The sequence below is a fragment of the Panthera uncia genome, chromosome F1, assembly GCF_023721935.1.
Source record: "Panthera uncia isolate 11264 chromosome F1, Puncia_PCG_1.0, whole genome shotgun sequence".
Classification (NCBI taxonomy): domain Eukaryota; kingdom Metazoa; phylum Chordata; class Mammalia; order Carnivora; family Felidae; genus Panthera; species Panthera uncia.
The window spans coordinates 19,163,943-19,235,461 of record NC_064813.1 but is presented as its reverse complement, the minus strand read 5'-3'; the positions used below and the strand labels follow the sequence as shown (position 1 = coordinate 19,235,461).

Here is a 71,519-nt window from a genome sequence, read left to right as displayed (position 1 = left end):
ATTCCACTATTGATGGTTGTTTCCAATATTTTACGATTGCAAACAATAAAGCAGTGACCGTCCTTAAAGCAACTTTGCTGTGTGTATGTATAAGTGTTTCTCTAGATATATGTCCAGAAATTGAATTACTATATTGTAGGGCACACACTTATTCCATGCTGCAAAATATTGGCAAATTGCTTTCCATGATTATTGTGTCAACTTATTTTTCCATCAGCGGAGTATGAGAGTGTCTTTTCTTCACATCCTTGGCAATATTTGTTTAGCATTATCAGATTTTTAAATTTTGCCATTCTTGTATGTATGAAAAGCAATCCAATTTTACATTTTGCATTTTCCTCTAGAGAGGTTAAGCATCTTTTCATATGCTATTGGCGATTTGGGTTTCACGTCTATGAATTGCCTGTTCACATTCCTTGATGATTTTTTTTTCCTATTGCATTTGGTCTTTTCTTATTGATTTTTTAAAGTTCTTTCTCTATATTTGCTGTGCCCTAATCTTCTGTCAGTTATTTGAATTGCAAAGATTTTCTTCTAGTCTTATCTTTTAACATTGTTTATGGTATTTTTTACTGAAATAGAAATTTTAATTTTGATTTATCATCATTTTTTGTTTATGGTATAAGTTTTTCGTGTCTTAAGAAAGACTTCCCTGCTTGGAAATAATGAATATATTTTCCTCTATTATCTTCTGAAAGCTTTATTTTTCTGCCTATCATATTGAAGTCTTTACTCCACTTGGTATTTATGTGCACAGTGAGAAGGATCTAATTTTTCCTTTTGTGGATCATCGATTGACCCAGCACCAGTTATTGAATGGTCCAGCTTTTGCACTTTGCTTTGTACTTTCACTTCTCGTATGTGTTATTCGCAAGCCTGCATTTATCTGTTTATCATCTAGTACCACACCGTTAATTTCTACTCCTTCTTTTTTTCTTATTCAAAAGTGCCTTGCTTATTCTTTAAAAAAAAAAAAAGTTCAGTTATTTATTTTCAGAGAGAGAGTATGTGTGTGTGTGTGTGAGTGGAGAGAAGGAGAGGGAAAAGGAGAGAGGGAGAGGGAGACAAAGAATCCCAAGCAGGCTCCACACTGTCAGCACAGAGACTGACGTGGGGCTCAATCTCATGAGATCATGACCTAGCTGAAATCAAGAGTTGGACATTTAACCGACTCAGCCACCCAGGTGCTCCAGCCTTGCCACTTCTTGGCATGAAGTCTTCCATGTGCATTTTGGAATTGACTGGCTAGATTCCACAAAGAACCCTGTTGGTATTCTGACTGTAAATTTAACAAAATTCTTTTACATTAAGGAGAATTGCCTCTGTATAATATTGAGTTTTCTCTTCAAGAACATGGTCTATCTCTTCTATTTTATATCCAACAAAAGTTTATGATTTCTGACCTATAGGTATTAGACATTTTTGTTAGATTTATTTCTGAGTATATTATGGCTTTTCTTGCAACTATAATTTAGGGATTACTATTATTACGTTTTCTAGTCGGCTATTGCTGATGTATAAAAACACTATTGGTGGGGCGCCTGGGTGGCTCAGTCGGTTAAGTGGCCGACTTTGGCTCAGGTCACGATCTTGCCGTCCGTGAGTTCGAGCCCCGCGTCGGGCTCTGAGCTGATGGCTCAGAGCCTGGAGCCTGCTTCCAATTCTGTGTCTCCCTCTCTCTCTGCCCCTCCCCTGTTCATGCTCTGTCTCTCTCTGTCTCAAAAATAAATAAACGTTAAAAACACTATTGGTTTTTGAACGTGGATTTTATGTGCCCATTTACCTTGAAGCACTTAAAAGTATTGATTACACGTCAAAAGATCGTCTGGAATGCTCTGTGTAGATAATCATATTAGTTTCATGTAATGATTATTTTGTTTCTCCCTCTCCAACCCCTGTTTTGTTTTTTGGTTTTTGTTTTCTTGTTTAACTACATTGGTTTGGACTTCCAGGACAATGTGGAACGGAAGCAATAGCCATGCCTCGTTCCTGACTTTAAAGGCAACATTTTCAGGGTGTCCGGGTGGTTCAGTCAGTTGAGTGATTCTTGGTTTTGGCTCAGGTCATGATCCAGGGTTGTGGGACCAAGCCCCGCATGGGGCTCTGCACTGAGCATGGAGCCTGTTTAAGATTCTCTGTCTCTCCCTCTGCCCCTCTCCCCTGCTAGTGCTCACTCATGCGCTCCCTCTCTCTCTTAAAAAAAAAAAAAAAGGCAACATTTTCATTATTTCACCATTAAGTATGATGTTCACTAGAGGTTTTTGATATTAAAGATTTTCTCATCTATTTCTAATTTTCTAAAAAGGATATTAAAAATCATGAAGTGAGGGGCACCTGCCTGGCTCAGTTGGAAGAGCATGGGACTCTTGATCTCAGGGTTATAAGTTCAATCCCCACAATGGGGTGTAGAGATTACTTTTTAAATATTTAAATACTTAAATATTTATTTATTTATTTATTTATGAGAACAAACAAGACTGGCAGCATGGAGCCTGCTTGGGATTCTTTGTCTTTCTCCTTCTCTCTCTTTCTGCCCTTCCCCTGCTCATGCTTTCTCTCTCTCTCTCTCTCTCTGTCTCAAAATAAATAAATAAGCATTTAAAAATTAAAAAAAAAAAAAAGACTTGGACACCCAATTAACAAGCCACCCAGACACCCCTAAATAAATACAATTAAAAAAAAGATGAAGGGGCACCTGGGTGGCTCAGTCAGTTGAGCATCCGACTTCGGCTCAGGTCATGATCTCGCTGTCTGTGAGTTCAAGCCCCGCGTCGGGCTCTGTGCTGACAGCTCAGAGCCTGGAGCCTGCTTCAGATGCTGTGTCTCCCTCTCTTTCTGCCCACTCCCCCCCACCCCCACTCATGCTCTGTCTCTCTCTCTGTCAAAAATAAATAAACATTAAAAAATGAAAAAAAAATGAAATGATGGGGCTCCTGGGTGGCTCAGTTGGTTAAATGTCTGACTTTGGCTCAGGTCATGATCTCACGGTTTGTGAGTTCGAGCCCAGCATGGGGCTCTGTGCTGATACACAGGCTTTGTCTCTCTCTCTTTCTCAAGAATAACTAAACATTAAAAAAATTTTTTTGAAGATAAAAATTTAAAGTGAGTGTTAAATTTTATTAAATATTTCTTTTTGTATTTATTAAAATGATCATTTAGCTTTCTCCCCTAATTGGATAACATAGTGAATTACATTAATAGATTTCAAAAAATAAAGTATAGTTTGATTTCTGAGATTAAACCCTGCTTGAGTATACTGTATTTTCAATGAGTTGTAAATACTTTATTTAGTTTTTGTGCATCTATATTCATACATGGAACTAGCCAATAATTTGTCCTCATCTGCTGTCCTCATCTGCTTTGAGTATTCTTCCTGGATATTTAACGGGGTTGCCTCTCTACTCACTCTTTAACCCATTACCATTTTATGACAACAGCTCTCGAAATGATACCTAAGTGGATACATTCAAAGTATTTTCCTCTAGCCTATGTTGCAATGCCTCTGTTACATGTAACACAATTTATCTCTTCCTTATTAAAATTTGCTGTTTATTTTAATGACATCACACTCTCCTTGTTGTCTCACACATCTCTGAACACTTCTTCTGTCCTTTCTCTGTGGATCTGTTTTCTTCCTGGAACCATCCTTGGCCAGCACGCCTCTCAGTGCACAGGTGTTCCCTAACTGACCTGAGGTATCCTCAGTGTTTCAACCCCCACCTGGACAGAGACGAGTTCCAATGTTGTTGTGCCTCCATCTCGGCTCTCCCTCCCCTCAGTTCTAGTTTGTGCTGGCTCATTCTGGCTTGTCCCAAGGACAGCCGGGACTTGGCATGTTTACAGTAGAACTCTTCATCTTCTCCATTAAACTACTTTCTTCTCTTGTAGATACCATCTTAGCTCATGACCTTGTGATCCGTATTTGTCATCCGAGAGAGAATTTTCTCTGCTTCATTTCTCAAATATAATCAATTACCATGCCTTTACAATTTAACTTCCTAAACATTCTCTTCTTTGTTCCCTTCCCTGTTCCCTTCTCTCCATCTTCACTTTCCATGCCTCAGATAGGGCTCTTTTCATCTTTTACCTAGACTAGAACAGCAGTTCGCTAACAAATCTCCTTTGTTTTGTCTGCTTCAAACGTAGGTACAACCAAAGATGCTACGATAACCCCTTTCTACAGTCACTGAAGTAACTTACTTGAAACTCTAATCTTGTCATGTCATTCTTTGGCCTTAAAACCCTGTAGTATTTCTCCACTGCAGACAGGATGATCTACACTTATTTTTTGTTTAATTTTTTTTTCAACGTTTTTTATTTATTTTTGGGACAGAGAGAGACAGAGCATGAACGGGGGAGGGGCAGAGAGAGAGGGAGACACAGAATCGGAAACAGGCTCCAGGCTCCGAGCCATCATCAGCCCAGAGCCTGACGCGGGGCTCGAACTCACGGACCGCGAGATCGTGACCTGGCTGAAGTCGGACGCTTAACCGACTGCGCCACCCAGGCGCCCCTACACTTTTTAACATAGCATTCAGAGCCCATCATTGTCTAGCCCTTACCTTTTTCTCTAGCTTCACTTACATCTTAATCTTGTCTCCAGCAATTGAAAACTTCTTGGAGTTCCCTATGTAGCCTATGCATTTTTTTTCCTTCCATGCCTTTGCCAATGGTGTCTCTTCTAGAAGGCACATCTCCACTTTCACTCACCTCTCCTACTCCAACCCTAAAACTAATTTCCCTCCCCATCTCTACCTGACTAACTTCGCGTCCTTTGAGATCCAATTTGGCTGCCAGCTCATGCAAAATGCCATCCCTGAGACACCTAGGTGGCTCGGTTGAGAGTCTGACTTCGGCTCAGGTCATGATCTCGCAGTTCATGAGTTCGAGCCCCGCGTCAGGCTCTGTGCTGACAGCTCAGAGACTGGAGCCTGCTTTGAGGTCTATGGCTCCCTTTCTCTCTGCCCCTCCCCTGCTCATACTCTGTCTCTCTCAAAAATAAATAAACATCAGGGGCGCCTGGGAGGCTCAGTCGGTCCGACTTCAGCTCAGGTCACGATCTCACGGACCGTGAGTTCGAGCCCCGCGTCGGGCTCTGGGCTGATGGCTCAGAGCCTGGAGCCTGCTTCCAGTTCTGTGTCTCCCTCTCTCTCTGCCCCTCCCCCGTTCATGCTCTGTCTCTTTCTGTCTCAAAAATAAATAAACGTTTAAAAAAAAATTAAAAATAAATAAATAAATAAATAAACATTAAAAGTAATGTGTAAAAAATGGAATCCCTAACCCTGACCCCTCTGGCAGGCTTCACTGGGTCCCTTTCTTCAATGATCTCATAAATGCCGTGATTATTACTGTGTCTTGCACTTACCATATTGCATTATAAATATTTGTTTGTATATCCCCACTGGATTATGAATTCATCAACAAAAGTACTTGGGTTTTATTCATATTTAAAGTTCAAGAACCTAGTAGAGTATCTGGCACATAAATATTTGTTGAGTTCAATGAATAAACGATTTCGTTGAGTTGAATACACTCTTTACAGAAACATTTTGGTTTTCTACCTATTATTGCTAAAATTTAGTTTTCATTAGACTTCTCCCACCACATAGACTCCATAAACTTATTTTCTTTTTGCTCTAGGAATAATAAAAAAAAAAAAAAAAAAAAAAAAAAAAACCAGTGACCTATCAGTGTGGTTAACATGATCCAGATTGGCGAATGGAACCATAGGGGAAAATAGAAACAAATAAAGCAAGATAGGATGATGAAAGGGGAGGATCCAAATTGGAACACACAATACCTATCATTCCTAATGAGGATTTTCCCTAATACTAGGGTAAGGAGTGACTAATATTTATTAGCTGAATCACAAGAGTCAGGAGTTCTTGGATTATTTGTGAAGTGATATCACCTTGAGATTTACATAAAGCTATCCGGAAACCCTGTCCCATGTTTTATGGGAAAGCCAGTGCTCGCCCCAAAACTCTCTGCAGTTTTTTTCTGAGCTTTCCGTTCTCTTGGTAACCTCGGGGTTTGGTTCCTGGCTTCTGCAGAATTCCCCTTCTTCACTCTGCATCTTGCAGCTGTTCTTTTATTTTCATTTGGCACCGGCCCAAGGGTAGGTTACATTCTCTCCTCCTAAATTTCCCACCTTCCATTCATGAAAGGCAGCTGTGTGTAGTAGACTCTTCCGAGAGATGCGAAGATCGTGTGTGCCGTAGACAGGAGGCACTTGGCAAATATGCATCGCTCTTCAGTAGCCAATTTAAAACTGAAAACTTGATTCCCTTGCTCTATTTCCACCAACCCAAAGTTGAGCTTCCTGACACTTTGCTCAGTCTTACTTCCCACTCTTCCTCATATACTCTTTCTCTTCCCTTATTTCCCAATTTCTTACGTGGAACAGTTTTGTGATCTTTTTGTTGATCTTTTCCAACCAACACAGACCCTCTACTTTCGCTCATTAGACATCTCCCACGATACTATGCTAAACAAAGACAATTCCTTCCTCTCAAAGAACCTAGGGGCGCCTGGGTGGCTCAGTCAGTTAAGTGTCCTACTTCGACTCAGGTCATGACCTCATGGTCAGTGAGTTCGAGTCCCGCGTTGGGCTCTGTGCTGACAGCTCAGAGCCTGGAACCTGTTATGGATTCTGTGTCTCCCTCTCTCTCTCTGCCCCTCCCCCACTCATACTCTGTCTCTCAAAAATGAATAAACATTAAAAGAAATTTTTAAAAAGATTCTTATGCCAGTTTGCAAAATAATATTTTCTCATTCCTCAACTATATTTCCACTTATGGCATATGCATGTTTATGTGTCAGGTAACTAAAAATTCTATGTTGTTCATTCTAATCCATGTAATTATTCTTCCCAACTAAATCTTTGATAAAACCTTGCGTAAAAGAATACTTTTAGTTCTTGCTAATTATTGGTGACTGAAACAGGTGGTCCCAACAAACACATATAGTCATCATCCTGGTATTCAGGTTGGGACAAACCAAACAGTAGTCTTTGCAGAATTGTTTTGTAACTGGACCTCAAAATAGTCTTAACTTAATGCCTTTAAATAAACATTCCTCATATTTGATACATGTTTATGCAGCCAAGCTGAATGGGTGTTTCTGAACAACAGTAAATATTGATGGTTCCTAAATTTCTGGAATCCCAATGACTTGAATTCATTCTCTCCCGCAAATATTTGTCAAGAGCCTACTATAGGTCGGGTACTGTGATAAACCCTGGAAACTGAGTGGAGAAGAAAAGGGTCTAACTCCCTGCTCCCATGGGGCTTGTATTCTAGCAGGAAACACAGTCAATAGGAAATAAGTAGATATTTATGCATTGTTGTAAGTTCTATGAAGAAAGTCATCATGGTGAGTGGATGGAGAACAGGGGAAAGAAAGTACTCCCAGTCGGGTTGTTCGAGAAGTCCTCTCTGAGCTTTGCCCTGTTATCTGAGACCTAAATGGTGAGAGGGAGCCAGTCATGAAAAGAAAGGGGGAGAACAGCTAAGAGGCCATGATAATAGTCCATGGAGGCTTAGACTAGGGTTGTAGGGCAGTAGAGAGCAAAGGAAGGTGGTACAGTTCAGATATGTTTTGGAGGTAGAGCTATAGATCTTCCTCGACTCACCATGGGGTTACATCTCACTGAATCTATTGTAAGTTGAAAATATCATATGTAGAAAGTGCATTTAATACCCTAATCTACCAAACATCACAGCTTAGCCCAGCCTACTGTAAATGTGCTCAGAACACTTACATTAACCTACAGTTGGACAAATCGTTTAACACAAAGTCTATCTCCTAATAAAATGTTGACTGAGAACTCACGGTCTGTGAGTTCAAGCCCGGCATCAGGCTCTGCACCGACAGTGTGGAACATGCCTGGGATTCTCTCTCTGCCCCTCCCCTGTGCTCGCTCATGCTGTCTCTCTCTCTCTCTTAAAATAAGTTAATAAAACTTTGAAAAAAAACAAACTACAGTTTCTATTGAAAGCATTCCACTTTTGTATCATTGTAGAGTTGAAGAATCATAGGCCGAAACATCAAAAGTTGGGGATTGCCTGGATAGTAGTGTTTGATGATAAGTTTTATAGATAGATAGATAGATAGATAGATATAGATACAGATATAAAGATATAGATATGGCTAGGAAAAGAATCAGGGATAACTTCTGTGTTTGTGGCTTGGGCAGCTATGTAGTTCATTCGACACCAAGATAGAAAAGACTAGAAGAACAGACTTGGGTAGGGAACACTAGTTCTATTTTGGACCTATAAATTTGAGATGCTTCTTAGACACTCAAATAAGGATATTGGATATGTGAATCTGGAGTCCTGGGAAAGGTTCGGGCTGGAAATATATATTCAGAGCAATCAGCACACAGAGGCTATTTAAAGTCACAGAACTGAATGAGCTCTCCTAGGGAAAGAGTTATTCTTAGAGAAGAGGGCCCAGGACTGAGTACCGAGGCACGCCAACATTTAGAGGTCAGCTAGAGCAACGGTAGACAGAAAAGGATTGAGAAGGAGCAGCCAGTGAGGCAGGATAAAGCCAAGAGAGTGTGATACCTTGAAAGTCAAGGAAGGGGTGGACAGTTACGTTAGGGACAGAGCCAGGTCCGCTCTATACGGCACACCCAGTGCAAGGCTCTGCCCAATCTGAAAGCTTTCTGAGCCTGAAGATACAGGTGAAGAAAGCTTTCTAATATCAAACCTTCCAGGAAGGGTTTTGTAACCTAATTGGGGGTCTACAGGGGCAGCAGCTCAGGGCATTTGCATGTGGTCTGGGTCTTACGGGCTCATGACTGAACATGGCAGAGGTAGGCAGTGAGCAAGTGACTCCAGTCTGCCTTCATGTTGACATAAATTTTTTGGCTGATTCTTAGTAGATAATTCCAAAAGGTTTTTGTGATGAGAACAGAGTGTGAAGGCATGATTATAAAATTAGGATGGGAGTTTCACAATTTCCATGGTAAAAGCAGGATCATCTTTGTTAATTTGGGCCCAATTCTTTTTCACAGAAGGCATTGATCACTAGGAATGAAGAGGGGTGCCTCATCGTCTTCCAGTTCCTTGTGGCGAAGTCCGGCTCCTGACGGTGGAAGCATCAATGGAAAGAAATAACTTTTCGTCTTATCTTACTATAAGCAGCACTGACATTCTAGAAAGCATTCCTCTGATGGCAAGTCCTGTGCCAATGTAGATACAGCCATTTTGATACAGGCTGTTTTGTTATAGTCAATTTGCTGACACACAGCTTTGACACAGTCATTTTGATGCCAGGAACATCTTGATGTGGCTGCCTTGAAGTGGCTGTTTTGATATGGGAACATTTTGACTCTGCCTAAAAACAAACCAATAAACTTTTCACTTAGAAAATGTTATTACCAAGTAATGTACATTGACTGATCTCACCCACTCCCTGAAGTAGCAGCCAGACTGCAGAGGTGGATAGTGGAAACCTTGATGGGGAAAAAAATCACCATAAGCGGGGGAGAAGGCTGGAACAGTGGACCAAATCAATAACACAAACTGAAGAAAGAGAAAGGTAATTAATTCTGGTTTTGAACCCATCCTAACCCAGCCCCTAAAAAAGTCAGTGTGGGGGCGCCTGGGTGGCTCAGTCGGTTAAGCAGCTGACTTCGGCTCAGGTCATGATCTCGTGGTCAGTGAGTTCGAGCCCCGCGTCGGGCTCTGTGCTGAGAGCTCAGAGCCTGGAGCCTGTTTCAGATTCTGTGTCTCCCTCTCTCTGACCCTCCCCCGTTCATGCTCTGTCTCTCTCTGTCTCAAAAATAAATAAATGTTAAAAAAAAAATTTTTTTTTAATAAAAAAAAAAAAAAGTCAGTGTGTCTCAGGGCACCTGGGTGGCTCAGCTGGTTAACGTCTGACTCTTGATATCAGCTCAGGTCATGATCTTGTGGTTCGTGGGTCTAAGCTCCAAGCCTGCTTGGGATTCTCTTCCTCCCTCTTTCTCTGCCCCTCTCGTGTGCTCTCTCTAAAAAGAAATAAACTTAAAAGAAAAGAAAAATTAAAAAGTCAGGTCATCTCTATAGCACTGAAAGGGGTTTATTCAGCTCCCCTCTAAGAGAACACCCTGCCCCTCCCGAGAGCTTGCAAGAGCTCTGCCACGACCAGGCATTTCTTTCTCTCTTTCTTTTCTTTGAACAGGAGAAAATCAAACAATTTTAATAACATGTATATGTCCTGTAAACAGGGGAGATAGCTAGGAAAACTAAAAAATTTTAACCAGGCATTTCTCGGACAGGACACATATCATTGAATGAAGGATAAATGGTACCCTTGAGCAGGGAGGTTGAAAAGAACTGTGACCCTACACACTCAAACAGGAGACAGCAGCTCCTGGCTGTCAAGTGACAGGTGTGGGCATGGGCAACTCAGATAGTTGGGTTGATCCAGGGTTGATATTTTGTTATTCAGATGTGACTAGACAATAGAGAAAAGGAAGTAAAATGCCTTGGGCTCCTTGTCCCGCTCATGTTACCAGGGATCTATCATCAAATGTCCTATTAGTTGAGTGGAGAATATAAATTGACTTTCTCTAAAGCAATTTTTTTTTTTCTCTCTAAGAATTCTTCTTTAAGCAATAACAGAACTGAAATACTCACTCTGGGAAACCAGTTAAATCATTAATATGATTAATGGTGTCATTTCTCTAGTACTAGGTGTTCATATCATTTCAGCTTGTTAAATAAAATATTAAATATTTTCAAAAGATGAATCTCTGTCTATTTCTGCCACCATTATCCCTTTAAAGACTTAAAATGTTAAGGGGCGCCTGGGTGGCGCAGTCGGTTAAGCGTCTGACTTCAGCCAGGTCACGATCTCGCGCGGTCCGTGAGTTCGAGCCCCGCATCAGGCTCTGGGCTGTTGGCTCGGAGCCTGGAGCCTGTTTCCGATTCTGTGTCTCCCTCTCTCTCTGCCCCTCCCCCATTCATGCTCTGTCTCTCTCTGTCCCAAAATTAATAATAAACGTTGAAAAAAAAATTAAAAAAAAAATAAAATAAAGACTTAAAATGTTATTTAATTGATTTGAAGATGTACATGGAAGATACTGAATGATGTATAATATGAAACTCTATACAGGGCACATGAAATGTTTCCTGGAAATATACATCCCCCCACCCCCGCCCCCAAACCCACCTTATATTGCAAGTATTTCCTATTTTGTTTTAGCTTCCAAACTCTGATTTCAATTTAGGTCAGCAGATATGTATTAAATACAATGATGTGCCAGTCATTTTGCAAGGTCCTACAGGGAACAAAAATATAAATATGAATAAGAAATAGCCTCTGCTCTCCGGGAATATATTGGGGGAGATTAGGCTTGACTCTAAACAAAACACAAAACAAATAGAGATATCAGTAGGCCCTCTTATGCATTTAAATACCATCTGATAAATTTTAGATGCCATAAGCTGGCATAATCAAAATGATTTGGGACCACAATGAATGGAGCAATTAAACCCTACTGGGAGAAAGAAAGAGAAAACGGCATTTTCACTGAGATAGTCCCCCCCGTGATAAGCACTGTGCTAAGTGTTTTACATATCTCATCTCAGTAAATTCTCCCAACAGCCCCATTTTCCAAAGGAGGAAACAGCGGCTCAGCAACACGAGGTACCTTGCCCAAGGTCACACAGCTCAGATTTGGCTTGGAGGCCAACATCAAACCGGGCAGACACCATACTCATTCCAGACCCCGTGAGGAAGAAAGCGGCAGTATGGGTTACAGTTGAGGCGAGAGAATTGGCCGCTCCTAACACTAAAGCTTGAAAGAATGACTTGGGATTATTAAAACCGTATAAATAGAGGGGGAAACGAATGGTAATCATAGCCAATTTAGATCCACCACTGAGCAATTCAGTGGGCACATTGATCAAAATGGCTATTTGGCAAATACAACTTTTCATAAGCTTTGTTGGGTTGTCAATGAGAGCGACAAAAAAAAAATGATAAAAACATGATCTTTACGTTTTAAACTGACTGCACCAATTCTTCAGCTTCTTGAATCTAGAAGGTACCTTTTCTTCCACTGAGAAACATTAATAATAATAGCTAACATTTATTGAACACTTACTAATGTTGGGCTCTGTGCTGAATATATAGAATAGAAGCTGAGATCATGAATGTAGAACCAGGTTGATAGGGTTCAACTCTTGGTTTCACCATCTATTAGTTATAGGTGTTACTTTACTGAGTTACTTAACTGCTCTGGGTCTTAATCTCCTCATCGGAAAGGTGAGTCTACTTCACAGGGTCTGATAAATAAACACCCAGTAAAATGAGCTATTATTATGAAGTTGGAGTATGTTTAACTACAATCCCAGAGAGGAAGGGAGTTTCCTGAGTACACCTGCCATGGATAAACCCTAGCTTCCTTCGTGGGGCTCATTCATTGCAAGGTGGGGGTCATGCACACAGGGTAAGCAGAAACGGGTGAAGTCACAGAGCATGTGGCCATCACTTCTGGAAGGCTCTGTGTGATGGGGGGAAGTCTGTTATTAAAGAGAAGTCCTCAAATGATGCCAAGGGGAAGTTGAGCTGGCGGAAACACAGATGGTGAACAAGATTCCAGAGAAGTCGGGTGGTCTGCTCCCACTCGTGCCTGGCTGCTCCAGCAAACCCCTCCCTGTGTCTCTGATAGCCAGTCTTGGAAATAACCCCCAATGTTCCTCGTCTCTTGTAGTGCCGTTTTCCTATAACCCCCTCCCACGTTGTACCAGGGACATAATATGGCAAAAGAATAGGGCAGAAGTGATGATATGACACATCCAAGATTAAGTAATAAAAGATATAGTGGCTTCTGTCTTGGTTTCTCTCCTCTTCTCTCTTTCAGATTACTCTGGGGGAAGCCAGCTGCCATGTCTTGAGTACCCACATGCTGAGAAACAGACTTCCTGCTAGAGGCCATGTAAGTGAGCTTGGGAACAGCCTCTCCAGCTCCATTCAAGTCTTCAGATGATGCCATCCAGCAATGGTTTCCCTGCAGTCTCCTGAGAGACCCTGAGCCAAAATCACTCCACTAAGCCAATCTAGATTCCTGGCACTCAGAAACTATGAAGTAATAAGTGTTTGTTTCTCTTGACTGTAAATTTTTGGGGCAAATTGTTACGGAGCATAGACAACCAGTCAAGTGTCCTCTCTGCTGAGTTATCCCTCATTCCTACAGACTTGGTTCTGGTAAGTCTGGAGTTCTCTTCAGTGACAACCTTCTCCTACACGCCTTTCTCCCTCAGCTCCTTTCCCTTTTGTCCAGGGAAGAGGGAATCTTTTCTACTCCTCAGGGACGATCACTTGCCCCAGAGACAATCTTTCTCCTGCTATTGGCTTCAGAGGTATTGCCTGGAATTATCTTATGAATGGGTTTTGGGTTCCCAAAATAGGAAAACACACCCTTTTCTGCATTTTTTTTTCTCTCTTGTCCTCATCCTCCTGCCCCAGCTCTGCTTCAAGGAATACATCACAAGGAAACACCTTGTGTTCCTTGTTCACAAGGAACCCCTCCAGGAAGGAAATTGGTTAGTAACTTAAAATTTAATATTTCAAAATATTATTCCACCAAATACATTATCTCCTTCAATAACCCTAGGAGGTAAGTGTTCCTATCGTCCTCATACTACAGACCAGAGGCTGTCTTGCTTTTGGGCACATGGCTGGTAGGTAGCCCAATCAGGATTGAACTCCAAATTTGACTTGGAGCCTGTGCTCTTAACTTTCAGGCATCATCACCTCTTTATATCTGTTATTCCAATGTTATGATATTAGAATCTAATGAAAAGATGTGATCTGTGGAATCAGCGTATCCGCGGTAAACATAGCACTTAAAAAGAATCATTAATAAATATGAGTTCTAAGAAATATTTATTTATTCCAAGACAAGTCAAGTCAATGTCTACCCGTGTTTCCAACTTTTTTGTGGAGTAGGATAAAGTTCTTTCCCAGGCAAGCTCCTGGGTCTCATACAAAGCAGGGAATTTGGCTAAAAGTGTTCGTCACAGTTGGGGAGGCTCTCCGACGTTACCCCAGACCCAGCTGGGACCCTTGTAACACGTTCTCCTCCATTCCCCAAAGCAGCTCTCTCACATGCCCTCTGCTCTCCCTGCCACCATGCCGGCCACCCACACATGTCACTTCCCCCTCCTGTCCTAACAAATGACTCAAAACCTGCTGATAGGGAAAGTACAAGCCACCCAACGACAACCAACTCAACTTCCCACCACCATTTCTAAACCCTGACCCCCCCACCACGCCTATCCCATCCTCCTGGGTAGAACCCAGGGTTTGGATTCCAAACCTGCTCACTTTCTCAGGAATCTTGAGCTATTGATATTTCCCCCTCTCTTCTGTGAACACCTTTCCCTCACTCACTAAATCCATTCATCGATATTAAAATGCTTAAATCTCTGGTTAATGGATACAAACAAACAAACAAAAAACCCAAACACCATCCCATGACCCCTGCTTTTTTTTTTCTTTTCCCCTTCTCTGCCACAAGTCTTAAGGAATTGTCTACACTCGGGGTCAATCCTTTTTACCTCCCACTCCGCACCCCACCACATCTAAGTTTACGCTACCAACACTTCTCTCAGTGTGGACATTAAGGACACCAATGACCTCCTAACTGCAAAATCCTGGGGACACTGCTCACTCCATTTATTTCTTCACCTCTCAGTATTTGACACTATTGTTAACTATTTCTTGAACTATTCTCTTTACTCAGCTGAATTTTCTTTTTACCTCTTTGGCTGTACTTTCTTCTCCTTTTTTAAAGTTTATTTATTCATTTATTTTGAGAGAGAGAGAGAGAGAGAGAACACAAGGAGGGGAGGGGCAGAGAGAGAGAGGATTCCAGACTGGGTCCACGCTACCAGTGCAGAACCTGACATGGGGCTTGAACCCATGAACCATGAGATCATGACCTGAGCCGAAATCAAGAGTCAGACGCTTAACCGACTGAGCCACCCAGGTGCCCCGGTACTTTCTTCTTTTTAAGCTCCTCTTCTACTGGCTATCCCTTTTCTTTGGGTTCTATCCTGAGGTCTCTGTATTTCTCAATTTAGACCCTTCCCCGGGGTGGCCCCATCTTCTCCCTTGTCCTCAGTTACCGTTTATTTGCGTGGGACTTCCAAATCTCTAATTCTGGCCTGGATCTCCCTTCTGAGCCTTATACTGAAATACATATCAGTCTGTCTCCCCAACATTTCCACTTAGATATCCTACAGACACTTTACTTCATGCTCAAACTCAGCTGTTCCAAACTCACCTGCTTTTCCCTCCCAACCTGTTCTTCCTGCTGGTTTTCCCCGTGCCAGCAAGGAATGGTCCTACCATTCAACCAGTTGCCTAAGGCAGAAATGTGGGTGTCATTCTCAGCTACTTCTCCCTTATTTGTACCCCATTTCCAATCAAGTCAGATAATTACACCTTTATTTTTTTTATTTAAAAAAATTTTTTTAACGTTTATTTATTTTTGAGACAGAGACAGACAGAGCATGAATGGGGGAGGGTCAGAGAGAGGGAGACACAGAATCTGAAACTGGCTCCAGGCTCTGAGCTGTCAGCACAGAGCCCGACGCGGGGCTCGACCTCACGGCCCCGCGAGATCGTGACCTGAGCCGAAGTCGGCCGCTTAACCAACTGAGCCACCCAGGCGCCCCGATAATTACACCTTTAAAAGAAGATCTGCAAAAAACAATTCCTTTTTAAAAAAAGTTTATTTATTTTGAGAGAGAGAGAGAGAGAGAGAGCAAGTGGGGAAGGAGCAGAGAGAAAGGGAGAGAGAGAAAGAATTCCATTCAGGCTCCACACTGTCAGCATGGAGCCAGATGCAGGGTTCAAACCCACAAACCACGAGATCATGACCTGAGCCAAGATCAAGAGTGGGACACTTGACTGACTGAGCCACCCAGGCACTCCAAGTCTGAAAATTGTACCTTTAAATATCTCTGAGGGCACCTGGGTGGCTCAGTAGGTTAAGTGTCAGACTTTGGCTCAGGTCATGATCTGAATCCAACCCCACATCAGGCTTTCTACTGTCAGCACGAAGTCCACTTCAGATCCTTTGTCTCCCTTTCTCTCTGCCCCTCCCCTGTGCTCTCTCCCTCTCTCTCTCTCTGAAAAATAAACATATATATGTGGAATCCACTCTCTTATCTCCATTTCCACTATTGCTGCCTAGGCAAGCCCCAGCCTCCTCTGACCAGGATGACTGCAATCATCCCCTGATTGGTCTGTCTGCCTCCAGTCTTGTCCTTCTCTAATCCATTCTCTCTCCTGCAGCCAGAATAAGAGAAGACCCAAACTTCTTGGCATGGCATTCATGGCCTTTTGTGACCTGGCCATCTGTCACCAAGCACTCCTCGCTCCCACATCCCCCACACAGTCTTCTATCTGGCCTTGATGCACTGATAACTGGATTCCCTGCTAGAACACTGTCCTTAGTCTCAATCTGACTAACTCCTCCTCTGGGACATCTCTCCTTCAATAACCTGTATGTCTGCATATGTTTCTACCAGCGTGGACTGGGCTGAAGTACTTTCTAGGCATGGTTTTCAGTCCCACACAAAGCTGGGAATTTGGTTAAAAATGTATGTCATGGTCATGTGTAGTGTGGATCAATATATCAAATACTGCCTGCTTTCCTACACTTCCTTTGATCATAGTACATTCGTCTGTTTTCTCTCTTTAGACCTAAGGCACTTGAGACCATGGCAATCAAGTACAAGGGTTAAGAACTCAGGCTCTGGAGCAAGATGGCCTGGATTCAAATTCAGACTCTGCAACATCCTGGGTCTGTGATGTTATACAGCTTGCTAACTTGTGCCTCAGTTTGGCCATCTGCAAAATGGAGATCCTAACAGTATCTATCTTCTGGAGCTGTTGTAAAGACTGAATGAGAAAAGCTACTAAAATATTCCAAGTAGTGTCTGGCATACAGCAAGCGTCAAAAAGAAGGCTGTTGGGGCGCCTGGGTGGCTCAGTCGGTTGAGCGTCCGACTTCAGCTCAGGTCACGATCTCCCAGTCCGTGAGTTCGAGCCCCGTGTCGGGCTCTGGGCTGACGGCTCAGAGCCTGGAGCCTGCTTCCGATTCTGTGTCTCCCTCTCTCTCTGCCCCTTCCCCGTTCATGCTCTGTCTCTCTCTGTCTCAAAAATAAATAAAATGTTAAAAAAAACTAAAAAAAAAGAAAAGAAGGCTGTTATTATTTTGAAGGCAAGTACTGTATCATTTATCTCTATAGAGATATTCACTAAACATGTATGAAATGAATACATGAAGATGTTTGTATCTAAACTTGTCACCCAAGTTCTTAAGGTTAACCCAAAAGTGAATAGTAAATACATTACTCAGAGCACTCTGCATAAAAATTACACCAATATGGTCGCTGGTCTCTTGGAGCTTTTTGGAAATGAGGTCATTCTATTTCTACCCAAGCACTCAGGGAATTATACTCTCTTGAGAAGGGAGGGATGTAAGAATCAAACAGGACACCTCAAGGTTCCTGAAGGTGGCGTGACTGACTCTGAGGTAATGTCTTCTTTACATAAATGTGAGGCTTAAAAGCAAGGAAACATGAAGGAAACTGTTTTAACTTGTTTTCCAGTAATTTAAGATGCCTGGGCCCTCCGTTTTCCCAGTGTAACAGACACCTGTAATCTCCCTCATCCTGTTCAAGGAGAGGGCTGTGTTCTGCGGGTGCCTTTCCTTTTAGAGTCATACGAGTAGGCTTCCTTCGGGGCAAGCTTGCGTGACTTAAAAGTCGATTGTTTAGAGGCATTCGGGTGGCTCAGTCGGTTAAGCATCCGTCTCTTGATTTCGGCTCAGGTCATGATCTCATGGTCGTGAGACGGAACCCCGCGTCAGGCCCTGCGCTGACAGTGCAGAGCCTGCTTGGGATCCTCTCTCTCTCTCTCTCTCTCTCTCTCTCTCTCTCCCTCCCTGGCTTGCACGCATGCTTGTGCTCCCCCCACCCCCCACCGAAAATAAATACATAAACATTTTAAAATTAATTTTTAAAAAGTCAATTTTTTAGAAGTAGTGCCACCAGATGCTTAGTTCAGTCAGGCGTGAGACAGAAATAAAATTGTTTCACAGGATAGGTTTGTTTCCCCAAAAAATAGTCCCAGGGGGAATGGAGGTGACCGAAGAGAAGTTTTCAGAGTATGAGAAAACGCTGGACCAGATATATGTGTGGCTCCACGCTCCATATATATACATGTACATGTATATATATGTGTGTATATATATTTATGTATATATTTATACATTTATATATGTAAATAAATGAATACGCATCCCGCTCATCACTGCTTACCTTCCTCATTGGCTTGCCGCCTCTTCTAGGGATAGACAGACACTGACACAGTATTTCTGTCTTCATAAAGAAAGGCTAGCATCTAGGGAAATAACCTTGATAGACTGAGCTATAAATATACTATTAATCAGAGCAATTTGCTCTTGAAGTGTGCCCCCTTTCTCAATATCCCAAAGCAACTCTAGGAGAGAGGTAAAAAAGCACAATCACTAGCCATTTAATGAGTGTGCAAGTAAAGGTCAAAAACCCCAACAGGGGGGAAATTATCAGAGTCCTGTCTCCGGAGAAAGTGATTTCTCAAGATCCGCTAAATCCAAAGAGATCCGGCAGGCAGTGCCCCTTTGCCGAACAGTCCTAGTCTCCTAGAGCAAGGTACTAATGAAACAAGGTTAGCAGTTTAATCCACACATAACGAATCACCTCTGCTCTCTGCCAGAGTGATGGGCACCACCCTGACTCCTGGGCCAGCCGTCTTGCAAATGGCTGTCCTCCAGAATGTCTGGGGCAGGAGACTGGCTAAGGATAAGTACCAGCCTGTTGTCATTAACGGGAAAACAAAGTAGCAATTCACTGTGACGGGCCCGTTGACACGAAGAATGGCGTGTTGCATTGATTTGTTGTGTACTCTCATTGGACCTGAGCATTGTTTTTCAGGTCAAATGAATGCTCTGTCTCCTCCAACACGACCAGTCCTCTAAATGTCCCCACAATAAATGTCATCAAGTGGACATTCTACCCGGTGAAAAGACTATGTTGGGTGTGAAGGTTGAGCACAGAAAGGGGAGCCCCTTATTCCTCCTTGCAGAAGAAAGCGGCTCTACGGCCGGCCGGCCGATTTAGCTGCTATTTTACAAGTCAAAAGGTGGCCTTTCAACCGCCAGCACTGGTCCCTCCACGTGAGACTAAGAATTGAGCTGCTCTCTCTCCGCCTCTAGTGACCTGCTGAGTAATAAAGGTTTGTGGAGTTGCTTTGTTTCTTTCTCTTTTTTTTGTTTTTAAATGAGAACTAAGCTGACAGTCTTCCTGACGGTGGGGAGGGCGAGGGCAAGTTAAAATCCTCCTCCAGCTCTGCGGGGAAGGAAGACGATGAGGCTCATTCCTGTCAGCAGGTGTGAGTCAGACACACAGGGAGCAGCAAAACTGAGTAAGTAGGTGCCATTTTGTCGCCAATGTTCCCACCCCCACCACACAGAAATAAATAGTTTGAGAAAATGATCCAGGATGGCTGGGAGTCAGACTGAATAGAAGGTTCCCGTTGAATGCGGCTTCATTATGCAACTTTCCCTTTCATTGAGGGATTCCAACTCTTGGTGGAACCGATTATGATGAGGAAGGGCTGACAGCCCTGGGAACCAGCAAAGCTGGCCTTTGATTTGTCGCTTTGAGGCCCAGTTTTATCACTGAATTGTTAGTTGAGCGTAAGCATGCGAACTTGGCCCGCTTGAGTCTCAGTTTTTCAATCTAGAAACTGGCATCCGCAACCTTTACCATTAACGTTTATAAATAGTGCCTGAGGTGACGATATCATCATGCCATTTTTTAGTCAGCCCCCAAACCTCCCTGGAGATACTCTTGTCTCCCTGTTTATTTTACACCAAAGGCTTACCTTTCCCTCTGTCCTCCTGTGGTCACTGCAAGAAGGACGGTGCTTGGCTACATGTATGCATAGCCCACACTAGGTGAGCCTCAAAGGAGCCCACTCAGGATGCAGCTGTCCCATAACCAATCTTCTAGTGAGAGAGATTGGAATTGAACCTCGTAGCTTTATTCTGTATCATCTATCATTTCTGCACGCTTAAGCGTTGTTTCATAAGCTATATGCAGTTCATTCTGAATAAGTTTTAGAAGGAGGAGTTGCAGTACCTAGTTCATCGCAGAGAGGGAGAGAATTGTCTATGAACCTTTTCACCCGTGGGGCGCCTGGGTGGCTCAGTCGGTTAAGTGTCTGACTTGGAATCAGGTCATGATCTCACAGTTAGTGAGTTCGGGCCCTGCGCCGGGCTTTCTGCAGTCAGTGCGGAGCCTGCTCGGGATCTTCTGTCCCCTCTCTCTGCACCGCTCCCCTCTCTCTCTCTAAACTAAATAAACACTAAAAAAAAAAAAAAAAGCCCTTTCACATGTCTTATCATGAATTTCAGAATTTTAAGCACAGAATCACATCAGATATTATCTTACAATTCTGCGATTCTCAAAGTATACATCAAATACAGGGGCACCTGGGTGGCTCACTCGATTAAGCTTAAGCATCTGACTTCGGCTCGGGTCATGATCTCACGGTTTGTGAGTTTGAGCCCCACTTTGGGCCAAGCCTGGAGCCTGCTTCGGATTCTGTGTCTCCTTCTCTCTCTGCCCCTCCCCTGCTCACACTCTGTCTCTCTGTCTCTCTCTCTCACAAAAATAAATAAGCATTAAAAAAAATTAATTTAAAAAGTGTACCTGAAGTACAGACTTTTGGGCCCCACTCCAAATCCCCTAAAGCAGAATCTCTGGGGCTCTTGGGCAAACGTAATTGGCAAATCTGCCACCATGTCATTCTGAAAGGCACACTTGGACAAGAACTACAGAAAACGTTACTTAGATTAAATCCCTCCCTCCCTGCCCCCGCCCAGGGGCCCTGGTGCAGCCTTCCCTTTTCTCAGGTAATGCTGATTTCCTTCTGCCAGCTATGCAGGCCCAAGACCTCAGTATTGTCCTTGACTTAACTTTTATTCTCACACCCCATTTGGGATCTATCAGCCAATCTTGTAGGTTCTGTCTACTTCCAAAATAGATCCAAGAGACAAAATAGATGTTTACATACTTAGGATTCATCACTTTTGCTGATACTCTTATATGGTCTTTTTTTTTTTTTTTCTTCTCCATAGCAGCCAAGGTGACTCTGTTAAAACATAAGTCTAATCATTTCATTCCTTGGCTACTCCTCCTGTGGTTTACTTCTTTCATTCAGAGTATCCTTAGCCCAGCGTTCGGGGCTCTTCAGACCTGCCACCTGTCTGCCCTCTCCTCCTGTACACACGCTCCTACTTCAGCCGCAGCAGCCTCTTTGCTGTTCTAGGCATGGTTTCACCTCAGGTCCTTTGCACGGGCTCTTCTCTCTTCCAGAAAGGCTGTCCTCCACTGACATCCACATGGCCAATTCCATCACCTCCCTCTAATTGTCCAATGGTCACCTTCTCAATGACCACCTCCTGACTACTCTGACCACCTATTGCAGCCCGCCTCCTTTACTCCCAACTCTCCCAATTGCTCTTTGATCTACTTTTTCTTTTTCCCCGAAGCACTTATCACCCTTTCATATCTTACATAATGTATGAATTGTATCTTCCCTGGCTAGAATATAAATAAGCCCACAAGCGCAGGAATCTGTGTTTGTTTCCTAATATATCCCAAGTACCCAGAACACTACCTAGCACATAGTAAATGCTCAATAAATATTTGTAGCAGTTCATGAATGAAGACTCTCGAATCCCAACAGTACAAACCAGGAAAGCCATCTACCTTCCAGAATGCTGTCTCAACAAAGTTTGATTCTAATTCTGTTTGCCACTGTGGCGACAATCAGAGCTTATATGATATTTTAAGAACTTTACAGTGCAGTGTGAGACACTGTATAAGACACTATTCCTGTTTTTCAAATCAAGAACTGAGAGTTGTTGGACTCCTTCTATGATGACAACAAACAGCTAAATCAAAATAGTTGCTAGAGTGAACTATACTTCCATTAAAAATAAAAATAAAAATTTTTTTTAAATAGCTGCTAGAAATTTCACATTGGCCGCATGCCTGCATGTTATTATGTGAGAAATGGGGTGAAACAGAATATGGCATTAGTCCCGTGACCTCCAGCTTGTACCAACTAGGTAGGGGTTGAAAGCCAAACTGTTGCGGGGGTTGGGGGTGGGGGGGCTCCTTCTCTGAAATGAGTTAGTAATAGAAAGTCAATTCGTTGCAGAGAAAATGCTAAGAAAGCCGAGAGAGATCCCACTTCACATATCTATTTTTATTTTATTGGACTGTATCACAATCTCCCTGCGGTTAGCTCTGCAGGCCAGAGAGATCGAGAACATCCCAACAGTGGTCCGAGACGGTGGCTTTGACCCCTGGTTGGAAGCCATGTCTGGAACCTCCCCCATCACAGGACAATGCTCTTCATTAACCCCCTGCCACATTTCCCAGAGAACAAAAGCTCCCCACCCCGCACCGGAAAAGCTTTTCCAGGAGGTATCTCGTTGGGGAAGCGCCAGGCACACCATGGGGAGAGGAGAACATACAGGCTGTTCTGAGCTCTGCAAAGAGACACAAACTGTGGATTCTCTGGGGACTCGCAGAGGTTAGCGGCACATTTTATTTCCACGTGACAAGCGTGTGCTTCACACACGCTGAGGTGGCCAACTTCAGAGGGCCCCTTCCCTCCTCCCTCACCCTCAGCTGCTAGCTGGCCCGGGTTAGGAACCTTGGGGCAGAGGAAACTGGAATAATCTTTAGAACTGAGCATCGGCAGGAGCAGTAGGGAAGGAACGGGGAGTTTATTTCAGGTGACAGACATCGAGCAGGCCCCTGTTTTTTCCTGAGACTATAATAATATTTCTGGAATGGGGATGCTTGAATCATATGTCTCTTCACATCATTGTGTGGGAAGTCTCAGTTATGAGCCCAACAATTGAAGAGAGGGGGGGGTGCTTTGTAGGACGTGGTGGGGGACCATGCAAAGAGTCCGGAAGCTGGGGGCGGGAGGGGAGCTGGGTGCCAGCAGAGAGGGCAGGTCAGGGGGAAGGTCTGCCTCACCTGAGCCTGTCTGGGGGAAGAAAAGTCTTCTCTTCACAACAACTTTGCTTCCCTTACCCTCCCCCCCACAACCTCCTCCATTAAATGTGTATTTTGAAAAACACAGAGGAAAAAAAATCTTGTTGAAGTGTCTCTTCCTGAGTAAGTCCACCGTTAGGAAAGGAAAATCCAAACGCTCCAATATTCTATTTTTGTGCCCAAGGCTCCAGGCCCTGCACACAGACCCTTCCTTACTCTGAAGGAGAGGAAACTGGGCGTGAGGCCTGCTGTCCTCACAGAGGCCGGAATTGAGGAACCTGTATTACTCGAAGGCCTGTTCTCCACAAGTCTCCGTTTTAGGAAATAAAGATAGAGTGCAGGATGCCTGGGACGGGCCTGAGGGTGGAGTTAGTAAGGAGAAAAAAAAAAAAGTGCCACTCTGATTATTCTCTAGGTAAACAATTGTGGAGCTAGACTTTAATTGGAGCGTTCAATCAGCTGCATTAGCATTCTGCTTCTTTTGGTCATTTAGGTTTGCTGCCTTCACCTGCCTCTCCGCTACCATGTACATAAGGATGGGAGGCCTGCTTAAGGGTTCTACGGTTTGATGTGTGGGCCAAGTGAAAGTAATAAGTCAGTAATAAGAGCAATAAAACAGCAGTTACCCAGGCAGATAAGGCCTCTCTTTGTACATTTTGCATGAATTTTGTGCCTCGATTCACAGGTCTGTTGTTTTCCCTCTGGATTGCCTTGAACCAGCTCAACGGTGGTGCTTAGGGCGTCCAGCCTAGGCAATGGGGTTCAGACCACTCTTCCTTTCGGTCTGGTGTGGCCCTTCCCCCCTCCTCCACTTTGCCAGAGATCGCCTTTTGTGAGGACCATGGTGCATGCCGAGGATGACTGTCCAGTTTGTGACAGTCATGTCTTTTAGGTTATTTCTGCCTCCTCTATTATCTGGCATGTGAAGCAGACCTTAAAAAGAGACCTCCATGTTTCAAGGGTTTCCTGGGAAGCTGGCGATCGAGGATAGAGGAAGGAAACGAGAAAGTTCCAATTAAAGAAAGAGACTGATGCCTCTGGCTCTGTTAGCTTATTAATACACTGAGGTAGCCCTAACCCTGGCACAGGCACAGCCTCCTAAAAGGCAGATCTGGTCACGGCACTACCCTGCTCACAACCCCTCAGTGACTCCCCAGTGCCCTTAGGGTAATGTCTGGATGTCCCCATGAGGATTTACAAGGCTGTGCGTGAGCTGGCCCCTGTTTGCCCTGTGACCCAGCCCCCACCCTTCTTCCCCACCACTCCGCCAGTTCTACTGAATTTCTTTCAGTTCCTCAAATGTGGTCTGCTTCCTCTCTTCCCTAACTCCCAAACACGCCTTTTCTTGCTGCTCCTAACTCATCCTTAACTTTTTACATTGAACATTTCTACCCCAGGGGAGCCATCCTTCACCCCGCTAGCTCTGGATTAGTTTTCTCTAGGAGCCTCCACAGACCTCCTACTTAACCTATCACTTACACACTACTTTGTAATTACGCGTTTGCTTGTCTGTCTCTCCTCCTGGATTGTAAACACCCGAGGGCAGTGCTAAGGCATCTGCCTTGCCCACTGCTGTCTTCCCAGTGCATGGCCAGTGCCCGGCACATGGTAGCACCCCACAAGTGTTTGTTGAATACATGGGCATTATGCCAGTATGACAATAGAAGTCCCAGTGGTCCTTCCCATGTTTGCATTGGCCATGTTTATTTTAGTTAAGTCCCTGCTGACACATAAGGAAGGGCCCTGAATTAGAAAGACATGTTGTAGTTGGGCTGCCCAGACCTCCATTCTCCTTTCCTTCTCCCATCCCACCTTTTTTTCCATGGTGCCTTCCCAAGGATCCTTGGTCTTTCCAAGTTATCTCAGCTAGCTTAGGCCCCCTGTGGAGTTCCTTGTTCTCATATATACTGGCACCTGTCTCAGATTAAGTTATTTGCTATATGTTTTACTAATTTGAAAATTAATATATTTAAAATTTTTTTTAATCTTTATTTTTATTTTTGAGGGAGACAGAGCACGAGTGGGGGAGGGGCAGAAAGAGAAGGGGACACAGAATCTGAAGGAGGCTCCAGGCTATGAGCCGTCAGCACAGAGCCGGACATGGGGCTCGAACCCAAGAACGGGGAGATCATGACCTGAGCTGAAGTCAGACGCTCAACCAACTGAGCCACCCAGGCGAGCCAAAAATTAATATTAATTACAAATATTTTTAAGTGATTTCATATTTATGCCTCATCTTTCCCACATTTTTCTTGAGAGTAGGAAGAATGTCTTATCAATTCTTCCAATCCCTAATGTTGCGGTACACAATTTGTAAATATTTAATGAATAAATGTAGGATGATTGGAAGTCTAATTTTTCTCTACAAGTTGAATTTATTACAGCACCACTATGGAAACGCATGCTAGATGTGTTTGGTGATGTGGCAATTGGACTACAGTTTCTTAAAGGAAACTGTGGTTCCAGGATGGGCTTGGAAACTGTAGCCCAGAACTCTGTGGGCGCAGCAGCCCTGCTTGGTTGGCAGGAGCAGAGAGGCCACAGCCTGGGAAAAAAATGTTGTTCCAGGGTGCCCTCTAGTGATCCAAGGCACCACTAGGTCATAAGCCAGGGCCAGAGGCTCTTGAACTTCAGCAGGAAGCCAAATTATGGTGGGAGCTGGGAAAGCTAGAGATGCCAGGATGCCAAGCCAGAAGGGAGACTAATCCTTTTAATCACAATCTTCAAGGACCTGATGCACAGTCTTCAGATCACACTGTGAAATACCGAATAGGTGATGCCCAGCAGAGAGAATGTTCCAGATAGGTAATCTGAGGACACCCAATCTCGTTCTTCTGCTTATAGGGATGTATCACAGACTCCTTGCTCACTGCTCAAGTGTGGCCTTCAGTGAGAAAGAGAGAGTACAGATACACAAGAGCAGGAAGCAGCATTTTTAGCTGGACCGTTGAGCAAATGTCCTAGAAAGGATTGTGTTACCTTCTTTTGATGTCTGTTCTCTAATCGAATAGAAGGAAGCCCCCCTTCTCTTTTTGTGCCCCCCTTTTGTGTGTGTGTGCCCTTTCTTTTTTCCTCTGTTGAACACATGTCCCATGGCCAACACTATGTCAGACTATTCACGCATATCGTCTTTGGAAATCCCTGGAATCATCACAAGTGAAGCATTCCTTATGCCATATAAGCAGAGGGAAGGATTGCCAGACAACTGGTTCAAGCATAGTCAACAGCTAGAATTTGCTTTCTTGTGTTCTGTACCTAGGCCCCATTGAGCAAACACCTAGAAAGATAAAGCAACAATCCCATCCTTTTCTCTATTGTAAAAAGAGCTAATTCCTGCTCAGAAACCCAGTAGACAATGTCTGTCAATGACTGAAAAAAAATTGTATCTCTGAATCACCACCCGTACTTCCTCCTGCTTGATAATTTCAGTTGAAGGCTGTTGCTTTAATTAGGGGCTGTTAGCACATTAAAATGTTTGTTGAACCTTGAAAGGTGAGAAATTACTCTGATTTGCAGTCTAATACTCAAGTCTAATTATTTTATGTGCTTTTTCACGTACTAATGGCACCTACTGAATTCAGTTAAATGGTAAAACCACATTTATAGAGTGTCTACAATGTGTCTGGACACTGTGTTGGGCTGTGAAAATATAAAGGAGGCTAGGTAATGCTGAGGGCCTACCTCACTGGGGTCAGAGCTTAGAGGGGACACTACCTCTGATGCAATGTAACGAGTACCTTTCCAGAAACATGAACCCAGAGCTAAGATAGCACAGAACAATGATGTCTCTCCATGGGAACCAGTTGATAGAGAAATGCTATCACAGGTCCACCATAATATTCTAATAATTGATGAACATTAGTACTTGCATAAGGGATTGGTAAACCCATGTCATTCATTTTAAATTGTCTTGGGCAAAAGAGTTATCATATCTCTCTTTTCACAAATAACAATGTTTTCTTTCACACCCCACCCCCATGATTATATCTTTAAAACAAAACATGAGGTGCTGGCCTTACGCCATGAGATTTCAGCCCTGCTCATTTGCTTGCCTGGAAAACTTTAAGCATAGGCTCACAGAGCCCTTAATGAGAAAGCTCATTAAAAAGCCGTCTGAAATGGGGAAACAAATTGCATGCACAGCACAGTCCCCTCTTTCCTCTTCATTTCCTTCTCCCCCTCCCAGTGTTATAAATGACAAGGCGAAGTGAGTCATCGGGTCAAAACAAAGCACTGCAGAATGGGTTTGTCTCTACCTTGTTGCTTTGATGACATTTATCTTGCTTCCCCGCAGCACTAAAATGTTGCCCAAACAGCAGGAGGGCCTCGTGCGTGTAATGATGGCCTTGGTAAAAGCCTTTGATTGTGTGTATTTGGGTGGAACTGGAGCTTGTAATTGGATGCACGCTTTGTCTGATTTCAGAGCCTCTCCCTAGAAAGCTTGTTTATTCCCCGTGAAGGGGGAGGGTTCCTTCCTTCCAGGTGTATCTGTGACTACCTTATGAAGGTTTCCTCAGGAGGCTCACTTCAGGATGGTAGTGATCGTATTCAGGACTGGCCCAGCTGCAAAATGTCGTATTAAGTCACTCCCTACCCCTTCTTAAATCAGGAGTTTCATGAGCGAGGAAAGACTTCCTGCCCTCCCGGCCCAAGCGGAAGTGATGATGATGACGGTCCACTGGGAGGAAGAAATGGGAGGTGGGTTTTTTTCCCCCTTCCTTCTTCTCTTATCCTGTAGTTTGCAAAAGGAAGGCTACAAACACCAAACAATCCTTCCACACCTGGTAGCAAGGCACTGTTTGTGGGGAAAAGGAAGTCCTTCCTGCCACCTTGCCTGTTGATTTATACAATTTGCTGGGGTTGAACATTTCCAGTTACATACTTACAACGTGGCTCTTTTCTGCTCTGAGGTAGAGAAACTGTCTCTTTTAAAGTCAGAAGACGGGGCGCCTGGGTGGCTCAGTCGGTTAAGCGTCCGACTTCAGCTCAGGCCACGATCTCGCGGTCTGTGAGTTCGAGCCCTGCGTCGGGCTCTGGGCTGATGGCTCAGAGCCTGGAGCCTGCTTCCCATTCTGTGTCTCCCTCTCTCTCTCTGCCCCACCCCGTTCATGCTCTCTCTCTGTCTCAAAAATAAATAAACGTTAAAAAAAGAAAAATTTAAAAAAAAGCTTAAAAAAAAATAAAGTCAGAAGACTCGGGTTTATCACGTGTTAGCTGTTTGATTCTTGAGAATTTTGCAAAACTCCTCTAAACCCAAGGAGTTTACATGTCTACCATGTGCCAGGCCCTGGGCCAGGCCCTGAGAATGCAGAAATGGGGAAGTCACTGGCTCTGTCCTGAAGTTGCTCATAGTTTCCTGGGGAGCAGAGCCACACGAACAGTCCCAACAGTCCCAACACGACGTGATCTATGCTTTGCCTGAGCTTGGCTGGAGCCAAGAGAGCAAGGGGAGGGGACTATGCGTCTTTCTGAGGTGGGGGAGAAAACCAAGAAGGTGAGAGGTGGGGATACTGTGGTTAGGGAGGCCCCACAGATGGGAAGTTTGAGCAGGATCTTGAAGAAGAAAAGAGAGTTCACGTAGAGAGAGAGAGAGAGAAGGGTGGTGGGAGGTGGAAAGGGCATGACTGAGAAGGAGAGGACTAAGTAGGAGGGAACTCACAGAGACCAAATGCTACTGGAGGCTGATGACTGGCATCCATTGGACTGACTGGGCATCAATAGTGACTGCAGCAAGAACTTCAGGGCACTTAGGGGAAGATCCCAGAGGAGACCGAATGCAAGGAGAGTAACGGGAGCTGCTTTCTTGACCGTGGGGAGGAGATTGAATAGGGTGTCGGCTGGAGGGGGATGAGGGATGAAGGAAGGTCATTGTTGTTTTTGTCTGTAATTGAACTTGGGCGTGGTTCTATACCCCAGGGCAGGAGGCAGTGGAGAGGGAGCAGTTAAAGGCGAGAGATGGGATTAAATAGAGTTAATTCCTACCAAGTAGAGTTCTTCTGAGGATTAAATGAGATCCCCCTAGGTGAACCCTTTTTGTAAAGAGATACACACGGTGAAATATGATTATCCTGCTATTGAAATAAAATCTCCACACATCACAAGGCTGCTGAGTTGGGCAAATCTCCCTTATCTCCCTTATCACTTGGAGGCTCTGATAGGCAAGTCTCCCTCTCCATAGCCTTTTTGTGCGTGTGCTGCTTTCCTACTTCCTCTTGCCACCGCTTTAGACTTAGAGCCCAGGGATGAATGAGCCCTCCTTGACATTTCTTCCTGCCAACAACACAACTCACCAGTCCTCCTGGATCACAACAGGAAGCCGGGGGCTGATAAGTGAGAAGCATTAAGGCAGGGGCACAAGCCTTCTTATTGTTAGGAGGTGGGGCTCACATCCAGACCTCTTGGAACCTTGCTTTGTCAGTTGATCAGCTTTTCATCAACCAGTGATGACCAGTGGCCCCCTTTTCCTTCTTCATTTATTATTATTATTGTTTTTTAAGTTTGTTTATTTGGGAGAGAGAGCAAGCGAACAGGGGAGGGGCAGAGAGAGAGGGACAGAGAGAATCCCAAGCAGGCTCTGTGCCGTCAGCACAGAACCCAATGTGGGGCTCAAACTCGAACAAACCTCGAGATCATGACCTGAGCCGAAACCAAGAGTCAGACACTTAACTGACTGAGCCCCCCAGGCTCTCCTTCCTTCTTCATTTATGAGCTGCAAGTTCCACTAGGGCAGAGATTTTTGTCTGTTATGTTTAGTGCTGTATCCCCAGGGCCTAGAATAGTGTCTGGCACATGGATGGTATCTAATAAATATGTATAAAGTGAATGAATTCACCCATTCATTCATTCATCCTTTCATTGATTCAATCAAAATGAGGGTGTCCTTTGGACCAACCACCAAGTTCATTCTAGATAAATAGTGATAAGTAATACTTGCTATCACTTAAATGTATATTCTCGGTCGGGTACTTTACATACATTAGCTCATGTAATCACAATCACTTTTCAAATGGGGCAACAGTGGGGCGCCTGGGTGGCTCAGTCAGTTGAGCGGCCGACTTCGGCTCAGGTCATGATCTCACGGTCCGTGAGTTCTAGCCCCGTGTCGGGCTCTGTGCTGACAGCTCAGAGCCTGGAGCCTGTTTCAGATTCTGTGTCTCCCTCTCTCTGGCCCTCCCCTGTTCATGCTCTGTCTCTCCCTGTCTCAAAAATAAATAAACGTTAAAAAAAAAAAAATTCAAATGGGGCAACAGAGACTTGGGTGAGGATATGTGGCTGGGAAGTGGGTGAAGCTGGGATTCCCGACTGCCCCACTCCAAAACCTATGCCCTTTCTACATCACTATCTGCTTCTGCAGCCTGGTCTCTCAACACTCACCAGCCAGCTCAAGCCATAACTTCAGTCATAGCTGACCACTTACAATTTCTTGAACATGCTACATTCTCTCTCCTGCACTCCTTTGCCTGGGACTCACTTAGCTGTGCCTACTGTCTGCTGAATTCTTCCTCATCTTTCCTCTGGGAGGTTCTCTTGAAATGATGGTCTCCAGCTGGGGGAGGTTGACCTTCCCCTGTGCTGTCCCAGCCCCCTTTGTAGCCCTCTGTCACAGGACCTATCACTGGCATCTCTGATGCCTAATTAAATGTGCCTCGCTCCATTAGATGGTGAGAGGTTCAAGGGCAGGGACTGTCTTCATAGTAGGAGCTGCCATTTATTGGGTGCTGCCATGTCCTCTCTTACCTTGTTTAATTCTCACAAGTACCACCTGAGGTAAGGATTACTATGCTCACTTTACACATGAGTGTATGGAAGCCCAGAGAGATGAAATAACTTGCCCAAGGTCACAATAAGTACATAGCTAAGCCAGGAATCACACGTAGGTACATGTGATTCCAAGGCCCAAATTATTTTTGCTCTGCTGGTCTCACAACCATCCACGATGCTCACAGCTTAGCTGCTGGAATAGAAAGACAAATAAATACTACCCGAACAATGAAATTAGCAAGCTAATACAGGTTTCTACAAAGTTCTTTGGGAAGACATATGGAAGGGAAGAATTTGTTCTCTCTGGGGGAGGAGGGGTTGGAAAAGTTTCATAAAGTTGCCAGAATGCTTGGGAACTTGTAAACTGGTTCCATAATTATGGTTGAAGGTGGAAAATAGATCCCTGCATCAAGCACCGGTGGTTAGTTTGCGGGGCCATGGCAGCCATTGTCCACGTCATCACTGCTTCCAGATTGGCCCATCCGGGTGCCAGGAATTTAGCCCAAATGCCTGCTGGTACCTGCCTAAGCGATGGCAACCTAGTCAGCACATTGTTTCATTAAAATCCTGTGTGTGTGTGTGTGTGAGTGTGTGTGTGTGTGTGTGTGTGTGTGTGTGTGTGAGTAAAAACTATTTCACATAGTCACAGTTTTTATCTCACATGCTATAAATTTAAATGAAATCAATGCATTTTCAAGCTTATGGCTATGAGGAATAGGGTAGTAACTCCTAATTATATGTTCTCTTCCTGCTCTTGTCTCTTAACTCCAGGCATCCCTGGAGGCAGCTTTCTCTATATTCTCTCCCTCAGGGAATTCGTCCATTTTCTAGGCTGGAACTACTGTAAAATTCCTATACAATTAAGCTTAAAACTACAAGCAAAGCATGGCTTTAAAACGTATCATACAAAACCTCCTTCGTCTGCTCTGGAGGGTGGTTGTGAGGGGAGGCACGGTGGGCGGCTGGATACCTGGATACCGTGTTGCAGCTCCAGCATCAGGCAATTAGGAGGCTTCTAAATGGCTCCATTTCCTAACTGCGTGGCCTTGGGCAAGTTACTTACTTAACCTCCTTAAGCCTACATTCCTGATCCATAAGAGAGGGAAAACAGTATACCAGTAGTAGGACTATTGTGAGAACTAATGAAATAATGCAAAAGCACTTAGCGACTGGTTTGTAATGTTACCAGTTAAGAACGGCAGGGTGAAACAATTTGGGCGACAGTGATTCGCAACCTATGAAATGCTATGAAAATGTGAAATATTATTATGATGATGTATAACGCCAAGTGAATTCCAAAAAGCTCAGTAGAAAGAGAAGCAAACAGGAAATCAGGACAGCCAGATCCTGACACTACTCTTGCCACTAACTCGCAGCGTGACCTTGGACCAGTCTCTCCCTTAGCCTCCTCTTTCTCGCTTGTAAATGAAGCAGTTGGATTGAATTATCTCCAAGATCAATCCCAGCTCTGAAATTCTATGACTCCACGAATGTTGGAGCAAATAAGTGACATAGCAAATCTTACACAGTTCTTGGAATAGAAAGGAAGGTCAATATGTATTATGTGTATCAATAACCAAAGTTCATCTCTGTGGTTGATAAAAGTTAATCCCAACTGCAACAATCAGAAAGAACAATCTGCAGGAATTCAGTGAGAAGGCAAACTACTCCCACACACTTCAGGAATCTTGGAGGACGTACTTGTGGCAGAAGGTAACGATTTATATCTATTTAAAAAAAATTTTGGGGGGGGCACCTGGGTGGCTCAGTCAGTTGAGCGTCCGACTTCGGCTCAGGTCATGATCTCACAATTCATGAGTTCGAGCCCCGCGTCAGGTCCTGTGCTGACAGCTCAGAGGCTAGGGCCTGCTTCGGATTCTGTGTCTCCCTCTCTCTCTGCTCTTCCCCTGCTCACATGCTGTCTTTCTCTCAAAAATAAATAAAGATTTAAAAAAATTAAAATATATATATATATTTTTTTACCATTTGTTCATTTTTGAGAGACAGAGTGCGAGCAGGGGAGGAGCAGAGAGAGAAGGAGACACAGATTCTGAAGCAGGCTCCAGCCTCTGAGCTGTCAGCACAGGGCCCGACGCGGGGCTCGAACTCATGGCCTTCAAGATGATGGCCTGAGCCGAAGTCAGAGGCCTAACCAACTGAGCCACCCAGGTGCCCCTGGAGAAAGCATTTTAACTGTGGGGATACTTTTACATCTTCAGCATAGTCCTGTTCAGTGCTTTATATTGTTTGTATATCATTTGTCCATTATTCTGTGAAAATATAGCTGTTTGTGTATTCAGCTCTGGCTTTCTTCTCCGTCCTCTGTCCTCCAGCAGCTTCTGGATGTTAAATATTATCTCTTCATGTGAGTTGTACCAGAAGGAAGAGTCATCTGTTACTCTTTTACTTCCTAATGAGCCCCTCAAACTGGTTTGCAGGGCAGCTATGGATTTTTTCTTCTCAGAGGACCGATCAGCTCAGATATAGCTGCTTGGTCTTAGTCTTCCTCAGGGCTCAAATTTTATTCTTCCTGTCCACTCTTCCGCTGTACCCTCAATTAAAACAAAATAACCAGAAATGATAACAAAAACTAGACGGAATGGTGTGATGGCAGCACTTTGATGGATAGGCTAAATATTTCTTTTGCTACTATAGCAACTACTGTTGCTGCCCTGTCACTTACCTTTGAAGCTCTTTGGAAATGTGAAAGTGATTTTGCATATAAATGCTTCAAATCACCTCAATTAGTTAAGATACTTTCATCTCCCTTCAAGATTCTTCTTAAAGGGACTTTCACTATTTTCTTCAGATACAGTTAGAAATGTAGAAGGCAGTATTGATAGATTTTCCCAAAACTCACTGATTTTCATATTCTCTGAGAATGACAAGGATATCATGAAAAGCACAACAGAGAAAATCTCCATAAAAATACTTAATTGAAAAGAAAAGACTTGATGCTTAAAGATACTTTCAATTATCTGGAATATTGACACAAGATAATTGAACGCTCATCCAACAATTCATTAGATAAACATGTGTTAAATGCCTAAAAGGGTTGCGTGTGCAAAGTACTTCAAACATAAAGGATATGAAGAAACGGTTGCTGCTTTCAAGGAGTTCAACTAAAAATTGCTTGCTTTATATCTCATATAAATACCTAATATTTTACAAAACATTTTCCATATGTAACAACTCATTTTGTTCTCAGAACAATCGACGCTTGTTTCGCACTTCATAGACTTGAGATTTCTTGTTGCTCACTGTTATTTGGCAACCAGAATGTTTTCTCGTCTTCTCACTTTGTCGCCCTCGCTCCTCTTTGGCCTGAGTTTCCTCCTGAGGCGGTCAGAGGCTAAAATGACTTTTCAAATTCTCTGTGAGTGCTCTTAAAATAACAGTGAGTCGCTACTCCATTAGGGATCTAGTTCTTGGATTCCTTTCCCACCAAAGCTTCTAGGCCATAATCTCAGAAGTTCATTGCTACTTCATTTTGCCTATTTTCCCTTTATTCCATTCCTGATCATTCCTTCCAGGTCATTTGCTATCTTGGACCATTATTTTCACCAAAACATAGAGGATTTAGGAATTTGGGAATTATCCGGTCCCATGCTTTCCCTTTGTAGCGGAGGATACTGGGGCCCACAGCCATCAGGTGTCCTACCAAAGGTGGCATGAGACCACAGACAGGTGCTAGAGCCGGGCTTGAAACTGAGAGGCTGTGTTCCTTGACCAGATCTCTTCTAAAGACATCGAGCTATGTTTAAAAGCCACCTGTCAAGTGAAATATTCTTCCCAGGAAAACGTGCTTCTCTTGCTATTTAGTTACTGTTAGAAATCTACCCAGTTTTATAATATTTCACTGATCATATTGTTAAGTTTTCAGTTTTTCCAGAGTATTCCTGTTCACTTAGGAATTCTGTAGTCACTGGGTCAATTATTGACCATCTATGTGCCAGGCATAATACAGGCATCAGGAACATAAAAAACGACCAGCTTTGGGCCTGACTTTAATCGAAAATATTTCTTGGATCTGTGTATGATCATTCAACAATGGATCAACTACTAACCATACAGTTTTATGTTAATAGTCGTGCAAGTGTGAGAAAATTAGTAACAAGAATTGAACTCCAGTAAAGTGCTGATGCAGACATTAAAGCCTTTACCTGTGCATTTAGGATTTCCCATGTGCAGAGGACCCAACAACCGCTATTTAAATGTCACCAAGTGTGCTTTTAAAAGTCTCCCAAATTTGCTAGCAAAATGTGAACGATAGCTTAAGGTCGGATGATCTATTGCTTTTACTGTTTTCTTTCCTCTCCAGCGGGCTCCACCACCAGGGAGCCAGGGGCCTTAGGGGCTCGGACGCCCCGGGGTCCGCGCACCCCGCTCAGACACTTGGGGACGCACGGCGCCCCGCGGGTGGGGTGGCCCAGGGGTGGCCCGGGCGCGGTTCCGGCCACAGGGGTCAGCCGGGTGGGACGCTCTCGCGCGATCCCGGGGGCCAGGGCGGGGCCGGCGCTGTCCCGCGCTTCCTGCCACCCCGGGCCACCGCTCCGCGCCTCTCCGCTCCGGGCCATGGCGGCCGTGGCTTGGGGACGGTGCCTCCCTCGGGTGTGGTTTCGCAGGTGGTGCCCCGACTTCCCCCTGCGCTCCGAAAGTCAGCCGGGGGCGGGGGGGCTGGGCAGTAACCGACCCTTGCTCTGTGTTGCAGGAGGGCCGGGCCTGGCTGCGGCCGCCACTACCGCGCCGCGTTCTGCGCCGAGCTGAAGCAGCCCCTGGCCATCGAGGAGGTCGCCTCCCGCCCCGTCCGGCCTCACGAGGTAGGATGGTGACTGGCCTGTCCCCGGGATGCCTGACACCCACTTTCGCTCTCCGCTTGGCAGCCACCACACGCTCCGCAGGCTTCCGTCCTGAACGGAGTTCCCAAGTGCTCAGCTAGGGGGAGGCCGGGAGACTGGAGCGCAACTCTGTCCTGGGCGGGAAGGGCCCTTTCAGGGTTCACAAAAAGGCCACAAGTGCTGAAGGAAGATTGCTCCCCCAAATTAAAACGCAGGCCTCTTTCTGAAGGCTCCAGAGCTGTTGCCTTAGAAAGAGACAATTCTGATTTGCACGCGACTTTTCATGACCGCATCAGGTTATTGGTTTAACAAACATAAATGGACCCCATCAATGGCTTCCTCTTCAGCGTTAAGCACTTCCTGATCTGTCCTTTTTCCTCCCCCAGACCAGTCCGGCAACATCTGTCCTATAATTCTTCCTAAACATGTGCCTTGTGCCCTCCTTCGGTGTAGCGCAGTGATTTGGGGTGGGGTTAGTTTAGGATTGTGGGCGTTTCCGGCGAAACGTGGAAGTCACTTTGGCCCTGCCGGGTGACCACGGTGACCACTCTGGTGACACAGTGTCATCTCTAATGGAGAATGAGAACCTCTGACAAGGTGGAGCAAACAGTGAGCCTTACTGTCAGGGATCCCTGGTGAGAGGCAGAAATGCGGCTGCAGCCCAGAAGCATCACTAACAGGGACCCTGTTGCCAAATGGATTATTTGGGCGGGTGTGTGATGGCAGCCTGCTCCCTGGGATTTGGGTGCTGAAAGACATTTATTCTTGACTCATCCCCGAAGCAAGGTGGAGTGGCTTGAGGACCTACGTGTGGCATGCATGTCAACAACTGATGTGTCATGCACGCAGTGTGGGCGGGCTGAAGGCTGGGCTCCTTTGTCCTGTTATTTGCCCAGACACTGCCTGGGAAGGAATTAGCTCATGAGAGTTGGGTCTATGTGAGTTTACTCACCGTTAAATCCTCATACTCTGGAATGGTGCCTGGCACACGGCAGGCGCTCAACACATTGTTGAATGGATGCATTTTGCCCATAGAGACGCCTTCTCACCAACATGGCCACCTCTGCACTAAACTGGAAATGGAAGCAAGCACGTAGACGGATGTCAGCGATTCTGTCTTGCAGCCTTCGTTTCCTCCTGTTTCTTGGCCCTGTTCTCTAACTTCAGCCGGTGTCAAAATCACCTGGGACTTGTTAAAGCAGATTGCTAGGCTTTGTCCCCAGAGTTGCTGATTGCCTAGGTTGGGGTGAGGCCTGAGAATTTGAATTTCTAAGTTCCCAGGTAGCAGTAAAGCTGGTGGTTCTGGAACCAGACTTGGAGAACCGCCGGCTTACAAGAGTGTGGGCTACACTGCTTCAGGCCTGCCTCTGCTCTAGCACGGTCATGAAACACAGAAGCTGGGGATCTAGAACCAGCCTCCAGGGTAATTGCTGATCCCCACAACAGCTGGTCATGTTACCCTTCTGCTTCAAATCCTTTAATGGCTGCCCACTGCTCCTACTGTGAAGACTAAGATCCTCAGTAAAGACTGTGGACCCTTGGATGGTGTGTGTGGTCCCTGCTCTGTAGCCCCATCTCTTTCTCTTCTTTGTGCTCTAAGCTCACTGGTTTTTCTTTTGTTCCCATCACAGGGCCTTTGCACATGCCGTCGCTTTTGATCGTGTCAGGCTTTCCCTCTCCTCTTTTGAATGGTTAACTCTTAGCTGTTCCTAGTTCCAGCGTTACTTACTCAGAGATGTTTTTCCTGACGTCTCCAAAAGGTCAAACCACACCATGATGCATTTTCATAGCACCATATGTTTCTATAACATTTTTTTTTGTAGGAGTTGTAATTTAGCAAATAAATCATCACAATTATTTGTTTGATATCTGTCTTCTCTACCATACTCCTAGCTCCACGAAGGCAAGAACCTTGTCCGGGTTGTCTCATGATTGCACACTGGCACTTCGCATATATACTTGGCATACAGTAGACGTTCAGAAGATATTTTGGTGTAATTGACTGAACTCTGTCTCCATGGATGCACACCGCTCCACTTTGCCGCTGTGTTTCCTTTGTAGGTCAGAGTGGACGTCCATTTCTGTGGAGTTAATTTTGCTGATATTTTGGTCTGCCGTGGTCAGTATCAGGAAAAGCCTCAACTTCCCTTCACACCTGGTGAGTCTGAAGGGACCAAGTGACCGGTTGGGAAAGATGATACAGAGTTTTCAGAATCATGTGCTTCATCTCGGGTACGACCCCGGTGGTGCTTGCCTGATGGCAGTGATGCCTCTGATGTGTCAGCCTCACCACTAACTAAGAAGCTCTGGGGGCACTTGGGTGCCTCAGATGGTTAATAATCTGACTTTGGCTCGGGTCATGATCTCATTTGGTGAGTTTGAGCCCCGCATCGGGCTGTGCGCTGTCAGATCCTCTGTCCCTCTCTCTGCCCCTCCCGTGCATGTGCTCTCTCTCTTTCTCTCTCTCAAAAATAAATAAACATTAAAAAAAAAAAAAAAAGGAACTCTGGATAGTGAACTTCTTGAGCGAAGGTTCTATACCTGTTCTGCCCCCAGTTATATCCCTGTTTTTAGCATTGTGCCTGGCTCATTGTAGATCCTCAATAAAAACGTTAAAAATGAGGAAATGAACAAATGAAGTTTTACATACCATGTCCACCAGAATTCTGATCAGAATCCTCACTGGCCCTCATCATTCCCTTTCATTCCTTGTTAGTGCCTCTGTTTTTTCACTGAAGGATCATAAACATCTGTTTGCAGCTAAAGCTCTCAGTCCTCACAAACACATTCCTAAAGAAATCTAGTATCAAAGAATCAGAAATAAGAAAAAGAGTTTATACATTTCTAGCAGTCCACTGTCTGATTTTAATTACGCCCAATCTGATTACATTTAGATCCTGAATATGTGGACAAATGACTGCTTTTTGTTGTTGAAATTTATTTAAAGAGATAGAAGTATAGCTCACTGTGTATAGAGTACATGTATATTTTATATAGACATATACTGTTAAGGATACAGCGATTGCAAAATAGTTGCTGTGTTTTGGCCTTGGTGTTTGGTTGTGTCTCAACATTTGGAACCATTTCCCTCTGTTTGCATTTGCTGACATGCTGGATGGGGGTGGGGAATGTCATACTCAACTGAGTTATTCCTCTTGAAGCTCAAGTGGGGAATATGTGATCATTAAATTCAGAAATTTTGGAGGTGGAAGAGGAAAGAGCAGACTACATCAGTTCATCCAAATTGAGCCAAGTACTTATGAATAAATATAGTTCATGTCCTCATAGCCCTCAAGAGAAGAACCGGAAACAGATAAATGCAATCTGATGAACATTGTAAGTGGGGTGCTGTAGGGAGCCCAAAGCCCCAGTGAGCAGGATCAAAAGTACTTGTGTGCTAGAGGCACCTGGGTGGCTCAGTCGGTTAGGTGTCCGACTTCAGCTCAGGTCATGATCTCACAGTTCATGGTTTTGAGCCCCGTGTCGGGTTCTGTGCTGACAGCTCAGAGCCTGGAGCCTGCTTTACATGCTGTGTCTCCCTCTCTCTCTGCCCCTCCCCCACTCACTCTGTCTCTCAAAAAATGAATAAATGTTAAAAAAATTTGTTTAAAGGTTTATTTGTTTTTTGAGAGACAGAGACAGAGCACTAGCCAGGGAGGGGCAGAGAGAGAGGGAGTCACAGATTCCAAAGCTGGCTCCAGGCTCCGAGGTGTCAGCATAGAGCCCGACGCGGGGCTTGAGCTCACAAACCGCAAGATCATGACCTGAGCCGAAGAAAACGCTTAACCTACTGAGCCACTAGGTGCCCCTAAATGTTAAAAAGAAAAAAAGTACTTGTGTACCTGTGATTCTCTGTGCTTTTGCCCATTCTTGAAATTTTCCTTTGTGTCTGGTAAGAATAGGACTGCCATAGCTTTTCAGGTTGTGATCATGAAATCTTAAGTTCACTTTCCTGTGCCTTGGGTATGAAGCTCTTCCCCTCTAGCCTGGGTGGTGGGGGAACACTTAAGCCCTCTCAGCTCTGATCACGCTTTTTTCATCTTCATGGTGCCAGGCTTTATAGATAACCTAGTGTTTAAACAATTTGTCTTAGGAATGGAGTTTTCGGGGACAGTATTGGAGACAGGCACAGATGTCAGCACAGTGAAAGAGGTAAATAAGTTGAAATCCAGGGAATTGATGTGTGTGTAGCTGTGAGAAACGTGCTAACCTCATTTGTAGCTGAAGGGTCTTGCTTCTCTTGGCCTTCGCCAACAGACACCAAAGCGAAAATGAGATGGAGGGGGAAGAAGCTAATTCTGAATTGGAGGCAGGAAGCCAGTGGAAGTTCCTGGCTTCGTAAAACTTTTTATTACTAAACAAGGCAGCACCTCAGCCTTCAGTTACTGAGAGGAGAGAAAATTCTCAAGTTTCAGCCTCTTGTGGAAAAAAAATAAATAACCCTGGGATTCTAATTCCTATCAACTTTTTCCTTACACTGTCCTGTCATTGTCCAAAATGTGCTCCTATTGTCTTGGCATCCTGGTGGGGATATTGAGGAGGTGGCTGAATTATTTACTAAACATTAACTCTGAATAGATGATTAAGGCAAATCTGTGTCTTATGGGGTCAGAAAGAAAGATTGTCTTTTTTGTTTTGGTGCATTTGGGAAAAGGTAAATGGCAAGGCCATGCATTTGAACGTACCCTTAATGGTATTTTCTCTTCAGGGAGATCGAGTTATTGGCGTGAGTGGCTTTAATGGTATGGCTGAAGAATGCATCATTGATCACAAGGTATCCCCACCTCTCAATATTCATGTTTGGAGATTTTTTTCCTCCTTTCTTCTCTTTAATTTCCACCTAGCTTTCATTTCTTGTTAGCCTTCTTTCCCTCTTTTTTGTATTTGTATTCTCTTTTGTATTTGTATTTGTTTCTCAGCCAAGCACTTCTTTCTTTCGAATGCTAAACCCGTTTTCTATATTGGTGTGACAACCCTTGCACAGAGCTTTGTTTGTGTGGAGTGGTGTAAGGAAGAAGGGCATTTTGTTTTCTGAGTCCTGCCTGGAGCAGCTGGTTGGCTGTCCAATCGGACCATAGGTAGTTTGGGTAGAAAAACTGGTTTGAGGCATTGAGCTTGATACAATAGCTTTCTCCCCTGCGTGAAGCTTGTGAAAGAGTCCTGGGCATGGAGCCAGCCAGGGTGGAGGGGTAGGGTTGTACAGGATGGGAACGGTGGCCCCTAGTGGTGAATAGCATACACTTTTTTTCACAGCTTTATTCAGGTAAAATTTGTATAGAACCTTCCAGGTTCATCCCCATGACAGTGTGGTTCCATTCTTTGAAAGTGGGTTCCTTCCTGAGCCAGATGCCAGCCTTAGGATCTTCGAAGACTCGTACACCCAAGTTCTGAACTCTGTCGCAGCTTGCTTGGTTTTAACTTCTACCCTGGGCATGGTTCCTGACAAGCTTGGTTTCCTTGCAGATCAGTCAGTCAATCAGATCATAATATTTACTGAGAAGCCTCTGTGAACAGGTACATGTGCTTAATCCCTAAGTTACTGTTATCTCTTTTTATAGACACTGTGGCAGATTCCAGAAGGGGTCCCCCTCCGAGAAGCTGCTACCTTGCCTGTGTCTTATGTCACTGCTATTTTGGCCTTGGAGCATCGGGCCTGTACTCGGCCTGGGTAAGAGACTACGTAGACAACAGAGGGCTAGGTGGTGTCTCTGTCTGATATGAGAAGTGCCCACCAAGGCCTTGCCCCTTCCTCTCTGCTCCCTGTCCAGTCTATGTGAGAAAGGGCCAAAGGAAGGTAGTGACCCAAGAGAAGGGTCTGTTGATAGTGGGGATATCCTTTTGTCTGAGATGGAATGGTAGACTGTGAACTTGGCCAATAGGAATTGGGAGAAATCTGTCTTTCAAGCCTGGCCACTCTGGAGATCACCTCCTAGCAAACCTTAAATTTTAGAGTTGGTTTATGTAAACTCGCTCCAGTCTGGTTTTAACACAGTCCTGTGGCATTTGTTTCTGTGAAGCTTGGTTGTGTGTGCCTACCTGGGGTATTTCAAACTCAAATGTGCAGAATTTTCCCACTTTACCTGAAATAATATGCCTCTTGCCTTTTTAGAGAGCCTGAGCATTGAATTGAGCAGTGACCATTACATGATCGATGCCTTCTAAAATTCAGCAACGTTTAACGTGAGAATGATTCTAGGGCAGAATTTCTGGAGCAGAAACCTCTAGAGAGATTAAGGAATGTTTTTCCTGGGAAGTCTTCAACCAGACCAAATTCGCACAGGTCAAGCAGTCACATACATAACCCATCTCCAAAGTCTGGAGAGTGGGTGTCCATGAAGGGTTGAGTGAAATGGCCTCGAAGTTCTCTTCTGGCTTTAAAATGTTCATGAAATCATACGGTTGCATGATTTTTGAAGCTTTCCGAAGTAATATTCATCTTTCTCTGGCAGAGAAACTGTTTTAGTGACAGCAGCAGCTGGAGCCACAGGCCTTGCAGTGATAGATGTGGCAACAAATGTTCTTCAGGCTAAGGTATTTGCATGTTAGATTCTCTGTTAAAAAAAAAAAAAAAAGTCATCCCTGGGGCGCCTGGGTGGCTCAGTCGGTTAAGTGTCCAACTTCCACTCAGGTCACGATCTCGCGGTCCGTGAGTTCGAGCCCCGCGTCGGGCTCTGTGCTGACAGCTCAGAGCCTGGAGCCTGCTTCCGACTCTGTGTCTCCCTCTCTCTCTGCCACTCTCCTGCTTCCACTCTCTCTCTCAAGAAATGAATAAACATAAAAAAAAAAAAAATCATTCCTCCAGTTTTCAAACCTAGATAGAATATATTCATTCGTTCATTCATGAGTATCACGTGCGAGGCACTGAGGAGATAAAGTAACCCAGATTAGGGTCTTGCCATCTGTTTGCCTGCAGACTGATGAGGGGACCTTGGAGTAGATCACTCTTCCTTCTGGTTAACAAAACCTGGCAAGGCCTGACTTGCCCCGTGGCTTCTGCAGATTCCATTTCCTCTACCTGTAATGCTCTTCTGAACTGTCTGCCCCCGCACTTCAAATTTAAACTCAGATGTCATATTTTCAGGGAAGTATTCTTTGTCCCTCAGGAGATGGTAATCTGTCCCCACATCCCAGCCCCTGGCTGTTTGTATATGGTCTCGTAGCATCCTGTACGTCTCTTTCATGGTACACTTCAGTGTGGTCTAGCCTTTGCTTTTGTCATTTTTGGATTAGTGCCTCCTTCCTACTTGACTGTAATCCCCATGAAGGCCGGAATAGTGTCTTTTTGGCTCATTTATTGTAGTCCTAGCACCTGCCATGGTACCTAGACCATAGCAGGCACTCAATAGCTATTTCTTACATACAATTTTTTTTTTTTTTGAGAGAGAGCAAGTGACCACATGAGTGCACATGGAAGGGTCAGAGAGAGAGAGGGAGAGAGAGAATTTTAAGCAGGCTTTATGCTTAGCACTGAGCCTGACGCAGGACTTGATCTTACCACCTTGAGATCAAGACCTGCACTGAAATGGAGAGTCAGCCACGCAACCAACTGAGCCACCCAGGCGCCCCGAATAACTTCTTAAAGGAAAGAATAAACAAAGGAAAGAAAGACCCAAGTCCCTGTAGGGGTATCACTCTGAGGCTGTGGGTATCAGATAAGGAGGATTTCTTGGAGAGAGTAGACATTTAAGCTGACTTTTGAAGGACTGGTAGCAGTTGAATGGAGGAAGAAGGGAAGTGAGGGCCATTTTAGTGGTGGAAGGGCAGATCAGAGGACAGAGACATGGAATGTCACATGTTGCATTCAGGGAATTGCTGGTAGCATCTGTGGAACAAAGGGTCTGTGTGGGGAATGGTGGGAGGTGACTCCAGGGAGGTGGGCAGAGACCAGATCATGCACCGCTGAAGAATTTGAACATTTATTGGAAGCCATCGAGAGCTATTAAAGACTTTAAACTAGGAAGTACCGTGATTGTATTTGCATTTTGCAAAGTTCATTCTGGTAGCAGGGGGGATGAGGAATGCGGCAAAGTCAGGGGTGGTCTGGAGGCATGTAGAGCAGCCTCTTGGGGGTGATCCAAGCCACAGGTGATGATACTGGAACCGAGGCACTGGAAGCAATGAGTTGAGAGATATTGACGTAGAAAAGAATAGAGTTTGATGCCGGGAGAGCATTCCCTAATACAGTTGAGGGAACAAGGACTTTGAAATTAGTCTGACCTAGGTTCAAATTCCAACTCTGCCTCTCACTTAATTGCTTCAGTTTCCTCATTGGTAAAATAAAGCTTTCCTCATAGGGTCGTTGTGGGAATATTGAAATTACACGTGCAGCACGCCTATTAGAGGGCACGGCGTGTCGGCGAGAATCTCTTAAAAAGGGATCCGGTTATTATTAGACATTGAGTGGGAAGGAGCAAACTAGGTTAACGTGTGGATTTGCCATTTATTGCAGTTGAGAAGACAGGAGGGACTGGTGAGCTCAGGTTTGGAGGCATTAAATGTGAGGTTTCTGTGGAACGTGCAGTTGGGCTATCCGGAAGGCACCAAGATACACAGGTTTGGAGATAACTGGATTGCCTTGGAATTTCTTCTGGTGGCCCCTCTCCTTTCTCGCATTAAGTTCTTTTGGGGAAGCACATGTGAGTTCTGAAAGCAATCTTAGGTACCAGGAGGCTCCCCATGGAATATTAACACATTTCATGTCAAAGCTAGGGCTTTTAGCACCTCGCAGTGGGGAGACCAAAATTAGTCTCATTGTCTAGAACCACTGACTATTTAACATTTCTTGGAAGATAAAATTGCACCATTTGTTTTAGATCATTATAGTAGGTTAAGTAGAGAGAAAAACTCATTTTGATTCAGATATTAAAATTAACCCAAGCTGTATTTTCTTTAGCAGCCATAACTGTTTTAAGCAAATGAAAACAACAGCAAAATAATAAAAACAACTTTAGAAATCTCATCAGGCCACCTACTTGTAACGGGTTGTTTTGAGAGCACCTTCCATTCACAGCATTTCACGTTGCTTTCAAAGTGCCTCCACACCAATTATCTTTCCTTGGATCCTAACACACCACTGGGAGATGGGTAATGTGTTTATTACCCCTATTTCACAGATAAAGAAGGCGAGCCACCAGGGGAGACCATGATTCGTGTCAGGCCTCCCTGGCACCTTGCGAGAAGCGAGATTGGCCTCAAGCCCCAGACCCTAGGCTGGTGTCAGCCCTCTGTGGCTCTGTGTGCTGATGACCGTCAGTGAATTTGCAGCTACTTGAGGGTTCCCCTGGGGAGTATCTGAGCGTAGCTTTTAGTTTCAAAGAGTGGTGGGTGAGTGTGACATATCTTAAGGGCATTGATGTCCTTGTGTGTTTGAATGCATGTTCTGGATGTCACCTTGGGGCCATACTGCTCAGGCTGGTGGGTGCTATCCAGTGATGCGGCACTTTTAGGCGGTACTTACGTGTTAGAAGTACTTCTGGAGACTTCCAAACCCCAGCCTCCTCCCACTGTGGCCCATGGCCATCTTTGCCAGGCTTTCAGCAGGGCTTTCTCCCAGAGTGGTGGAGTGGAAAAGCGTGGGCTTTGGAGGCAGGCAGCATTGGGTTTGCATAATTGTTCTACCACTTAACTGCCTGGCTAATTCTGGGTTAATTACTCAACCTCTAGATCTGGGTCTCCATCTATAGAATGGGAGGAATTATACCTCCCCCATAATGTTCTTATGAGGTTTAAATAGAATAAGTGATTGTGTATGTGTAACAATAGAGTCAATTTAACACTTTGTTTTCCAAGTGCTTTATGTACAGTATTCCATTTGATTAAAAATTCTTTTTAATGTTTATTTATTTTTGAGAGAGAGACGGAGCATGAGCAGGGGAGGGGCAGAGAGAGAGGGAGACAACAGAACTTGAAACAGGCTCCAGGCTCTGAGCTGTCAGCACAGAGCCTGATGTGGGGCTCAAACTCACGAGTCGTGAGATCATGACCTGAGCCGAAGTCGGACCCTTAACCGACTGAGCCACTCAGGTGCCCCCCATTTGATTTTAAAAATAAATCTTGTTTTATAGATGGGGTAACTTTAGGGAAGCTGTTGGACAGAATAGAGGTTAAAGCATGAACTCTGGAGATGGATTACTTGGGGTTGGATCCCAGTTCTTCCTCCCATTAACTCTGTGACCTTGGGCAAGTTACTGAACTTCTTTTGCCTTTGTTTCTTTATCTCTAAAATGCTAACAGCATGTATATCATTGGGCTATTAAGATAAGACTACGTGAGTTATTAATATACATAAAGCATTTAGGATAGTACCTGGCACATAGTAACATTAAATAAGTATTATTTCTTGCTAAGTAATTTGTCTTAGGTAACACTGCTAGTTAGTAGCAGAGTCAGGATTTGAATTCAGGTCTTTCCAACTTCAGGATCTTTCCACTGAGTCATGTTTTACTCTCTGGGAAGCCTTTCGTGATCTAGGTCTAGATTGGATACCTCTCCTCTGCACTTCTGAAGCTGTCTGTACTTCCCCATCATCATACTGCTTTATCTTGCTACCTTGACTCTAAGCTTGGGTATCTTTATTACTTGACTCATAGTAGGTATTCATTAAAAGGTGGTTTAATTCATATTTGGAGAAGACTTTCAGACTTTTTTTTTTTTTTTTTTTTTTTTTTTTTTTTGAGATAGAGAGACAGAGCACATGAGGGCGGGTGGGGAGAGAGGGAGGGAGAGAGAGAATCCCAAGAAGGGTCCGCACTGTCAGCATGAGTCCAATATGGGGCTGCAACTCATGAACCGTGAGATCATGACCTGAGCTGAAATCAAGAGTTGGACGCTTAACCTACTGAGCCACCCAGGCACCCCATTGGGTAAGACTTTCTGAGTGTCCCCTGAACCATCTCCTAGCCAGACTCATTGGCGTTCCAGGATTCCCGGAAATGTGGATCCCATGGCCAGTGGGGGTGGGGGGGACAGAGGGGCCAGTGTGATGGTGCTGTCTGTTGGCCCTGACGTGTGGGATTGAGGCTGATGCTAGGGCAGCAAGGTGACGTTGGCTTCCTTGTTTAGTACTCTTTGTGGTTGGAGGCTGGGTGGGTGGGGTGAACCCCTTTTGATACATATTCTGGATTGTCGAAAGCTTTGTATTCTTTCTGCAGGTAATAGCTGCAGCCGGAAGTGACGAGAAGTGCAGGCTGGCGATGCGGAAGGGTGCACAGTCCATCGTGAACTATAGTCAGGGCAGCCTGAAGGAGGCAGTGAGGAAGCTGGTGGGCAGTGATGGGGTGAACGTGGTCATCGACGCTGTGGGAGGAGATGTCTTCCTGGAGGCTCTCCGCAGGTGCATGTGGTGGTCTTCCCAGAGGGGGCTGGACCTGGGGATCTGCTGAAACCTTTCTAGACCCGTCTTCCTTCTGGCCTTGCTCCTCTTCCATTTTTGCTGCTCACTTTTCCTATAGGCATTGGCATCAACGAGAACAGCTGAGTGGGAGGGTGAAAAGCAATAGAAGCAGAGGGAAAATCAGGAAATGCTTAAATATAGAAAAACAAGATATCCAACTGGAAAATATCCAAAAAATGACTGTAGACTCTCTAGTTAGCAATATCGAATGCTTTAGAAATTATTCATGTGTTAAATTCAGCTATGCCGGCCCCCATTAACTACTTTATATACATAGTGTGGGTAATTCTTGAGATCATCGTTCAGATGTTAGAATGACTGGCGTGGCCGTTCCCTAGCTATCTGTGCACCCAAGTGTGGACTCTTTTGATCTCACTGGTTTCAGAAGCAGCCAGCAGTATAGGTGTCTCCTTGGCTTGTTTTTTGTTGTTTTTTTTTAAACTTTTTTTTTTTTTTTTTTTTTTTTTTTTTTGAGACAGAGAGAGACAGAGCATGAACAGGGGAGGGGCAGAGAGAGAGAGGGAGACACAGAATCTGAAACAGGCTCCAGGCTCTGAGCTGTCAGCACAGAGCCCGACGCGGGGCTTGAACTCATGGACCGCAAGATCATGACCTGAGCTGAAGTCGGCCGCTTAACCGACCGAGCCACCCAGGCACCCCTTGGCTTGTTTTATTAAAAGAAAATCATTGGAGTTAAAGTGGGACTGTTGTATCTACACTAATTATCCTTCTGTTTTTATTTATTTTTATTATTATTATTATTTTAATGTTTAATTTTGAGAGAGAGAGACAGAGTGTGAGCAGGGGAGGGACAGAGAGAGAGGGAGACACAGAATCCAAAGCAGGCTCCAGGCACTGAGCTGTCAGCACAGAGCCCGACGCAGGGCTCGAACTCACGGACTGTGAGATCACGACCTGAGCCTAAGTTGGATGCGCAACCAACTGAGGCACCCGGGCGTCCCTGGTTTATCTCATTTTAAAGTTGAGGAAACAGAAGCAGAGAGAATACCTTACCCGCAGAAGGGACCCAGTTGGTTCTATAGCCCCTGAGCATCACTGCACTGTGCTGGGTACTGTGCTTACAGAAGCAAAGGAAGGGGTGTGTTGACTCAATGGAGAGCTAGGACAGAGAGCTCCTAACTCTTACCTTTCTCTTGCCTTCTAGGTAATGAGTAAAAGTGTTGTGCCAATGACTTCTTACTTCCCTCTAATGAAGAAAAGCAAAAAGCAAAAGCCAAACAAATATATATGCATTTTGGATCAAAGGTGTTTATAAAATGCATTTTTATAACTTCTTGCTTAGTGTGAAACTGTATCATGCTTCTCAGAATGGGCTGCAGGAAACTTGTGTGAATTTTCATAGATTATTCAAAATTCTCTGGAGAAGCACATAACTTTAAGGACTCCTAAAGTAAGTTTTCTTTTTACAAAGCAAATGATGTTTCATTAAGGTACCTATCTTCTTATTCCTGTTCCTAAGTTCAAAAATCTTCTGAGTTGTCTTTTTTATTTTATTTATTTATTTATTTATTTATTTATTTATTTATTTATTTATATTTGAGAGAAAGCAAGCAAGCAATCAGGGGAGAGGTAGAGAGGGAGGGAGAGAGAGAATCCCCAGCAGGCTCTGCGCTGACAGTGTAGAGCCAGAGGTGGGACTTGATCCCATGAACCGTGAGATCGTGACCTGAGCAGAAATCAAGAGTCAGACGCTTAGCTGACTGAGCCACCCAGACATCCCTGAGTTGTCTTGAAGTATAGCATATGGAATGTTTCCTTCTATGAAGTAGAGGAGTAGTTAAATAGATAGCCTTAATTCTTTCTTTCTTTATTTTTTTATTTATTTATTTATTTTGCGAGTTAGAGCATGAGCAGGGGAAGGACAGAAAGAGAGGGAAACACAGAATCAGAAGCAGGCTCCAGGCTCCGAGCTATCAGCACAGGGCCTGACATAAGGCTCGAACCCAGGAACTGTGAGATCATGACTTGAGCTGAAGTCAGACCCTCAACTGACTGAGCCACCTACGTGCTCCCCTAGCCTTAATTCTAAAGTCGGTCCTCTTATAAAACTGGCTCATTCCTCTGGCCTCCTACTGTCTTGCTTATGACTTATTTTTATGGTTCCTACTGAAGAATGCAGAGTGATACAGGGCGGGTCACCTCTGCCAGTTTGTCAAGTTAAGAGGAATTCCTAGCTGGGGGTTTAATGCATGCTGCTTTTTTAAGTTGTGATAAAATATACATAACTTAGTACTTATCATTTTAAACACTTGTAAATGTACAATTCAGTGACATTAAGTATGCTCCCAATGTTGTGCAACTGTCCCCAACTGATACTCTATACCTGTTAAATAATAACTGCCCCTCTCCCCCTCCCCCCACCTCCCTGATAACTTCTACTTTTTATCTCTATGAATTAATGTAGATTGCTTTTTTTCATTCTACACTTTTTACTGTGGCTAAAAAAAAAAAAACATAACATAAAATTTGCTATAGTAGCTATTTTTTATATTAACCATTTTTAAGTATATAGTTCCATAGCGTAAAGTATATTTATATTGTTGTGAGGTAGATCTCCACAATTTTTTTCATCTTGCAAATCTGAAATTCTTTATCCATTAAACAATTCCTATTTCTCCCTCCACCCAGCCCCTGGTAACCACCACTTTATTTTCTGTTTTTATGACTTTGACTACTTTAGATCCCTCAAAATAGTGGAAGCCTACAGTATTTGTCTTTCCGTAACTCACTTATCTCATTTAGCATGATGCCCTCAAGGTTCATCTATGACATAGCATGTGACAGGATTTCCTTCCTTTTTTTTAAAATTTTTTTAATGTTTATTTATTTTTGAGAGAGAGAGAGAAAGAGAGACAGAGTGTGAGTAGGGGAGGGGCAGAGAGAGAGGGAGACACAGAATCTGAAGCAGGTTCCAGGCTCTGAGCTGTCAGCACAGAGCCCGACACGGGGCTCGAACTCACAAACTGCGAGATCGTGACCTGAGCCGAAGTCGGATGCCCAACCGACTGAGCCACCCAGGTGCCCCAGGATTTCCTTCCTTTTTATAGCTGAATACTACTCTATTGTATGTATATAACACATTTTGTTTATCCATCCATCAGTTCAGGGACATTTGGGTTGTTTCTACCTCTTGGCTATTGTAGATAGTGCTGCTATGAACGTGGGAGTGAAACTATCTCTTCAAAATCCTATTTTCAAGGTGCCTGGTGGCTCAGTTAGTTAAGTGTCCAACTTCGATTCAGGTCATGATCTCGGGTTTCGTGAGTTCAAGCCCCGCGTCGGGCTCTGTGCTGACAGCTGAGAGCCTAGAGCCTGTTTTAGATTCTGCGTCTCCCTCTCTCTGTCCCTCCCCCGCTTGTGCTCTCTCTGTCTCTCTAGTAAATAACTAAACTTTAAAAAAACGTTTAAGAAAAAGACCCTGTTTTCGGTTATTTTGGATAGAGACCCAGAATGGCATTGCCTGATTGTATGGTAAGTTCTATTTTTAGTTATCTGAGGAACCTCCATACTGTTTTCCACTTGAACCATTTCACATTCCCACCCACAGTACATGAGGGTTCCAGTTTCTTTACATCCTTGCTAACACTTGTTATTTCCTGTTGTTGTTGTTGTTTTTTATAGTAGCCATTCCGATGAATGTGAATATACATTGCTTTGTATAATTTCTTCTTCTTCTTCTCTTTTCTTCCCTCAGCCTGGCCTGGGAGGGCAGAATTGTGGTGGTGGGTTTTGCTGGAGGAACCATTGCTTCTGTGCCGGCCAACCTTCTGCTCCTGAAGAATGTCTCTGCTATGGGGCTGTACTGGGGCCGATACAAAGAGCAGAACTTTCCCGTCTTCTCCAGAATCCTGTCCTCTGCTCTTCAGTACTGCCAGCAAGGGCGCATCCAGCCACACATCGGAGCGGTTTTTAAGCTGGAGGAGGTGAGATGCTCTTAAGGGATGTGATGTGCCTAATGCCAGCACATAATCTGTGTCGAACGACTGGGTAGTTTCTGTCTGGAGCCCATAAATCCTCCTTTTATGACATGAAAAGGTGAAAATGCAATGCAGAATAATGGAGTCTCACGGGCTGCAGGGCCACAGGATTTCTCCCCGTCTTCTGGTTTGTATGGCCATAGCCTCGGGCCTAGTGAGCCACCTGGGAAACCGAATTTGCGCAGGCCATGAAGAAGCTGGATATTGAGACTGTATGTATGTCATGGGTTTCTTAAACAGGGGGAAGTGATGGTGCTTTAGAAAATAATTTACCCGTGTTTAAATGAACTCTGAACTCCACAACATACAAGTCTAAGAAGCAAGCATTTAACTTGACCTTTGATTTTAGAATACAGACGCTTTAAAGTACAACCAGATGATCTAAGCCGAGGTTCTGAGAACGAAACACTGTATCATGCCCAGCGTCATAAGACTGTAATTCATCCATTAGTCACTGTAGTTAATTTTGTTGGCTGTTCACTCCCTTCTTTCATTCCCCCTCAGTCCCATTAATGTGGCTTAGACTTCCTCCCCTGTAATTGTGTGCATGCATATGCAATATAGTTGTAAATGTGAATCTGTTAGGTATTCACTGTGAATTCACTGCGAAGCCTTTTCTTTTCCTTTTTTTTTTTTTTTTTTTGGCTTAATTTGTTTTAACATTCAAAAAACTGTTTTGGTAGCTTGAGTCGGCCCTGGATGGGGCAGCGTTTTGTTCCCGTGCAGATTAGTTGAGCCCGAGCTGTCAGTGCCAGACTTTACTGCTCACCAGCCTTCCATTTTTATTTTTATTTTTTCCTATGCTGGGGCATATTCTTCTCAAACATGGTTTACTTTCTTCTTCTCCTTTTTGGTACGTCAGTCAAGAGGGTAGCATTTGGTGGTAAAAAGAGAACCTGGCTGGCCATGGGAAAACTGGTTGGATTCTATTTCCGCCTGTGCCTTCAGTTGCTCCTTCGGGGAAGTCTCCTCTGCCCTCCAACCATCAGTCTCCACGCCTCTGCAGCAGGTTATGTACTTCAGGGGCGGCAGTGTGCGGGGGTGGGCAGGTGACCCGAGCTGCCTGGCCTCTGGGACCCCATCTCTGCTGGGGTCTGAGTAGCTGCACATTTTTACCTTTTTGTTCATCTGTTTCTTGCGTTAAAAGGTTTTGTGGCTTAAAAAACTTGAAAACCACCAGTTTCCAAAATTGCTGAGTCCCCTTCTGTCTTGTGACTTTTATCATGTGCCTGTGAACCGAGGTTTGCTTTACCTAAAGCTCATGTATACCTGTCGATAGAAAATGAGGACAGTTAGGACAGGTACGGAAACACTTGCTAGTTTAAACAGTCTCTTCTCTCCACTGATGTGTTCTAAGTGCTGCTCAGGCATGGGAGAAAGCCAGAGTTGGATTATTGTTTTAATCACTCACACTGAAGTTCTCTGTTCTTTTTTTTAATTAAAAAAATTTTTTTAATGTTTACTTATTTTTGGGAGATAGAGTGCGAGCAGGGAAGGGGCAGAGAGGGAGACACAGAATCCCAAGCAGGCTCCAGGCTCCAAGTTGTCAGCACAGAGCTCGACATGGGGCTCAAACCCACAAACTGTGAGATCGTGACCTGAGCTGAAGTCAGATGCTTAACCGAATGCGCCACCCACGTGCCCCTCTGTTCTCTCTTTTTTAAAAGTTTACTTATTTATTTTGAGAGAGACAGAGAGTGAGCAGGGGAGGCACAGAGACAGGGGGAGAGAGAGAGAATCCCAAGCAGGCTCCACACTGTCAGCACAGAGCCAGATGTGGGGTTTGAAGCCACAAAACTTGAGATCATGACCTGAACTGAAACTGAGAATCAGACACTTAACTGACTGAGCCCCCCACGTGCCCGAAGTTCTCTCTTCTCTTAAACACAAATTAGCTATCTAATTACTACCCTCCTGTCAGCTTGTCCTCTCCTTTCCAATGAGGGCTCCACATGTAGGGTTTTTCTGATTCTTCCCACACTGCTGACCTTCCTGCTATCACCAGGCCCTCTGAGACCATTCTCCCTAACAATTTCAAACATTTCATTCACACACCGTCCCTTTACTATTTCTTCTCTTTCTCTGTCTCTTTTTTTCAAGATTCAAACCACATAGAGGAATAGTAATAATATAATAATGGCAGCTCCCGTAGGTTAGGTGTATACTATGGGTCAAGAACGGTGCTAAACACTTTTACATGTATTTTCTTATTTCATCTTTGTGATGCTCCCTTGACGTGTGAGCCATTTTTATCACGTTTTACAGATGAAGAAATCAAGACTTGTAGGGGCTAAGAAACCTGCTCAATATTATATAGTAAGTGACAGACCTGGAATCCAGTCCAGGTTGGTTTGAAGCCAGATTCTGGGCTCCTTATGGCTAAGGCAGACCCTCTCCTCATACAAACGAGGAAGTTGCTTCTTAGAAACCTATTCTAGAGTATAAAGTTTGTTCATCTATCAGAGAATTATTATGTGAAAGAGCTATCTTATAGTTAAAACAACCAGGAATCTTGGATTTTTCCAAGCAGTACCGGAATTTATAGATTTTAGGTTTTTTAAATTTTAATTTAATTTACTTCTTAAATTTATTTTGAGAGAGAGTGAAAGAATGTGAGTTGGGGAGAGGCAGAGAGAGGGAGAAAGAGAATTTCAATCAGGTTCTGCCCTGTCAGCACAGAGCCCAAATCAGGGCTCGATCCCACAAACTGGGAGATCACGACCTCAGCTGAAACCAAGAGTCAGACATTGAACCAACTGAGCCACCCAGGAACTCAGGTTTTATTCTTTTAAAATGAAGATGATTAAATGAATATATGTCGTTAATTTGACTTAACTGTAAAGCCTGGGTAATATTTTTTATGTAAATCAGTTAATGTATTAGAAAAAAATTATTTATCAGAACCTGTCTGGGCTTGGAAAATGACCTCTGTACGTATATATACCAGTATATACATATAATATCAGAGATGCTAGTGTTTCCTAGTTTGTGTTTTCTCCTGAATATGTGGGCTTATAGATTTGACCTTGGTAGTTGATATTAATATGACCACATACTTTGTACCATAGTCTTTTTAGTAGGCATGGGTATGAACTTCTGTAGCCCTCTGTGCTTTTTGTTCATCTACTCGTAATTACTCGATACTTGTCATTCCTATAGACTATGAACTCCATGTGGGCAGGGGCCATGCATCTCTTTGTCTCCAGATTCTGGCAGGTACTCATGTATCTGTTGAATGACTGATTGAGAGGAGGGGGCTATAGGGTTAGACCACCTGGGTTTAGATCCTGGCCGTACCTCTTAACTGGCTATGGGCAAATTACTCACATCTCTGTGCCTTAGTTTCCTCATGTGTGATAGGGGCAGCAATATACTCTACATACTAAGGTGGTTATCAAGATCACATAAGGTAACACGTGTAAAAGCACATAACAAACTCTTAATATATTGTTTAAGGCAAAATACCTCGCCATCATAAAATGGTTAGAGTTGAGCTTTTTCACTTCCCATGAACTATAACACATATGTTGACATTTCATGGGCAAGATTAGAGAAACAGCCTTTAGATTTTGAATTTTAACTAGAATGTATTATTTGCTGAAGGGTTGCACCCGTGCTGTGATGGGTGGGCCATGAATGTGTCCCGTGATCTGTTCAGAGGATGGCCTTATTTAGATGTGTCAAGTCTGTGTTCTGTAGGGAGAAGCTCACACACATCTCAACTAGACAATATTTAAACCCTAGAGATCTGAGCTTGATTATTATACTAAGGTCAGGTGAGGTCACTACATGAATAGATTTGATATATAGAAATTGTTTACTTGAAGTTTCCTGAGTGTATGTATGGAATATTCTTTTTTTTTTCCTAAGGTACACTTTCATGCCCAGCACAGATCCCAACATGAGGCTTGAACTCATGACCCTGAGATCAAGACCTGAGCTGAGATCAAGAGTTAGATGCTTAACAGACTGAGCCACCCAGACACTCCTATCTGTGGGCTATTCTCTTTTTTTTTTATTTGTTAATTTTGAGAGAGAGAGAGAGAGAGGGAGAGAATGAGAGAGAGAGCATGAGCAGTGGAGGGCCAGAGCGAAAAGGAGAGAGAAAGAATCCTGAGCAGGCTCCATACCGCTGGTGTGATGTGGGGCTCGAACTCATGAACTGTGAGATCATGACCTGAGCTGAAACCAAGAGTTTTACACTTAACCAACTGAGCCACCCAGGTGCCCCATATCTGTGGAATATTCTTAAAAATTAAATTACTCTTTAAGTTTAAAAAAAATTTTTTAATGTTTATTCATTTTTGAGAGACAGAGAGAGACAGAGTGCAACCAGGAGTGGGGCAGAGAGAGAGGGGGACACAGAAGCTGAAGCAGGCTCCAGGCTCTGAGCTGTCAGCACAGAGCCCGACACGGGGCTCGAACTCACGAACCGTGAGATCATGACCTGAACCGAAGTCAGATGCTTAACTGACTGCACCACCCAGGCTCCCCTATGTTTAACTTTTAATAAATGACCAACCGTTTATGAGAATGGTTGTATTCTTTTGCATTCCCACCAACAATATGGGAGAGTTGAGTTGTTTGCCATCTGCCAGAACTTTGTATTGTCACCTGTTTTCTTTAATGGTGGCCGTCCCAGTAGGTTTATAGTGGTATCTGACTGTGGGTTTAATTTGCATTGCTCTATTGATCTTGAGTATGTTTTCACATGCTCATTTGTCATCTACCTCTTTTTTGGTAAAATGTATCGGCTGACTCTTAAAAGAAGATTCAGATGAACATGTATTAGAGCAATGACATGAGGAGTATAATGCAACTCTGACGACATAGCACTAACTAAGCATTTTTACCTTTTGAAAACAATCCCACTCAGTCCTAGATACGGTCATTCACTCATGAGTTTATTTTCTTCGTCAGCATTCACTGGGTACTGTGTGTATGCCAGTCAATAAAAACAGACGTTAGGCGTTTGTTTTGTTGGGAAGATCTCAGGACAGGGTTACAATAGGGGGAAAGAGTTGGATTCTAAGGAGGTATGAATCAGCATGATATATTTAGGGAACTATAGCTTATTTTGATTATTCCTGCTTGATAAGCTAATTAAAAATTCTAAGAGCAGAACCTAAGACAAAAGCAATATCCTCACCCTGCCCCCATATTATTCTGAGTTGCATATCTCCAGAGACAGATTTAATTATGGCTTCACCCTGTGCAAGGGAGGGTTCTGGGAACAGCCTGGGTGTCTATGTAGGGAGCAGTATGGAACAGCCTCCCTCTCTGGGGGCAGCCTGTAGAATATAGGGGGAAAATGTCCCCAGGCATCTGAATTAGCTATCAAAAGAGTCTGGTCTGATGCCATGCACTTTCCTTCTTACTTTCTCACTCAGAGCCTTATCACACTCTGAGCATCCAGTCCGGGACAGCACTGGTTGCCTGGATAGAAACCACAAGGTAGAAAGGAGACAGAGTTGGATTATTCTTAGAAGTAGCTACAATCACAGCAGAAGTGGCAAATGGACATAGAAGTCCAGAAAAACAGAAGGGAAAATCACAGATGTTCAAAATTATGAGATCCCCAAATCATGGAACAAAAAGTTTGTGTTTCCCACCAATATTATCTTTTCAAGAAGTTAGGTAAATATGTGCTACAGTTCTATACATACATACATAAGCCAAGTGATTAAAAACAAGCTTTCGCACTTAAACAGACAACTTTCTTTGTATGTCAACATTAATCTGTAGGAGATTCCTCATTTCTCTAGGAAGCCAGTAAAAGAGGTATCGCTATCTCGAATCGTGCTTGCTTTCGGAGTATTTCCTATCTTTGGGCTGAGACAGATCTCCAGGAACAGGCAGCTTCAAACTGATGGTGAGATACAGCTGTAAGTCGCCTGGAGCTGTACCTCTGAGTGGTCGACATTTCAAAACACGTGTCTTAGACCTCTTCAACCTTTTCTACCTCCTTTGAGTATGTCTAAATTTACGTGGATTGGAAAGGTCTCTGTAAGGCACAAAGCCCTGCAAGACAGATGTTTTTGAAACCAGAGATTTCATGCTGCAGAAAATTGATTTGTTTGATTGATTGATTTGTTTTTCTGCTTATTTTTTTCTGTGCTTTTTGGGAAGAGTTTCCGTGGGAAGGTTGGCTATATTCATATTCCTCATTTCAAAGCCCAGTTTCTTTTTATTACTATTTTTATTTTTTTTACATTTTATTTTTTTAATGAATATGATTTATTTCCGAATTGGCTTACATACAACACCCAGTGCTCATCCCAAAAAAATCAAAGCACATTTTCATTGTTGGGCCGTCTTCTGCTTTTAGGTCTGTGTATTTCTGGATATCTGTATCTACTTATTCCCTTTATTCTCGTTGCCCACTACCGTTCTCTACTCTTGTTTCCCTCCTCAGAGTCAGTCTCTATAATGTGTTTGATACGTATGCTTGGATTATGTTTCCTTGTAAAACATACGATTTTTTGTGTGTTAGTTGATTTTCAAGCGACACAAATACCTAACAGCATAAGGTTGTGCGGTAGACCTTGTTCCGTTTCTCCATTTTTCACTCAGTGCTGTCTTTTTAAGCGCCACCGATGTTGCTGGTGCTGTGCCCGGTTCATTGCTTCTCACTGCTGCCTAGAAGAGAGCGGTGTGCACCTGCCATAGTTTACAGACCGGCTTCCTAGTGATGCGCTCTGGCCTTGACCTGATTCCCTGCCACCATAATCAGCACTATAATACACAGTCACACGGTCTCACAGTCGGGACTGTGCAATGTTGCTTTGGGAGCATTTTCCCAGGAGTAGGGTTGTTGGGTCATAGGATGTATGACAGCAAACTGCTCTCCAGGATGACTCAACTGGTTCACGCCCTCACCAGCAGTGCACGCAGATTCTTCTTTCGCCAGCCCATTGATATGTAGCATGGTCCTACTTTCTGATTTTTGCCAAACTGACGGGTGTAAAGTGGCATCTTATTATTTTAATTTGCATCTCCCTGATTTCTAATCAATGTAAGCATCTCTTTATAGATTTGGTAAACATTCAGGTTTCCACTTCTTTGAATAGCATTTTAAGCCCTTCATGCGATTTTCTGCAGGGCTTCCTGTCTCTTTCTTACTAATTTGCAAAATTTCCTTGTGTAATCTGCAGTTCTCAAATTTTAATGTGAGTATGAATCACCTGGGGATCTTGTTAAGATGCAGATTATGATTCAGTCAAGGTAGGAAAGGGCTCAAGATGGTGCATTTCTAATAAGCTCCCAGATGATACAGAAGCCTCAGGTCCTTGAACCACCCTGTGAGTAGCAAGGTTCTAGATGCTAATTTGAGACTTTGCAGAAGTCTGTCTCTCCAAATTTGTCATTGCTCTGTCATCTTTGTCTAGATTTAATGTAATCAAACACATCAATATTTTGCCTTGTGGGTTAGTGCTATTTGGGACATATTTAAAAAGTCCTTTGTTATATCTGGGTCACAGTGATCTTCTCTATTTTTCTCTACTAACTTTGTACTTTTATTTCACACTATTTCATGCTTTTAATCCATCTGAAGTCTCCTCTGTATTGGGTATACGTTAGGTAAGCAATTTTTAGTTTTCTACTTACAGTGACCTAGTTTTCCCAGACCAAATAGTTCATTGTTTCTCCACTGATTTATGTTGCTACCTTCATCTTATTTCAAGTTCCCAGATACACTCTGTTTTCTCTTCTATTCCCTTGGTTCAGATACCTGTTCCTACAACAGTATCATACTGTTGTTGTCTTTATAGTTGTGAAGTATGTTTTCCTATCTGAAGGGCCACTATTCCAACCTTTGTTCTTTCTTAAACTCCTAAAGATTCTTTGTGAATCTTTATCCTTTTAGGTAAATTTTGGAATAGATTTGTTTAGTTCCTGAAAAATATCTGACTGACATTGGAGTTGCATTGACATTAGAGATTAATTTGGGGGAGGTACTGATGTTTTTACAATGTTGTCTCATTTGCGAAGAGGGATATATTGCCATTTATTCAGATGTTTCATGTTTGTAAATAGATTTCAAAGTTTTTCTCCATAAAGTCTGTGGGTCGTTCTTAATTATGTTAATTATAAGTACTTTACTGCTTTTGTTGCCTTTGAGAACACTATTTCATTTCTGTTTTATTTCCTACTTATTTTTTATATAACTGGAGTTGGTGGCGGGGCCGCAGTCAGCCCTGATGTCTGCCCCCAGCCCACCGCTGGGGCCACAGTCAGACTGGTGTGTGCCTTCTCTTCCCCTCTCCTAGGGGCGGGATTCACTGTGGGGTGGCGTGGCCCGTCTGGGCTACTTGCACACTGCCGGGCTTGTGGTGCTGGGGATCTGGCGTATTAGCTGGGGTGGGTAGGCAAGGTGCACGGGGGCAGGAGGGGCAGGCTTAGCTCGCTTCTCCTTAGGTGATCCACTTCAGGAGGGGCCCCTCTTCCGTGGGCCTCTTGTCTGCGCTTGGCTCCGGAGACTCCGTTCTGCTAATCCTCTGGCGGTTTTCTGGGTTATTTAGGCAGGTGTAGGTGGAATCTAAGTGATCAGCAGGATGCGCGGTGAGCCCAGCGTCCTCCTATGCCGCCATCTTCCAACCCCGGAGTCGATTATTTTTTATATAGATGTCAGTAATTTTTGTTAGCTGATCTCTATCTCACAATATGCTGGCCTTTCTCATTTGCTTATCTGTTGCTTTGATTAGCTCTTCTATGTAGATTATTACATTCTGTGCAAATAATGACACTTCTATTATCTTCTACTGTTTGCTTTTTTCAATTTTAATTTTGTGCATTTGTTATTTATTTTATTAAAAATCAGTAGACTTTACTTACTTTTTCAGCAGTTTTAGGTTTACAGAAAAATTCCACAGAGAGTATGTAGCATTCACATATATTCCTTCTCCCACCACCCAGTTTCCACTAATATTAACATATTGCATTGGTGTGGTACATTTGCTACAAGTGATAAGCCGATGTTGATACATTATTATTAACTGAAGTCCATGGTTTACATTAGGGATCACTCTTGTGCTGTACAGGTTATACATACGTTTTACCAAAACGAATGTATACTGTCATGTATCCATCATTACAGTATCATACAGAACAGCTTCACTGCTCTAAAGAATCCCCTGGGCTCCATGTATTCACCCCTGCTCCCAACCCCAACCCCTGACAGCCACGGATCTTCTTACTGTCTCTACAGTTTTAGCTTTTACAGGATGTCATGTGGTTGGGATCGTGTAGTATGCAGACTTTTGAGACTGGCTTCTCTTACTTAACAATATGCATTTAGGGGTGCCTGGGTGACTCAGTCAGTTAAGCATCCTACTCTGGTTCAGGTCATGATCTCACGGTGCGTGAGTTCGAGCCCTGCGTCTGGCTCTGTGCTGACAACTCAGAGCCTGGAGCCTGCTTTGAGTTCTGTGTCTTCCTCTCTCTCTGCCCCTCCCCACCCCTGCTCACACTCTGTCTCTCTCTCTCTCTCTCAAAAATAAATAAACATTAAAAATTTTTTTGAAAAAAAACCCAATATGCATTTAATGTTCTCCCATGTCTTTTCGTGGCTTGATAGCTCATTTCTTCTTCTTAATTTTTTTAAATGTTTATTTATTTTTGAGAGGGAGAAGAAGAGAGAGACAGAGCAAGCGTGAGGGAGGGTAGCAGAGGGAGAGTGAAGGGAAATCCCAAGCAGGCTCCTCACTGTCAGCACAGAGCCCGACGCAGGGCTTCATCCCACGGACCGTGAGATCATAACCTGAGCCAAAGGCGGACGCTTAACTGACGGAGCCACCCAGGCATCTCGCTCGTGCCATTTCTTGAAACAACCGTCCCCTCTGCACTGAGTTTGCCTTTGCTCCTTTGTTAAGGCTCAGTTGACTGTCTTCGTGTGGGCCTGTTTTGGGCTCTCGTGTGTTCCGTTGATGCACTTATTCTCTCTCCAGTATCGCACTGTTTTTATTACTGTGGCTGATTTTTAATTTATGTTTTATAGCCTTGTACTTCTAAAAAAAAAATAGGATTTGAGATAGATTGCAATTTCGGTTACACTGGAAACAGGACAATTTTAATAAGAAGATAAAAATTGTAAAATATTAAAGTATTGATTCTTCTGGCAGTGGCTGCATTCTTTCAAGAGCTAGAACACACAGAAATATTACAATAGAGTATGGAGCGGTCTGAGGACTTTTTACCTGCTGTCACTTATCTGACGACGTTGAAAATTGTTAGTTTGGACAGAAAAATTCTGAAGTTGGGTTATTCTTAAATATTATTATTTTCCTTTCAGTTTATGGTGATTGTTCAGCTAGTATTGCATAGTTAGTTGTATACAGTTCATTGGAGACACGTCTTAATATTTTAGCTATTTTAAGACTCGGCCTACCAGAGAATGCTTATTGAAATGTGCAACTGTGTGGGGTGCCTGGGTGGCGCAGTCGGTTAAGCGTCTGACTTCAGCCAGGTCACGATCTCGCGGTCCGTGAGTTCGAGCCCCGCGTCAGGCTCTGGGCTGATGGCTCGGAGCCTGGAGCCTGTTTCCGATTCTGTGTCTCCCTCTCTCTCTGCCCCTCCCCCGTTCATGCTCTGTCTCTCTCTGTCCCAAAAATAAATAAAAAAACGTTGAGAAAAAAAATTTAAAAAAAAGAAATGTGCAACTGTGACCATATATTTTTGAATTTTTTTTTAGGTCAATGATGCCTTCCTTCATGTGATACAGCGCAAATCCATGGGCAAGGTGCTTATCTCCCTGAAATAAACCCTCACCTCAGCAGCAAATTCAGCATGTCCAAATCTAAGCTCCTCATCTTTCCAAAAAACCTCCTTTGCCTCCAGTGTTTCTAAAGGTGTAACCGCTTTCCTGATTAATCCAGGTTCAGAATCTTTTAGAGGCATCTTCGGTTCTGTTTTCTTATTCCTAGTAAATAGTGTGACACATACTGTATAGTCCTACTTTGTCTGTATTGGAGAGGGAAAGGAGGCTGTTAGTAATTACACCAGGCAAGCAAGGTGTCCCAGGCAAAGCAGGATGTATGGCCGTTCTGTTCACAATGCCTCAGTAGCCGGGTTCTGTGATCCCCACCTCTCAAGATATCTCTCACCTCCGTATCCTCTTTTCCATTCCAACCAATTATGTTTCATCTGCTAATTCCAGTAACTTTCTGACTGGCTTTCCAACCTTTAAACGTCCCCCACCCCTCCGTCCTTGTGGTTATACATTGTTGCCATGGTGACCTTCCTAAAGTACAGCTGTGACTGTGTCTCTTCTCAGAAAACCTGCAATGGCTCCCCTTGGTCTACATGGTGGAGTCCAGACTCCTCAAGCTAACATTTCTTTGTGTCCATGACCTTGCCATGCTCTGCTCTGCAGCCTCAAGTTACACAATGCCTCTGGTCCCTCCATGTGTACTTAGATTTCCTGCCAACCCCCCTTTTCTCTGCTCAAGCAGTTTCCTCTGCTCCCTTGTCCCTGTCAAACACGAACCTGTCTGACTTCCAAGACCGACCTCTGCCATGAGCCGGCCCCCTCAGGAGGCTGGTCATTTCTTCCCTTCCACCTTCCTGTAGCTTTTTCCTTGGGATTTGTCACATTCTGCCTGGCACCAGAGGGAGCAGCATGTCTAGTAGAATGAACACAGGATTCTGAATCTAAGATGTGGGTTCACATCCTGGTCTTACCACTTCGGAGGTGGTTACTTAAGGTCTGTGAGCCTCCATTTTCTCATATTACAATATCTACCTCACAACGTTGTCGTGGGCAACACATGCAGCAATTGGGCAAATTATCCGGTGCGTGGTGAGCTATTAGCAAATGCTGGTTACTTTTACTTCTTTCTTTCCTCCTTTCCCAAGGTAGCATAAGTTTTTTGAAAGAGGGTACCATGTCTGATTCACCTTTGTACCTCCCACAATTCCTATCACAATGAGTAGTAAATACGCCATAAATGGAATTGATTTTAAATGGTCTACAAGTCTTAAATTGTGGGAGTAAGTTAAGAATACGCCAGCCTGGAAACAAACCAAATGTCCATCAACAGATGAATGGGTGGAAAAAATGTGGTGTATACACACAACAGGAATATTATCCAGCCCTAAAAAGGAATGAAATTCTGACCCATGCTGCCACATGATGAACCTTGAAGACGTAGGCCAAGTGACATAAGCCAGTCACAAGAGGACAGACATGGTGTGATTTCACTCCTAGGAAGTACCGAGGGTAGTCAAATTCATAGAGATAGGAAGTAGAATGGTGGTTGCCAGGGGCTGGGGGGAGGACAGACTGAGGGGGTTATTGTTTAGTGAGTACAGAGTTTCAGTTTGGGAAGATGAAAACGTTTGAGGGGTAGATAGTGGTGATGGTTGCCCAACAATGAAGAATATAATGTCACCGAACCGTACATGTAAAAATGGTTACAATGGTGAATTTTATGTTACGTATGTTTTACTACAACAAAAAATGTAAAAAAAAAAAAAAAAAAAACCCCACAAAAAACCCCACAACATATTACCTCACATCTAAGTGAATCCAGGCAGAGAAGAGAGCAGAGTGTGAGTTGAGTGCCCAGCTTAGGTTGATGTGAGCTCCATTCTCTGCCCATGGCCGGTCTGCGGGGCGAGGTCCTCTACATTTGTTTGTTGTTCTCTACTCGTCCTACTCCATGAGTGATAATTCCCAAAAAAGTGAGTGGTGGGGTGGGGGTAAAACAGACGCCTGACACCACAGGGATGGGGGTACTTTTACTCATTCTTGAGGAGAATAAGTACTTTTATTTGTTCCAATAAATGCGGTAAGAGGCTTTGTTTTCTGATAAGTCCTTCAGGCCATTTGGAAACACCTATCTTCTCAGGATCTCCTCACCAAAAGAGCTCTTGCAAGGACTGAATTGTAAAATCGGGAGTGAACGTTTGGGGAAAGAATTGAAAACCGAGAAAGTAGCAGAAGGTGGGGGGGGGGGCGGGTGTCAGGGAAGCCACCCCTGTGTCTGTTGTGGGACCTTGTGGTGCTTCTGTGAGGGCCAGAGCCCACGCTTCACCTCTTCCTGCAAGCAGGGGAGGGACGGGAGTTGGGGGGGCAGGACAGAGGATCTGAAGCAGGCTCTGTGCTGACAGCAGGGAGCCCAATGTGGGGCTAGAACTCACAAAACCGAGAGATCACAACCTGAGCCCAAGTCAGGCGCTCAACTGACTGAGCCACCCAGGCGCTCCCAACCTTACTTCTTCTTAACTTGAGCTGGTTTGTATTTAAATGGAACTTGGTCTTCAAAAATATCAAGACACCAACTTTGAGGCTAATTAAAAAAATTTCCTGTCACCCCTTGGGATAATCAAAGACTTGCTTGGCAGAGAGAAGCACGAAAGATCAGGGTTGGGAAAAGTGTGCAAGCCCAGTGGGGAGCTACCTTTCCTTCGGTTCAGAGCTGATCAGTAGGTGTCACCAGTAATAAAGATCGATTGCCCTCAGCTCACTAACGTCAAAATGACTTAGATTGAAAGAGGCAGTCGTTAAAGAGAGCGAGTTTCTTCAGGTTGAACAAGTATTGGTTAGAAGCCCTAATGACCTGCTCCCTGCTCGCCGTGCTCCTGCTTCTTTGGGATGATTTGATTTGAGAGCATTTGACTCATATTTTAGTCACTGTTTGGCCGTTCCAGCGTCTGAACCATTAGCCTGAAAAAAGAACCAATGCAGCTCTGAGTGACCGTATTTATTCGATACTCAAGATTGTCCCCAGCTCTTCCCCGCCGGCTGGCTGCCGGAGAAATCGCTCCCACACACCTACCTCTTCTTTTTCACCAGCTGTGGGTCTGTCCACCTGCACACACTTGTCTCAACAACTCAAGCGAGGTATTAACTATGGGATGACCTTGTCTCTACATCGTCAGGATATTTGTCCCCGCTCCTTCCTCTGCAGCTGCGGCAAAGACCGCAAAAGATTTGTTACGTAGCAAGCGAAGAGAAATAAACGTGTCCTCGCGCCATCGCTTGTGTTCAACAACAACAGCAACAAAATTAAATAAATGAAGAAAAATTTGCACTATTACTTCTCCCGCTTCATTTTTCTTCTCGGATTGTGTAAGTGAATCAAAGAGCAGTGAGTTTTCAAAATAGTTATTGTTTATAAAAGGCATGGGAAGGAAAGGCCCAAATTAAACAAATGCTGGCATGTCTAGTTGTTCTCTTCCCCTGGCTTCTTTGTCACAGCTTATTGCTAGATGGAAGCCCTGAGGTGGAAGGATGCCGACTTCTGGAACTTTGCTATTGTTGAGAAATCCTATACAGAGTGATTATTATTTTTAAAAAATTTTTGCTGTATGTAGAAATAGTTTCTTAAACTTCAGTGAATTGCCTCGTTATTTTAAAAACGGTGTTAAAATGATCACAAAACAATCATTGAAAAAAATCAAAGCAGCAAAAAGTTTATGAGTAGAAGTTGTTATCCTATTTTTCTCTAACCTGCCTGCCTTTTTTTTTTTTTTTTTAATGCTTATTTATTTTTGAGAGAGAGAGAGAGACAGATTGCGAGCAGGGGAGGGGCAGAGAGAGAGGGAGACACAGAATCCGAAGCAGGTTCCAGGCTCTGAGCTGTCAGCACAGAGCCCGATGCGGGGCTTAAAGTCAGGAACTGTGAGATCATGACCTGAGCTGAAGTCAGATGCTCAACCAACTGAGCCACCAGGTGCCCCATCTAACCTGTGGTTTCTCCAGGGAAACCACAGTAAGCAGTTTGGTGCTGCTTTGGTAGATCCTTTAAACACGTACACACGATGCATACACACAGAGGTTTTGTTTTTGTTTTTTTTTTTAAATAAAGACATACATAGTTTTTAAAAATAACCAATCATCAGGGCACCTGGGTGGCTCAGTCGGTCAAGTGTCTGACTCTTGGTTTCAGCTCAGGCCATGATCTCCCAGTTTGTAAGTTTGAGCCCCACAACAGGCTCTGTGCTGGAGTGTGGGGCCTGCCTGGGATTCTCTCCCTCCCTCCCTCTTTCTGCCACCCCCACCCCGCTCATGCACACGCGTGCGCTCTCTGGCAAAATATATAAACGAATTAATTGATCATAGTATGCACACTGTTCTGTATTGTACTGTTTTTAATCAGTATGTCATAGACATCATTCCATATTAGTAAAATAGACATCTGGTTCTTTTTAACAGCTGTTTAGTGCTCCATAATGAGGATATGTATCATATCCAACCACTTCCTTATTAGTGGGCTTATTCATTTATTCACCTTGATGTGATACACGTGGCTGTGCCTCTGTGTGACAAGCTCAGCACAGCACAGGGAATATACACGATTCCCTGTGTATATTGGTGGGCAGAAGTTTACAAATTTAGCGGGGGAGATGGACGTGAATTAAAACCACAAAACCATGCCAAATTAGTGTCGCATAAAGTATAATGGGGGAATCTAACTCAGGCAGGTCAGGAAAGGTTTCCCTGAGGAGAGATCCTTGAAACTCTGAAGACGGAGGCTTCTGGAACATTGAATTCTAGGAATTTAAATAGGGAAGGAAGGGAGGAGTGTTCTAGGGCCCCATGGCAAATGAAAGTCTGTGAGTGAAAGGGGTTGAGAGAAGGAGAGAAGAGGAGTAGGGCTGGAGGGGAAGCAATGGAGGCAGGTGTTGTAACATGAGGCTGCAGACAGGCCCAGATTAGGACCTGTGGGCCAGGTATGGTTTGTGCCCTTACCTTAAAAGGATGGGATGCCATGAGGTGCTCTAGGGAGGGGTAGGGTGGGGGAGGCATGAGCAGCACAGCATTTTTGGAAGAATCCTCCTAGCTATAGTGGGAGAAAGTTTTAGAGATGAACAGAACAACGAGGAGTCCATGAAAATCCCAATGGGAGAGGAGGGTATCTGGGACTAAGGTGGTGATGATGGGAAGGGAGAGAAATCGACAGGACAGAGAGCTCTGCGGGAGGTAAAAGCGAAAGAACAGGCAGGGTTGGTGGAGGGGGAGGGAGGGAAATGTCAGGATGTCTCCTAGCTTCCTGGATAGGTATTTGAGAGGAGGAACATCAGAAGAGAACCGAGTTTTGGTGGTGGCAGGTGATATGATGGGGTTAGATGCACAAGGTAAGGTTGTGCATATATTGAGACATCCAGGAGATGTGAGCTGTGCAGTTTTCTGTACCTGTCTCGTGCTCAGAAGAGAGGTGTGGCCTAGAGATACGAATTTGGGCGTCATTTGCGTGGAGGTACCATTGGTACCTGTGATGAGATTGTAGAGACAGCACAGAGAGAGAAGGGAAGAGGGTCTAGACTGACTGTAAACATCTTTCCTCTCAGTAGGACTGTAGAATATCGTGACTGCTCTGTGGACCACTCAGAGAGACTTGGACGGGGATAGTTTGGTGATTTCACATGAACCACAAGAGGTTATCAGGAAGGCTGTATTGCACAGGGAATAAAGCACCATTCTCTCAGTAGAGGACCAGCGACTGGGCTCTTAAGTCCAGCTGTTCGGCCTTGGGCTAGACTCCTCTTTTTAATTTTCTCAGGTAAAACAATGAAGATCATAATATGTTTTTTCTACCTTGCGTGGTTCCTGTGAGGGTCAAATGAGATAATGTATGATAATGCGTGAAAGCGCTTTCTAATTGTCATTTTCGTAATAGATTATGAGGTCGTCTAGCACCAGTGTGTTCAAGTTCATTTCAGAGTGGAGCAAAAATGTGTATTTTTTTTTGGCATCTGCTGGGCTGATATGGAGCAAAGGAATTGTTTGATTTTTAAAAGTGTCTCTCAAGTATTTCTACACTCTATTGTAGCTGAAGTCATTGTGCTCTTTTATATGGAATAATGGACAAAGCGATGGGAGCCCCACGATCCGACGTACCTCAAAGACATACAGAACCAGACAAGGTCTAAAGAAGGACACCTAAATTGATCCAGAGGGCAGAGGGGGTTCTTTTGTGAGGGATGATGAAAGAATTGGGGCTCTTCATTCTGGAAAGACACAGGCTGAGAGGGGAATATGATTGAAATTTGGAAAATAATGAAAATCATAGGATAAAAATATGAACGTATTAAATCCCAGAGCACAAGAACTAGGGACAACTTCATCATTTTAAAGAAATAGCTTTAGGGCAAAGTAAAAATAGTACTTCTTTACACAGGAATACTAAGCACATGGAACTTACTACTCTCAAAGATTGCTAGGACCAAAATCAAATATTATAAGAGAAAGACATGTATTTCTGGAAGATAGATTCATAGATTATAAAATGAAATTAAAAACAGTTTGGGTAAGTCTCCCCAGTTTTGGACTATGGCACCATGGAGAGTGGCCATGAAGCTTTCCTGTTTCCATCTGGCATCCTTGTCCAGATCAAGATTCCCGAGTGGATGTGCCAGAGAGGACAGAGCACAGAATTTGAGCTCAGAGGGCCTGGCTGCAAGTGACTCTCGGGAATCACTTCTTTTTATTTACTTTATTTATTTGTATTTATTTTTTTAACGTTTATTTATTATTGAGAGACAGGGAGACATAGAGCATGAGCAGGGGAGGGGCCGAGAGATGGAGAGACACAGAATCCGAAGCAGGCTCCAGGCTCTGAGCTGTCAGCACAGAGCCCGACGCGGGGCTCGCGGGGCTCAGACCCCCAAACTGCGAGATCGTGACCTGAGCCGAAGTCAGACGCTTAACCAACTGAGCCACCCAGGCGCCCCGGGAATCACTTCTTTTTTATGTACCTCCATTTCCTCATCTGCAAAAAAGAAGAAAAAAAGGTAATATCAACATTAAAACCTGCTGCACTATTGTAAGAGATTCAACTGAAGGGATGTCTGTGGCAGTGTTTTGTACTTGGTAAACATAGTAGCCGCAGGGGCATGAGAATTGCCACTTTTATAGCTGAATTTCCAATTCTATTTCCTCTAGGTGGGTTGACCTTCACCTTGTCCTTCCTGATCCTGGCCTTGCTGGGGAGCAATATTTGCCAGCTCAGAAATGAAGGAGAACACTGAGGATATCGGGACACTCCCTGGTCCTCTAGGGAGGGAGGTAGAGAGAATACAGACATCTCTTCTTTCATCCCTTGTTCTTCCTTGCGAAGGTAGAGAAATAAAGGTGAGGAGGTAAGCAGAGGGGTGCCTGGGTCAGTCAAGTGTCTGACTCTCTCTCTGTCTCTTTTTAATGTTTATTTATTTTGAGAGAGAGAGAGAGAGAGAGAGAGAGAGAATGAAGGGGGGTGGGGGGAGAGGCAGAGAGATGCTTAACTGACTGAACCACCCAGGTGCTCCTAGCATCTGACTCTCGATATCAGCTCAGGTTGTGATCTCATGATCTTGCAGTCATGGGATCCATCCTGAGTTGGGCTCCACACTGAATGTGGAGGCTGCTTGGGATTCTCTCTCCGCCCCTCCCCCGCTCACACATGCAAATGCGCTCTCTCTCTCTCTCAAACAAACATTATTTAAAAAGATAAGAAGAACTTTGAAAGCATCTCTCTTCTTTGGATGTTTTGGGTGGTGAGATGCCACCCAAAACCTGGGGTATTCTGGTCTCTGGGCAACTTCAAGGGTTCTCACAGATCTTAGGAAAACTAAAAAAGGGGGGTAGAGGGCTGGAGGAGGAAAAACCACGGGGATTGGTTTCTTTTCTTTTTTTTTTTTTTTTTAATGTTTATTTATTTTTGAGAGAGAGACAGAGACAGAGCATGAGCAGAAGAGCGCAGAAAGAGAGGGAGACACAGAATCCGAAGCAGGCTCCAGGCTCTGAACTGTCAGCACAGAGCCCGATGCAGGGCTCAAACCCATGGACTGAGAGATGGTGACCTGAGCCGAAGTTGGACACTTAACCGACTGAGTCACCCAGGTGCCGCCCTGGGATTGGTTTCTTAATGGCATCTATAGGTTTGGGATTTAAGGGAGAGACAAAAATATGACTGAAATTTCCTTTCAAGATGGCCACTGCAGTTTGCTATGCTGGAAAGCCGATGGAGATCTGGAGGGAAAGAATGTGTCTTGCCTGGACACACTCTGAATATGACGTGTATCCCTAAGGAATCCAACTTCACCAGAGGAGATCCAGGAACAGCAGGAAGAGAGGACTGATGACAAATAGCTTTTTATTTCCTCCATAGCAAATATGAACGGCTTTGCCAGGCTTGCAAGCACCCCACCGTACAACTTCCCCTGACCTCATGTCCCATGGAGAAGAGTGAAAGGAGAATGGTCCACTAGCCAAGACAGCCAACGATTTGAATTGTGGCCTCGGCACTAATTAGCTGTGGGCTCTGCTTCTTGTCCATAAAATGGTGGTAATAGTAACCCCCTTGTCCTTGAGTTGTAATGAGGTCAAAACGAGGTTATATTTGTGAAGCACTTAGCATAGTGCCTGACACTTCATGGGCCCTAAATAAATGTCGGCCTCTGTCATGACCCATTAGTACCTTCTACTCTAAGGAGATGGATTGCTAGATAATGAGCTCTGTGAATGCGGGAACCGGTTGTGCATTGTGAATTTCTCTGCACCAAGCATCGTCATTCCTTTTCTGTGCAAGTTATATCCATTCAGGGCCCGCTGAAGGCTCATTTCCTCTGTGAAACCAGCTCGGATTGATCTCGCTCTCGTAGGAATTCCCATAGCACACAGTTCAGCCCTTAGAGAGCCATGGATTTGCATAGTTGTCCTGTTGCATTTGTATATATTAGGCTTAGCCTTCAAAGACATTCAACAATTTAGTGAACATTTGCTATGATCATGGCCTTGGGTTAGAGATGCAACTAGGGAATAAGTTCCTTAGTCTCAGGACCTGTATCTGACAGGGGACCCAGTGTGGGACAGCATCCATCTTGCTGTTCTCATCTGCTGCTCTGGACACATGACACAGTGGGAACGCTTTGCAGGAACCTCTCCTTTTGAGGTCCTGGGAGGCATATTTTCTGGCAATTGCAGTTTCTTCATTCCTGGTATCTCGAGTTGATGGGAAAGCTGTGCAGGGGGTTTGGATTACTGCTCATTTGTCTCAAAAAAACATAAAGCGATACTCAGGATGTTTTTTTTCCTCTTGAGAACAGCATTCGCATGTCAATCGGTGCCAATTTCACATTGCAGGTGATTGAAAGATTCCTCTTCCTTTCCTTTTGTTCTGCAATATGCAAACGCCAGTGGCGGAAGCTGGACCAGGTCTACTGAGTTTCTTTCTCCATTACTTCTCTGAAGAAAGGATCAAGGGCGATGTCTTTTTGAAGGCAGGTGTGGGGAAGTAGCACTCGCGCGTCCTTGTCTCCTGTCTTCGGTTTCTGCTCACGTCTTAGGCTCACTTTCTGATGTAGATTCAGGCCACCTTTCTCGGTTCTGATGGAGTCAGGAACCACTGTGGTCCACCGGGGACCCCCTTGCTGCAGCTTCCAAGTGAGGGTCAGTAACCTAGCTGTT

General features: G+C 44.1%; 1 protein-coding gene across 3 annotated transcripts; it reads left to right on the top strand.

Moving 5' to 3' along the window:
- Positions 1-34,975: 34,975 nt before the first annotated feature.
- On the top strand, positions 34,976-63,335 carry LOC125925186 (quinone oxidoreductase-like protein 2). Of its 3 annotated transcripts, none has more exons than XR_007458727.1 (10): positions 34,976-35,527; positions 35,614-35,722; positions 37,802-37,898; positions 39,834-39,892; positions 40,449-40,514; positions 41,299-41,408; positions 42,190-42,271; positions 46,891-47,830; positions 48,298-48,398; positions 50,848-50,940. XR_007458727.1 is itself a non-coding variant. In XM_049634014.1 (10 exons), exons 1-10 carry the CDS (start codon positions 35,187-35,189, stop codon positions 61,887-61,889), a joined length of 1,344 nt encoding a protein of 447 aa, XP_049489971.1. In that variant the 5' UTR covers positions 35,051-35,186; the 3' UTR covers positions 61,890-63,335. The 3 variants fall into 3 exon arrangements, 1 of the variants encoding a protein (XP_049489971.1); XM_049634014.1 differs by lacking the exon at positions 48,298-48,398 and adding an exon at positions 61,821-63,335 and having other exon boundaries at positions 35,051-35,527; positions 46,891-47,072; positions 50,848-51,076; XR_007458728.1 differs by lacking the exon at positions 48,298-48,398 and having other exon boundaries at positions 50,848-50,932.
- Positions 63,336-71,519: the final 8,184 nt, after the last annotated feature.

What these genes read in the sequence shown, in the direction of transcription:
- LOC125925186 (XM_049634014.1), top strand. Translation starts at nt 35,187, where the DNA reads ATGATCTATTGCTTTTACTGTTTTCTTTCCTCTCCAGCGGGCTCCACC. An exon ending in TCAACTTCCCTTCACACCTG is followed by an intron (nt 37,899 to 39,833) that starts GTGAGTCTGAAG and finishes AATTTGTCTTAG; the next exon opens with GAATGGAGTTTTCGGGGACA. An exon ending in CGGTTTTTAAGCTGGAGGAG is followed by an intron (nt 51,077 to 61,820) that starts GTGAGATGCTCT and finishes ATTTTTTTTTAG; the next exon opens with GTCAATGATGCCTTCCTTCA.